The sequence below is a fragment of the Triplophysa rosa genome, linkage group LG5 (genome assembly GCF_024868665.1).
Source record: "Triplophysa rosa linkage group LG5, Trosa_1v2, whole genome shotgun sequence".
In the NCBI taxonomy this organism is placed as follows: domain Eukaryota; kingdom Metazoa; phylum Chordata; class Actinopteri; order Cypriniformes; family Nemacheilidae; genus Triplophysa; species Triplophysa rosa.
Window position 1 is genome coordinate 4,777,497 of NC_079894.1, and position 72,089 is coordinate 4,849,585.

General features: G+C 40.1%; 2 protein-coding genes across 4 annotated transcripts; one reads left to right on the plus strand and one right to left on the minus strand.

Annotated features, from left to right (window-relative positions):
* The first annotated feature begins 7,076 nt into the window (after positions 1-7,076).
* On the plus strand, positions 7,077-32,717 carry ptch2 (patched 2). Its single transcript, XM_057334762.1, has 22 exons — positions 7,077-7,748; positions 9,213-9,405; positions 16,260-16,449; positions 16,559-16,628; positions 16,739-16,830; positions 18,818-19,013; positions 19,104-19,225; positions 19,851-19,998; positions 20,700-20,831; positions 20,929-21,084; positions 21,164-21,256; positions 21,346-21,471; positions 22,142-22,260; positions 22,370-23,109; positions 24,270-24,412; positions 24,506-24,686; positions 24,777-25,057; positions 26,193-26,330; positions 26,417-26,559; positions 29,830-30,214; positions 30,303-30,810; positions 30,911-32,717. The coding sequence occupies exons 1-22, from the start codon at positions 7,599-7,601 to the stop codon at positions 30,943-30,945; spliced, it is 4,341 nt and encodes a 1,446-aa protein (XP_057190745.1). The 5' UTR covers positions 7,077-7,598; the 3' UTR covers positions 30,946-32,717.
* Positions 32,718-47,701: 14,984 nt separating this feature from the next.
* kif2c (kinesin family member 2C) lies at positions 47,702-59,151 on the minus strand. Of its 3 annotated transcripts, XM_057332886.1 has the most exons (22): positions 58,974-59,151; positions 58,611-58,705; positions 58,380-58,499; positions 57,281-57,338; positions 57,139-57,171; positions 56,659-56,790; positions 56,470-56,574; positions 54,462-54,559; positions 54,254-54,349; positions 54,117-54,171; positions 53,877-54,039; positions 53,673-53,763; positions 53,532-53,595; positions 53,364-53,455; positions 52,984-53,126; positions 52,687-52,891; positions 52,451-52,561; positions 52,258-52,325; positions 51,944-52,037; positions 51,050-51,115; positions 48,863-48,956; positions 47,702-47,906 (listed from the first exon to the last, which is right to left on the minus strand). In XM_057332886.1, the coding sequence occupies exons 1-22, from the start codon at positions 59,032-59,034 to the stop codon at positions 47,836-47,838; spliced, it is 2,115 nt and encodes a 704-aa protein (XP_057188869.1). In that variant the 5' UTR covers positions 59,035-59,151; the 3' UTR covers positions 47,702-47,835. The 3 variants fall into 3 exon arrangements, with proteins under 3 accessions (XP_057188869.1, XP_057188870.1, XP_057188871.1); XM_057332887.1 differs by lacking the exon at positions 57,139-57,171; XM_057332888.1 differs by lacking the exon at positions 56,470-56,574.
* Between the last annotated feature and the right edge of the window lie 12,938 nt (positions 59,152-72,089).

A 72,089-nucleotide genomic window follows, 5' to 3' on the forward strand; every position in this document is an offset into this window, starting at 1 on the left:
GTTTTTTTGCATACTGAGATTTCGGACATTCAGGATTTTTGCTACATACTCCATAAAAAAACAACTATAGGATTTACTTTTTTGTGTTAATTTACGCAAGTTTTGCACACAGGTTTTTTTTGTTGTAAATTTTACTTTTTCAAAAATGTGAAAAAAAATTCTAATTAACACAAATTTTTTTAGAAAATTTTACTTCAAAAAACTTTATGAAAAAAAAAACTTAACAAAACTTTTTTAAGTATTTACTTAGTTTACTTTGTGTCAAGTTTTTGCACACAGTTTTTAAGTAAGGTAGTATTACTAGGTGTTTTTTGCAGTGTAGTATGGAATTAGGCGATGTCAGATGCAGGGTGGGACACCATGTGCAGAGTCTGAGGCAAAAAGCGTTAGATAACATCCTAGGTGAACTCGAAAACATTAAAGGGATAGTTCACTTAGAAATGAACATTCTCAAACCCTCATGTCACGTCAAACCTCTATGACTTTCTTTCTCATGCAGAACACAAAAGAAGATATTTTGAAGGACGTTGGTAACCAAACAACATTGACTTCCATTGTATGGACACGTTCTTCTGTATTCCACCATGTAGGTTTTGAACAAAACTAGGGATCAAGAAACAATGATTTTATTTTATTATTGGGTGAACTATCCTGTGAAGTCTATACCGAGACCTGGCAAACTGGATTGCCATGGACAATAAAAGAAAGTGACTGGCTTAGGTTCAGTGAAAATAGAAATAATGAATATATTACAAATAGACTGTTTTGACTAAAACCACTTCGATTTTTTCTTTTTATATCAAATATTGATATAGTTATAAAATTAGTAATTCATGATAATATACAATTAGTAGTTAATAAAATGCAATCATATCCTTAATAACGATACCACGAATAAAACATGAAGCTTGTTTGAAGTAGCTTATGGTATGTTTTGGTACCGTGGTATTTAAATATAATAACCAAACTACCATATGTATGCACAGTTGTGTTCAAAATGTATAAGGCCCGTTAGATGTCTCAGCAAAATAAAAAAGCTGTTTTCAAGATATCTGTTTAGTATCCTTTGCTTTAGTGTACAACCGGCAGTACACACTGAAAAACTTTTCTTTAAAAAAAAAAACTGATAAAGCTTCTGCTGTGCTTAAGCACTGTATGTTTGTGTGTATATATCACCAAACGATTTTATAACCATGATACTATCAGTTTAATGTGATACTGCCCTACTTACTCCCATTTATAAAGCAATGATTATAATGTATAAAGTGCTGTTTGGAAGTGATGTGATCAAAGCCCTTTGGCTACGGTGGGACCTAAAAGAGCCATTTGACAAATATTGTGTCACCGTAGTGTGACTGATGTTCAGCGCAGTGTAACCGAGTTGTTTGCATGTTGTTTGGATGCGTGTGTTCCTCTGTGAGGTGAGCGTCTGTGTGGTTGTGCTGTTTGTCCAGTGGATATCCCATCAGCCATCTGCGTGACCACCAGCACTGGGGCTTCATGCTCTGGTGCTGAAAGGAACAGATAACCACAATGGGGATAAGTTTATTTGTACACAAAAAGCCTGAAAGAAACCCAGACCACCCAGTCAGATAGCGACTACTAACAGTTTCTCTTTCTTCCCCTAGTGCTCACAGGCCTTCACAAAATGCCTAAAAGGAGAACTTCCTAAAGATTTTTCCGTCAACGATTTATAGCATTCCAGCGCTCTTGTCTCTTAAATTACAGGCCTCGAGTTCCCCGGTGACGATGGATTCAGAGCCTCAGGAAGATGCTCTGACTCTTAGCGTGATTTATAGTTCCTCCAACTTATTGTTTTTAGGCAAATCCAACTCATTTAGTGTCACCTATGAAATGATTGCACGTCTTCAAGTCTTCCCCGGTTTTGTTATTCGGGCGTGCTGAAATCATTTACAGTGATATCTCTCTTCCTCCTGCTCTCTCTACATCCATAAAACGATAAGTGTACGAGATTGTCGCCGTTCCATGTGCCCTCCCTTTTCTCCGTTTACTCCTCATTCCGGTTCAGGACTTTAAAGCGACAGTTCACCCAAAAATGAAAATTCTATCACTTACTCACCCTCTTGTCATGCCAAACTTGTATGACTTTCTTCTGCAGAACACAAAAGAAGATATTTTGAAGAATGTTGTTAACTGGCACCCATTCACATGCATTAGTTTTGTGTCCATACAATAGAAGTGAATGGGTGCCAGGGCTGTTTGGCTACCAACTTTCTGCAAAATAGGAGGAAAGAAAGTCAAACGGGTTTGAAATAACAAGAGGGTGAGACGACCGAATGATCATTTTTGCACGTTTTTCTTTCTTCCCCAAATGAATTTTTCCCCAGAGAGATGTAATGTTTGTACGATTGTTCCGATGTATCACAGAAGCGAAAGATAAGTAGAAATAAAATCATTTCTAGCCCCCGAGACCCCCTGACGGATTTCTTTGAATGCCTGCTAATACGAACCATGTGTGTTCCATTTTGTCAGTGTGATAACTAATCAGATGTCGTGCCCTTCGCCCTCTTGCAGCAGGGTCTGCGCTCGGACCACCAGACCTGGCTCAGGAGATGTGGCGGCAGTTGTTTTTCAAAGGTTTGTATATTTAGACAAAGCCTCCCAGAGCTGGAGTCCCCATGGCTCTTGTTGGTCCCGAGCTCGGCGGAGCTGTGTTCAGTGTCATTCGCCGCCCCTTTGGGCCAAATGTGACACATGCTTGTGTTTTCCTGGGCTTGGGATCAGATGTCAACTGACAGATCGTATATCAGGCCCACCTTGCTGATGCTGTGGAGCTTCCAACTCGGGTTTTCAAGAGTCAGATATTCGTTTTGTTTTGAGTACCTCAGACGCCGACTCTTAAACGTCTCTGATGCTTACAAGGCTACTTATGTTTACACTCTTAATAAAGGAGCTAATGTGAACAAGCTTGTGGGTGAATGGGCACAAGGGCAAGTTACGGTAAGTACCGTTAGTGCGCCAGATTACCAATAAATCATGGAGACGCGGATATAAATACACGATTCTGCCACCGGTCTTAAGCAGGGACATCGTAGCTGGTCTCCCGAGCCTGAGAGAGCCAGTGACCGGGTTGACCAAATGACAGGCATGGTCAACGCCTTTGCTTTAAGGGACTGGATGCATATGCGGGTGGGGTTTGGGGGTGGGCGGTGCGCGTAGTTGCCGGGGAGGGGCGGAGAGATGCTAGGCGGAAGCACGGTGGAGGGTGATGAGAGGCTTGTTGGCCACCCAAGTGGCAGAAAACCTGCGTGTTTTCTGCTGACCCCAACACACTAACAGAACACTTCCTCAATTTGTCTTCTGTGTTCTTGAGGCACAAACGAAATTTCCTCTCTTTCTCGTCCCCTTTTAAGACGCCGCATCCCCCACAAGGCTCCTGCAAACCCTCACGCCCACCTTCAGTGCACACACACTTAACAATTAGTACTTTCTTACTGGCGAACAAAGACAGTATGGACGCTGTGTGGCCTGTAAAGGCCAATAACCTCGATGACATGTGCGGGAGCGCTCGCTCTTTGAAATGAACATGCTGGCACCCCGGGACGCTCACGAAATAGCGTTGAAGCTTGTTTATCGCACACATGCGTGGCAGTTACACCCCTTGGTTTCTGATGTCTCTGAGAGAAAGCGAGTAATAAATACGTTCATCAGATTCTCCGATTTTGTAGGGGTTACGTTTTAGTTATCAGATTTGTGGCATACATTTGAAGTCAAGTCATTTCATATATATATACCTAAACATCTATGAAGGAATGAAATAAGGAGAGAGAGAGATAAGCAAACAAAAAGGTCAGATTTCATTTTACCACCTGCTAGTGCTGTCCCAACAATACCTCTGTTAAAGGGCCACAAACAAAGGCGGGTGAAAAAGTTTTTTAAGCGAGCTATTCATTACGATAACAAAGGGCAAAGAAATACATTATCATAATTAATCTTATCTGTGGCTGTGGGTGGCGGGATTTTTCCTTTGTGACTGACGGACCCTCACAATGCTAACATGTACACATCAGTGTGTCACAATGCACTTTGGGGGCTAAGAATATTTTAAGCTTTGTAAACATTCGCCAAACAAGTGCTGAATGTTCGCTGGAGGCTAGTGTCTCCCCATGCCTTTATCCACATCAAAACACTCGGCCACTGCCAATTTGAATACAAATTTTGACTTGCTTTCTTAAGGATATTTCCCGAACACAGTGGTGCAAGTTTCTAGTATTTGGAGCTGTGTGAAAAATGCATCGTGGCTAGTGCTATTTTTTTGATGTGACGTATTCGTGTTGACTTGCTTATAGAAGAAAATGCGGGAAAATGTGTTGTGTTTAGTATGGGATTGTACATTGGGAGTTTTGATGTGTGATGTTTGATGATATTGGTCGACTACCAAAATGTGTTTTTCAAAAACATTTTTATCCCTGAATATTTAGGTACGTGATTGAGGAAAAGAAGATTCATGTGAAGTTGTATGGCTATGAATCGGGTATGTGTGTCCATGATTCATCTATTGACAAACACTCACCGTGAGAGCCATGATTTCCTGCCAAAATAGTTGTAACAGTAATAATCATCCGTAAACAATAAATGTGATATGTGAAATGTGAAATAAAAAGTTCTGCGGACCAGCATTGTTTATGTCATCCGAAGTGGTCGATACATCATGTAGTAAGTATACTAATATTAGTGTACTAGCAGTATACTTTTAAGTGTAACAGTAATAAACCTTGTGTGTACGACTAGTTTACAACTGTTATTCATTTGCACTGCAGCTGCACTACAGTTGAACTTATAGGTACTGATAGTTTACTAGTTTTTAGTTTATGGAAGTACACTTTGAAGTATACTTGCACTAAACTACTTTGTTAGTGGTTTTTATGCATAGTAGTTAAGCAGACCTGTAAGTTTTATTTAGGTGAACTTAACATCATACTTACGGTTTATTTTTTATAAAGGTCTGTTATTTGTGCACTTTATGTACTTCTATGTTCCTATTTCGGTATTAATTTTATACTTAAAATACCTTCAACTGTATTTTAAGTATATCTTAAATATAGATTGAGTAAAGGCCAAATAGACTTTCGGTCTGTATATACCTAAGTATAACTTTAGTTATATAACTTTATGAACTTCTGAGAAGTATATAAAAAGGTAGACTAAAACAAGTATACTAATAGCACACTTGATTAAACTTCTTTTTGTGAGGGTTGTTGTTAGTGGGATAAGATACTATTTTAGATTTAAACAGTCTATTTATAATTTTTAAGCGATCAAAAATATTCAGACTGTCAAAGTTTGCTTAAAAAAACTATTGTTAGTCAATTGTCCACAAAGTGCTGGTGAACATTGTAGGTAAACCTATTAGTATCGCAAGGCAAACTTATTTGTGTTTATAGAATACTAGTCCCGCTTATGCTTACGTCAACTTCGACCAGAACCCACTAGCAGGCTGGTAGTTTCAAAGCAATCTGTTCACCGTGCCGATGCCCTCGTAAGATAAATAAATTCAGCCCTGAGGCTTTTGGGGAAAATAAACACGTCTTCGCCTGCAGAGCCTCTCAGCTGTTGCATGATATCTGTGCTCCTTACTTCTGGGTTACCTTTACATGAGCGGGGACGGGCCGCGGCGGTTTATGTTCAGGGCTTGTGTGATGGCAGATTTCTGGAGAGCGCATGGTCATCTCCCTAGTTTATTTATCCAAAGCCTCTAGACCTCAGCCTAGACCTCCCTCAGTTTGTTAGGCTTAAAGGGGCCCCCTACCGCATGGAGCAATTCCTCAGATTCCACATTAGCTCCCATTCCCAGCTGCCCTTACCCTCATCAAATTAAACAATTTCGAGAAATGAGCTCAGTACCGCCGCAGCATTCAGGCATGCGCACAGCACATTTCATTCAGTTCAAACTGGGCATGCGCACATTGTTTGAAGTAATGAATGAACCAATAAAGTGAATAATCTTCATACTGTATGAAGTGCATCGGGTTGTTTTTCAGCGGCATATCCACGTTCAAGTTCAGTTCAGTCAGTCTTTGTCACACAGCAAAATCGCCAGTGTTAAAAAAAGTCGAATTAACACTCACAGTGTATATATAATGTGGATTATATATACACTGTGAGTGTTAATTTGACTTTTTTTAACACTGGCGATTTTGCTGTGCATTATTATGTTGCATTTGCTTATATTTTGAGTAATGTTTCTGTTTTGTGATACGAACTAGTTGGATTCCTGTTGTTGCTACAGGATGGTTATGTTCACCAAAATTTGCTCACAAGTGTCAAGGGGCAGCAGCAAAGCGACTAGGCCCCCGCGTGACCCATTTACAATTGAATTAAACGTCCTGTGCAATATTGGTAAATTGGCAATGTAAAAACAACACCATTGTAAACCGATGGAGTATCCCAGGCCTTGACGTTCATTGACATTTTGCAAACTTTTATTTTGTAACTTTTTTATTTATCAAAGAATTATACAATTAATAAACTCCCGAGTAAATCGCAAGACGCAAAAAAGATTAGCCAATTACTTTGTGTGTGGCATAAGCTTAGCAATATTATATTACTTATATTATAATAAAAGTAGTTTATTTGCAGATTTGTTGATTACCATTGGAATTACCGTAGTTTTTCTAGAAAACCATTGGTAATCCATGCTCGCTGTGTTGAGACGATATAGTGAATTTGGGTTTAGTATGATTTTACGACAGATTAAAACAAACAACGGGTCCTACAGCTAAACAATGGTTCATCTTACAAGGGAAGTAGCAACAAATGCTCTTGAAAAAAACGAAGCATTTTTCTTTTGACATTTGGTTGGTCATTAATGTTATTATTAATCAAATGAGAAAATCATGTATTGTTAATATTATTATTAGTTCGTTTCATAGTTTGCCCTTTTTTTAGACTATATAGCCTACTGTATATGGCTACATTAACTTGTATTGTCGTTCTCTGTTTCAGGCTGTCAGTATAAAATAAATCTGTGTGTGTAGATGGCATGTGTGATAGCGTGTTAAAATACGAGCTGAGGCTATTGGAAATGTGCAGAGCAGAGCAGCGGTGAGTGAACGAGCGAGCGAGCGAGTTCCTCCCGCACTTCCCCCTCCCGGCGCTGCCTGCCTGCCTGCCTGGGTGGTCTCCCTCTCTCTCCGCTTTGGCGAGCTGTTGCTTAGCAGCTAATAATAGGAGATGTTTGCAAAGTAATTTGCCTCTTCCTCGGCCAATGAGAACCAGAGCACTTTTCCATCAAACCACCCTTTTCAGGATTCGCAAAGGGGCTACCTCTCCAAATGTTACTGCAACAGGATCAGAGGTAGACTGAGGGAATCTGCTCGCCACTTATCGCAGCTTTAAAACCAGTTACGAGCACCAGTTGTACGAATGAAGACCGAAGGATCTATACGGATTCGGGCGCATAATGTTGGAATGGGATTGGAAGACTTTGGCTCAAGGAAAGACTAGAGAATATTCTTTCAACTTTATCCCGACGGATGCGCGCGTCCTGTTTCTTGGATTATTATTGTTATTATCGCCTAACGCGCCGCGTTCGTCTTTAACTTTCTTCGGCGCTTCTTCGCTTTCTCGTTTGGACTATGGCCTCGGATCCCAGAGACCCGGGGGCCGGTGGTGTTTTTGGAGATTCACCCCCAAGTTACACGCGCTCTCCACCGCCCGTGAACTCAGATCTCCTCCGGAGACCCAGTTACTGCCACGCCGCTTTTGCGTTAAGACAGATTTCTAAGGTGACTAGCGTGTTTTCGAGTGGGATTTACACACACACCACGTTTTTGTTGTTCGTGTGTGTGATTTGCAATTTCAGGGAACTGTAAACGACATTATTTTGCTAGGTTTTAGTGTGTTTGGGGTAATTTTGACTATCGTGAGGACACACAGTGTAGATTTAATTTGAATGAAGAAAGTAGGAATGAAACGATTAACCACATTTACGCAGCTTCTTCATCTCAAATAGATTTCTGTAACCTAGTTTGATACAACGTCGTTATACGAAGAAAGTAAACTACACTAGTAGCAAAGCGTAAAAGTTCGGACAGGGACTTTCATGAATGAGAGTAGAGGATCCATTCATTTGTAAGGGATATACGCGCGTTTTGAGTCTTTATGGCGTTTAACTGCCTTGGTGTTCAGTCTGGTTGGTCTAGATACAAATGTAGCGTGTTTGTTTGACAACGCGCGCGTCCTGCTGAGGAATTCACTGATTAAGTTTGATCTGACAAAGCATCAGTGAAGCGCATGAACGCTTGGCTATGTGTCAAAACTCCCGTGAGTGAAACCAAAACATGTCCAGTTATACTGGGGCAAGAACAATCAATTCTAAATTGTCAATCAAATTACATATGAAAAGGGTTTGTTTATCTTCAGTTTGCACTTTTATTAATAGCATTAGAAAGTTTACAGTATACAATTACCAGGCTAAGTGGCATTAATGGTAGACTTGTGGTGTCTAGAAATAGTGACTAAACGTTTACAAAATTACTTTTTTTTGCTTCAAGCAGTGTAAATGTGTTTGATTAATAAAAGTAAAACTGGATCTCCTACTGCAGTTGTAGTTCCTAAAAAGCGACTGACAGCAGTTGAAGTTTCAGGCCCGTGTGTGGTTAAGCATCATTGTCCTCCTGTGAAAAAAGCTTATGAGAAACTTGTACAGCTGTGGTGTTTTTTAGATAGATTGTTAAACTTTGTTTGAATTTACAATCGGTTTTTCGCTTAATGCTGCTTGCAGGCCAGATGAGAAACTCCAGGCCTGTGAGATGTTTAGAAAAGCCCCTTTAATAGTTAACGAAGGTTTATGAACGTTTTTATCTTATCATGTTTGCATACTTGTATTGGTGGGTTTATAGTGTCAACCCCTGGTTAGAGTGGATTAGTAAAGAAAACCTTAACTGGTTACACTGGTATTCAAACTACATCATTCGAGGAATATGATGTTTATAGCCGAGGCAACTCTGCGAACATAAGAGTAATAACTAATATAGAAAATAATGCCTAGCTGTACATCGTTTACCTTCTCTGTTATACAGTACGCCCGACCGTATGTCATTTTAAGAGAAATAAAATAGGCTCGTTTGTAAATATTGATTCCTGCGTTGTCAAAACAGTTCGCTGTCCTGGCAGGGCACCGCGTGTTACAAGTGATCTGAAATAGCATCGGTGTACATGTGAATAAGTGTTTCTCTCTTGTGTCTCAGGGGAAAGCTGTGGGACAGAAAGCACCACTGTGGATTCGGGCGAGGTTCCAGGCTTTTCTCTTTTCTCTGGGCTGTCACATCCAGCGACACTGTGGAAAAGTCCTTTTCATTGGACTGCTTGTATTCGGAGCCTTGTCTGTTGGTTTACGAGTGGCTGCCATCGAAACGGACATCGAGAAACTATGGGTGGAAGGTGAGTCTGAGCTTTCGTATTTTGGTGCCGCGTGGGTGGGTTTTTGGACTGCTCTTTGGTGATGTCACTGTCTATAGGATCTGTACAGACAGAGGCAGCATTTTATATAGTTAGTAGTGCAGCTCGATTTTGTCTCACCTCGAAACAAGTTGACTGTGTTTGCTCAACTTAACTGATTGAAAAGTGTGCTTGTGGTGCAGTTGTTGGGTGATGTTTGACCCAGACCTTGTGTGGACTTCTGATATGAAGTCTCAGGATGTTTTAGCGGACATCGACCGTGGCCTCTGGAATTCCATATCTCCTGTCACGCACACGTAGCATTCTTGTTCCAAGCTCATGCAAGCCTTCTCTTGTTCTCTCCCCATCAGCCTATATTGTTTGCTGTGCTTGATGTTTTCCCCCCCTTTTCCCGTTTGACGTCCTTTCTGCGCACTTCACTTATCGGTGCATTTTCAGGCAGCTTTATTTGGTTTTCACACCGCCAAATTCCTCCTAAGCCCCCTAGGCTTTCGCCACACTGCTGATCCCATGCACAGATGGGCTGTGTGTGAATCGTTAGCCATCTTTGGGAGCGCTGACCCTCCCCCCTCCTGCTCGTTGTGTGGTCCTTCACTATTCTTGGATTCCATTCAACAATAAAGGCACCCCCCTTTACCAAAAAACGTGAATGCAGCTGAAGTTTACCCACCTGTTTCACACTCGCGCACACAACACTCACGCCCATGTGCACAGTCAGTATTTTTGACTTTTAGAATTAAAACGTGTTGTACGTTTACGTGCATTTAACATTAGTTTGGATTGGGAAAAAAAAGTGAAAAAATTTTAAACTGTAAAGCATTGCATTTAAAGCACTACATGCTTGCTCATTCAAGAAAATGACTTTTGAAACGTTTTTGGTTTTGTTATTATAATTATTTGTGAAATATGCAGAAGTGTAGTAATGCATTGATATATGAACTTATGCTCTCCAGAGAGAACGTTAGATGCAGTTTTAAGCGAAGGGAGTTGATGTTGTCAGCGAAATTCGTGGTTTAATGTAAAGCAGGCATAAAGTATGGGGCTCCTGCAGTGAAGTGAGCCTGAGTGTTGAAAAGGAACGCTGTGCCTTTAAGAGGCAGTCCCTATGTTTCTAAAGTTTCTGCCTGCCTTGTTTCCCCCAATAGCCCATTGACAAAGCTGCTCTGGGCTGAATGGGGAGTAAGTGGTATGGTAACAAGGAGAGGTTAGTTCTCACACACAGACCCACACGTACTCGCTTCTGCACGCATGCACACATAAAAAGTCACAGGGAGAAACAAAAGGGTTTTATAATGGGTCTGGTGATTAAAAATAGCATTTGTTACCTAGTGCAGTTAGTGACAATTAAATACGTAGCTGCATGTCTCCAAAGCCCCAAAAAGATAAAGTGATATTAAATAAGTGTTTTACTTGGCAATTTACTGCACTCTTGATAGGAATAACATAACATGATTTATAATGCACTTATTAAGTTGCATCTAAAAGTTGCATGTCCCACATCCAAACTGCTCGCAAATATTCAAAAATGCTGTGTGTGGGTGCAATAAAGATTTGTTTGGCCCATGGAACTCACACTTGCCCAGCTGTGCATTTCGGAGCATATGCCGCCTCATTACTTACCCCCGAGGTGGTGACTGTCCCCCTCTCACCCCTGCTCTTCACCCCCACCCAAATGTCACCCGGGCCACCAAGTGTCCATGTCCTCAGGGACCACCCAGCCATCCATAATTGCTTCCACCTTCCATCAAACGATGTGCGAAAAGTGACAACCTAGCGTAGGTCTGAAGATGACTTACAGCAACAGACCCGCAGAATCGACACCCTTTAGAGAATACACTGTATTTTGTCTGTTGGGTCACAAAACTCCTCCTTGCGTGTTATTCTTACCCCTCTTTTATGGAGAAAATGCATGTTATTGAGGTTTTGTATGGTTTGCAGATGAAGTTCATGAAGTTATTTATGGGAAAGTGCGATTTAGCCTTCATTGTGGGGCAGAAGACAGAAGATAAAATAAAATGTAGAAAAGAGGTTTGACTGAAGAAACGTTCATCTTTTCTGAAGTGTCGGAATTTGTTTGGAAAATTAGGAGATGGTTAGAAAGATTGAGAAAGAGTTTTAATCCTTTCATCTGGTTTCCGAAGCGCTACATCTTGTTGTAATTGTGAGACGTTTGCTATTGGATTGAGTGATTTTTTCCGCATTTATAGTGAAGGGTGAGGAAAGCTTTGTCCATGACATGTTACCCATCAGCTTGGGGGAAAAGAGCATACTTTGATATGCGATTACATGCTTGAGTACTTCTGGCCTCCCAAAAGGATTGCTGGCATTTAACAGTCAATGCAAAAATGTGCGCCGGCCTAGACAAACGGCCAACTTTTTCAAACAGACGGACATGTTAATGTATCTGGGTAGCTAGCCTGGTTGAATTTTATAAAACCACAGAGCAGCAGCAGAGACGTATAATGAACATATACACACCATATGAAGGCAGAGGGAACCAGCACAAGCACATGCTGTACAGAGACACATGTAGACCTTTCTGTGTGTTAGGACCAGTTATCTAAATAAAATATGTTGGCTAAATGCAATAATTCATTAGAAAATACACAGTCTACCAGTTCTGGTGGCGGATTCGAGAGAAAGAAAGCTCTATGAGGCATTATTGGAGGTGAATGGCAAGCCGCAGTACCCCAGCTATGTAAATAAACTCAAACTGCCGAGACTGAGACCTCACCAGTAGAAAGTACAAACAAGGCCAGAGTCAACCTGGGTCAGTTGAAAATGTTTATTTCAACCCCCCCTACCCCTCACACACACACACACAGGCCGGCCTTCCAGCCTCTATTACTCAAGAACAGCCACAAGAACTGAATGCATCCCTTCTCCGAGAGTCTACCCCAATTCAGAGCAGAGCCAATTACAGCTTCTCTCTGCCAGCGTCTTCATTCTCTTGACCTAATCAGTTTGTTTGGCATCGTGCTTGTTTTTTAAACATTGGACGCTGATGCCATTTTAAAGGTTGTCAATGGAACAATATCAAGGGAAAAATGAAATGGAGTCCCGTTGGCATCTGTGGTGAGAGTAAATCAAGCCCCCTGTCCGTGGCACACCTTTGTGTTTATATTTTTAAGCTAATGTTACTAGAACAACGCCAGCAGAGGCAGGAGGAGTCCAGACTCCAGACCCCCATGAAGCTGCCCCTCTCACTGCCCGATTCAGACAGTATTTCTTACATTCAGCCACTGAGGGTCATTTCTTTGATCCACTTCTTTGAAAAAAGAAAATGGTCACTTTTTGCAAAAAAAAGTGTCCTTTTTATACCCCTCAACAGTTTGTTCTTTGGGATCGGGTATTTTTTTAACATTTTCTTGGTGCTTGGTGGAAAAGAAATGGTTTCTGGGCTCAATAAATTCATTTCCAGTTTGAATGAGACCAGCAACGTGGAAAAATTTTGCCTTTCACCATGGGATGAATGTATGTTTCAACCACACATTAAGCTGCATTAGCAGCCAGTGAAGTGCCTAATGTGGGTATTTTTCACAGCAGCCAACACTAGGACTGATTAGCATAATTAGTACAGGGACAGCTATACATATGGAAATGGCCAGGACCTAAATGCCAGAACCGGTGGAAATTTATGTCAATGCTGACACAAGTATCAGGTCTGAATAGGTGCTAGCTCAAGCAAAGTCTCGGCCGTCTTGATTTGTTTTTAATATTTTTTCAGAAAGATGCAAGTTATGAGTTATTGTTTATTCACACTAGCCAAAAGTTACCTCGGAGATGTACAGGATGACACACACATAGATAATGCCCATCCTTATTGTTTTGTTCTCTGGGAAAACTCTAGGTCCAATTTGCTTTTGTGGCGACTTGCTCGCTTCATTTTATTCTGTTTGTTGGGAAACAAGTGAGAAAGACTGAGTGCAACAAAGGCCCGCATTGAGTCTCGTGTTAGCGCTCACAGAGGCAGAGGTGGAGCAGTCTCCATCTGCCACTGTATTGGGGCGAGATGGGGTGGTTCTCCGAGTCATGGTCTGGCCATTGAGACTTTCTGTGATTGAGAGTTGCAGTGAAGCTGAAATGTTTAAAAAGATTTGCACTTGAGCCAAATCTATCCCCCTTGTCTACATAATGTGTCTGAAAAGAAAAGGAAGAAAAAATCAAACAAAGAGCTTGGAATGGACTAGATGGGGGCTTGGCGGACCCGAGGCAAAAGAGCCGGACCGGCTCGTTTTGTTCTTGCTGGTTTCATATACTAATGTGGGAGAAAGAGGGAGAACAGAAAGAGCCAGTGAATGCACGTACGGGAGAGAGTGTGTGCTTGGGCACGCACTGGCACCCGGCTGCGTATCTGTGTGCTTGGGTTTACTTGGGTGGCGAAAACAGGTAAAAATGTCTCTTTCAGCACTCTTCCATGTGGGACTTCCTCCAGAACAGCGTGAGTCCTTTCAGAAGCCTCTTAATCCTTCTAATCTGGCCCACAACACTTTGAAGGTGGCCTGTTCTAATGGAGAAAGCACTGGATTCAGAATTTGTTGCTCGGTGCAACTGCACCGTGTGAGGATGGGCAAAACATTATTACAGGGACTTTAAGATTTTTTTTTAAAGCATATTATAAATGTATTTAATAGTGTTCAAATTGGTGTTATTTGAAAAGGCCATTTGAGAATTTGGTGAGCAATTTTGTTAGCAATAGATTGGAAAACGTTGGACATGAGGGTCCACTGTCGTGGTGACATAGGGAGCTTCTTCTCCATGGTTAATTACATGTCACTTTCCATACTGCTCCCTGGGAGGGAACCTTCTTACACCAGCTCTCTTTGCTGGTCTGCTCATGGGTGGGAGCTGAAACCCTTCTAAAGGCTTCGCCCCATTGTGTACAACCCAGCAAAAGCAGAAGCATCAGTTTGTCTGGAGATTAACTTCAGCTCATAGCATTTTATATGCAAGCGAGAATTTACAAGGTCCATTGCATAGCTGTGTAATATGCGAGACATTGAGGCTGGTTGCCTGCTATGTTGGGGAATGTTGGTCAGACCCTCCTCATGGATAATTGGCCTGTGATGGTGATGTCACCCCTTGGGCTGTGAAAAATGAAGCGCAACTAAGGAAGGAGGGTGATGGCAATCTCTGTGTACATACAAGGGCCATGACTTTAGTTTCTGTGCGGGTTTTAGCGTCTTTAATTATTTTATTCTTTATGTGAACACAGACCTATCCAGACCCTTTCCCGGCACCGTCAAATCCTCAGGCTTCACATAAATGAACAGACCTAGCTGTTTAAATCTCAAATTTACACCTCGGAACACTCTCGTGTCTCCCGGTTCCTTTTTTCCCTCCCGTCTTGTGTGTTTCTGGCTGTGAAAGTATTTGCGTGCCTGTCTCTTTAAGCGTACAGCAGCAGCGAGCCGAGAGAACAGAGCAGAGCTCCCATCTGGAGGGTGGCTGAGCGGAGCAATGACTGAGCGGCGGGGCCCACTCGGGCCTCAAGCTGGGTGGTCCAGATGGGAGGAACCAGACACAAATAGCTATAATTTACTTCAGGAGCCTCTGTAATTACAGGCCCAAGGATTGGAGCTCAATTCCTGCAGATGCCTGAATGCATTAAATATGAACACACTGTCTGTAGATCGACAAAAAAGCATGTTTGCGTTTCGCAAATGGAAAGGGCCTTCAGATATAGCCGAAGCAATGTGTTTATGTAACCTAGATGTCAGATAGCTGCGTGAATGAAACCAGGAGGGTGAATGTTTACATGGATCGGGCTGTACGCGTCAGTGCGCTTTACAGTCGCTGTTTGAGAAACTACGCAGAATTAATGACGTTCCTGTGCATTTACAGTGCAAATCTTTGTTCGTTCTCCGCAGAGACCATTTTCTTTTATTTAACAGATCCTTTCATGTATGTTAAAAGAAGGATCTTAAAGAATCAAAGCAGCAGGCTCTTATAATGACAGTAGTGTTATGCCCCACAATCTCTCTCTTTTTCTGTTGTTATCATGTCTCTCTCCCCTCCGCTCCCTCTTACAATTAACCAAGGCGAGCAATGAGATGTGCAGCCTCTGCAGGCTTGTCTTCATGTATTGGGACACGAAGGGGCAGACGGGCAGGCTCTGATCCGGGCCGGTTCGTTTCATGTGCATTTGGCATGGCCACAGATACCCCGTGTCCTCTTTTCACTACCGCCTTCGTTAATTAGGAGGCTGGACTCCGGAGTTTCCTCTGCGCTCTTTGATGCTTTTTATCCCGGCTCAGCATACCACATGAACAGCGTTTCTGCCTCTACCCTTGTGCCTCACTCCCTACTTCCATTAACTACTCACATCTTGGATCCAGGCATCGTGACCTGGAGATCAAGACCTAAAATGATCTTGGGTTCTTCTTATGAGAAACCACAGTTTGTGCTTAGCAGTGTCATTTTAGTCATTAATTAAACCAGTGGTGGGAAGATTAACCCAGGATAGAGTTTCTGTGGTTAGTGTTTTAGCCAACCACATGTTGGAGAATTTATGGGGGATTTTGTGCAAAAGCCTGTTTGTTAGCCTCGTGTGACTGCATGATCTGCGTCGTATGCTTTAAGAGAACACTTCCACTCACTTCTGAGTGCTGGAAGCACAAATCCGGCCCTCACATCTGTTTCTGTGGTTGGATGGACAGTACACAGGGGAATGAGAACCGTGGTGATTCTAATTTCAGTTAAATTGACATTAACCTTGTTGAAACATCATCACACAACTATACAGTTCCTCCGACTGTTTTTGCAAAGGGTTAAACGAAATCCACTAGTTGAGCCAACTGGAAACAAAAAAATAACAAGTTCATTCTTTTTCTCAGCCGGCAGTCGAGTAAGCAAGGAACTGCGGTACACGAAGGAGAAGCAAGGAGAGGAGTCAGTGTTCACCACCCAGATGCTCATACAGACACCCAAACAGGAAGGAATCAATATTCTTACCCAGGAGGCTTTGCTGCTCCACCTGGAGGCTGCTCTGTCAGCTAGCAAAGTCCAGGTGTCTCTTTATGGAAAGTGAGTACAACCCCTAACAGGATTACAGGGAATTAAATGACGCTTTTACACACGGTCCTGCCCCAACATGATGTATTTCAATATGTGGCTTTGTGATATCTATCAACAGATCTTGGGATCTTAATAAAATCTGCTTCAAGTCTGGAGTCCCGATTATAGAGAATGTCATGATTGAGAGGGTAAGCATTTTTAAATGTTTTATTTTTTCCATTTTTTGTATTTAATGCGTTTATGCTGAAGTTTCTGGTGTTGTGTCATTGAATTTATTCATTTAAATGCTTTTCTACAGATGATTGATAAGCTCTTCCCCTGTATGATTGTGACTCCGTTGGACTGCTTTTGGGAAGGTTCCAAGTTGCAGGGAGGCTCTGCCTACTTACCGTAAGCATTTTTACTTTAACACATAATCCCATTTCTCTAAATGATTCATTTTTTACTTAATTATAGCCAGTAGTTAGGAGCTACAGAGTTAATACTGGTTTAAGGGAGTGTTACTTTAACACATTTTGTCCCCCCTCCAAATATAACACACTCTGCTATAACAATTGGGCTTTACCTTCAACCAAACATGACCCTGACTGGGACAAACGCCGACATCAAGCCCCTAGCAAAAGCTCTATTTAGTCTGTTGATAAACTAAGGGCTGGTTCCGTCGTCGCTTGGACTTGAGCTGTCATCAGTGTGGTGAGGGGGCTTTGCAGGATAATCTCTAATCCTGCACCCCTGTTCCACTACCCGTTCTCCCCCTCCAAGGCTGAGGAAGCCCTTACGGAACGGGGACAGAGAGCGAGAGATGACTGCTACTGGGTGGGTGGGAGGGTAGAGTGGAGGGGGGGAACTGGGGAGTCTTTGGGTCAGACAATGGTAAGCATTCTTTTAGTTTACGAGTGAGTGTCCATCAGTGAGGGGGCCCTGGAGGGGGCCCGGCTTTGTCAGCACTGGGTAACACTGTGCATTCTCATGGTAATCGCTCAGGCTCGGAGCTGTAAGTTGTCCAACAAATAAAATGGGCATTATTCAAGTCGTGGGCCCAGAAAGAGAGAAGAGTGAGAGATAGAAAGGAGAGGGAAATTAACAGTGGACAGTTTGGTAGTTTACACTTCCACTTGTAACATCTCTGTAAAATTCTGTATGCTCACTAAATTGTCGTCCATGTTATGGATGATGAAATGTGTTATTTTATTCAGTTGGTGACAGTACAAAAAGTCTCACTGCGTCTTAGTTTTCCTTTTTCTTTTAGCACAGAAAAAAGTAAATACATTTATTATTTACAATGTTATATATTGTCTTATTTATTTTGCTGAGCATGAAGAGAGGTTTGAGGTAGCCCCTGATGCTAATGTCCTCTCAGGCTTCCTCTTCAGTTCAGCTGTATTTTTTTATCCAAAGAGAAAGGGAGAGAGGCAGAGAGCGAAAGGGAGGGAGAGAGTGAGGGAGAAAAAACTTGGGGGAACAAAGAGCAGCAATCTATGGAAAAACAAAAGCGCCCAGGCCGGTTCACTCAAGCAAAAAATAGGAGATAAAGGAGACTCTCTTTGCAAGCAGGAGCAAAGGCGCTTGGTATGTGGGAATGGGAGAGGACCAGCTTTATTTGAAGCTGCTCTTCATGAGTTATTGGAGTGAGATTGGGCCCGGAGTTAGAACACTATTCACTTTTATTCTTCTTTACCCACAAATACTCATCACAGTGAATGGCCCCTCTCTCACTTGGGGGTATCAGCGTAGGTTCTATGGCATGTTTCGCTGAGATTTTAGCTAGGTATTAACTAGAAATGTTGTCAAGGGCATGATAACTGGATGTGAAAATGGCAGTATAACATAATTTTTCATGCTTTGTGGTTATCAGTGTCAGTTTTGAAGAACCACTCTGCTGACATGTTATGATGCAAAAAATCAACTCTGTAAAGGAGCCAAACTGTAACTGTAGAGAATTAGCCCTTGGCACATCAATAGACAACAATCCAGTCTCTCAATAACCGTCGAAGGCAGATTAAAACCAGAACACTGGGCTAAAAGCAGCATTCAGGAGGGTCGGCACAGCCCTTCCCAACTTTCCCACTGCCCGCCTTCATTTCTATCAAGATGTTTAGTGGCAGAGGTAATTGTTATGACTCGATGCACAAAGTTAAGAGACAGCAGCCTGAAGACCGCCGGGACATTATGCCTCTCCGTGTAACAGGATAATAAACGCTACTTTATGCAGCATCTGTAGCCCGCCACCATCGGGGAGGGACCGGTGCCATCAAAGCAGTAGTGCAGAAGTTGCAGTAAAGGGAAAATAGGGTTTGCATGAGGACATTTTAAAAAAGGTTCACATGTGATAACTTTATCAATGTATGTTTATGCATCACGTTGTTTGCATTCGTAGGGGAATGCCTGACATTCAGTGGATGAATTTAGACCCCATCAAGCTAATGGAGGAGCTGAGCCAGTTTACGTCTCTGGAGGGCTTCAGAGAGATGCTGGATAAGGCTCAGGTGGGCCACGCCTATATGAACCGCCCTTGCCTGGACCCTAATGACACAGACTGCCCACACAGTGCCCCCAATAAGGACCCGCGGCAGGTGGGCACAATGTTTCAAATTTGTTGTTATGGATTTGACTTCTCAGTTTTTATGAGTTTGCATTAAACTTGCTGTCTGTGTTTTCTTTAGGTCCCTGACATTGCTGCGGAGCTTCAGGGCGGTTGCCATGGTTTCTCCAAGAAGTTCATGCACTGGCAGGAGGAGTTGATCCTGGGCGAAAGAGTAAAGGACTCCCAGAATGCTTTGCAGAGGTGAGAAAAGAAAGGAGAGAGTCGAGGAGGGGGCATGTGGGTGGGCCTCTCTTAGGAGGCCCTGATGAGAGGGAAAGTGAGAGGGAAAAGCAGAAAAAGACAGCGATAGATAGAGAGAGAGAGAGAGAGAGAGAGAGAGAGAGAGAGAGAGAGAGAGGAATCTTTCTGACTCTTAATAACCTCACACATCCTAAGAATTCCTCACATGAGGAGGGATCAGTTTCCACCTCTGACCCTGGTATAGGAAAGACCAATTAAACATGATGGACAGCCACGTAACCTATGGATGGATCTAAAATGTAGAGCGGAGAAAAAAGAAAACACATTGTAATAGAAAAAAGGTGCACGTGATACAAAGTAAACAAACTGTGCCTAAACCAAAAGCGAAGGCAAATTTGTTTGACCCCTGTAATTCAATCCCCTGTGTGTATTTTCAATGCAGTTTAATCTGCAATAAATGAAAGTCTGGGATAAGAGCGGTACGTTGGCCTTCCGCCCAGCTCTAGAGCCTTGTCCTAATCTCAGTGGAAGTGATAGAGTGATTTACAGTAGCCCATGAGGGGCCACACGCACCTTTCCAGTCTTTTATCTTGTTTTCTTCTAAACGCTCATCTGTCCTCTACAGTGCTGAGGCCCTTCAGACCATGTTCCTTCTCATGAGTCCCAAACAGCTCTACGAGCACTTTAAAGACGACTACGAGATCCACGACATCAACTGGAATGAGGACAAGGCCACTGCCATCCTGGAGTCCTGGCAGAGAAAGTTTGTTGAGGTAATTTCTTATTTCATACTACATCTATGCCTCACTGTGAGGCCTGAACGGTTCAAATGATTTTAGAGGACATTGGGCTTAGATGAAGAGGAAAACAGAATGGAGCAATGGTCAGCCTATGAGGTCACAAGTGGTGCGGGAGGGTTGTTTTCCTTAGACCAGAGGATGGCAACGTCTGGCTGAATTCCATCAATCCTCAGCTGCCTAGTAAACGGAGTCCTCCTAGGAGGCCACCGACAGACTCCCAGTTATAGGAACAAGCTGTTTTGGTGATAACTGACACCCAGCCCACTGACTGAAAGAGAGAGAGGGAGGGAAGAGCCTACAGCGATATCTGCTGCCTCAGAAAAAAGAGAGAGGGAAGTGGAGTCAGGGTTGGGGGTATAGGGCACTGTAAAAACAAAGTGCAGGGGTATTTCGTTCTCCTTAAGGTTGTCGGCCATTCATGGCGCTGATGGAGTAGCCAGAAAGACCATGTGATCTCATCTGATCCATCTGACCTCTGCCCTCTGGCATCTGTGCTCATTATTTCTCGCTTGTCGAGCTTCATAGGTACTCGTGCTATCTTGTTTGTGTGTTATTGGGCTAAAATACAAGGTGGATATATTTGTGTGGTTTGTCTGAAAATGTAAATTAAGATTGATTCAGTATCATAACACATGTATTGGTTTGATATTTCAAATAGTGATTTTTCTTTACAGGTTGTCCACGGTAGCATTCCTCAGAACGCTTCTTCTAACGTTTATGCCTTCTCTACCACCACTCTCAATGACATCATGAAGTCTTTCTCCGACGTCAGTGTAATCCGGGTGGCAGGTGGTTATCTGCTCATGGTAAGAAATGTGCTATCTGCAAGCTAACTGAAATGCATTGAGTTTGTTTTTTATATTTGTGGAGCTGTTTTCTTACCCATGCGTTCGCTGCGCACAGCTTGCATACGCATGTGTCACCATGCTGCGCTGGGACTGTGCTAAGTCTCAAGGTGCCGTAGGGCTGGCAGGAGTGCTGTTGGTGGCTTTGTCTGTGGCTGCAGGACTTGGATTGTGTTCACTGCTGGGGCTTTCCTTCAATGCCGCCACCACACAGGTATACACACACCTGAACAACATCTTCGGTTTACACTTCCCCTGAGGGCTGCAACTCAGTGCTGTGTGTTTCTCCACAGGTGCTGCCGTTCCTAGCCCTGGGCATTGGAGTGGATGACATGTTCCTGCTGGCTCATTCCTTTACTCAGACCAGGTCCAATATCCCATTCAAGGTATGTAGCCTCTAAACATTCTCTGGAACTTGAGTGTTGTTGCTCAAGAAGATCACAGCTCATGTTTTGCCCTCTCCTGTGTTCCGTAGGAAAGAACGGGTGACTGTCTGAAAAGAACTGGCACCAGCGTGGCGCTGACCTCCATCAATAACATGATCGCTTTCTTCATGGCTGCCCTAGTGCCTATTCCTGCTCTCCGGGCCTTCTCGCTTCAGGTACGATTGTGCGTTTTGTGTTTGTATGCATATCGTAAAGCACTGCGCCCTGTGATGCCCATTAAAAAAGACTGGCAGGGGCAGTGACTTTGTGAAAAAGCCAGTAAAAGTGGCTTTAATAAAGGAGCGGTCAAAGTTAATTCAAAGTTAGGACGGCCTTTGTTCTCATCTCTTTCTGGCATTCTCTCTCTCTTTTATGGTCGAACCCCTTCATCCAGCTAAATTCACAGCCTGGCTCTCAGGTGGGAAGGGAATACAGAGAGATAATGAGATGAGTGAATATATCAGTATATCACACAGACTGTGTTTCTCAGATCTCCCCAGGCTAGCCCTGGGTGGTCTGTGCTGTAATGATATAATGTCTGGAATATAATGTCTGTCTGAGGCTGGCGGAGTTGGAGGGGATTGTTCTGCTCAGACTCGTTGTGACCTTGGGAGTCCCCTTTCCTTAGCTTGTTGACTGTTTGGGGTGTGGGGGGAGGGGTTGATTTAGGGTGCATATTTTACTTACTAGGATTCAATCCGAGGTACTAAAACAGCAAGGGATCCTGAATGCGGAGTATTTTTTCTCAAGTTCAGATGGCAGCTGTGGAGTCGGGTGGCAACGTAGAACTCATGAAGGAAAAGACTTTGGCCTCTGTCCTGAACTCTCTCTCACTTTTTATTTCAGGCGGCTATTGTGGTGGTCTTTAATTTCGCCATGGTTCTTCTGATCTTCCCTGCCATTCTGAGCTTGGACCTGCACAGGCGCGAGGACAAAAGACTCGATATCCTGTGCTGTTTCTACAGGTAACTAAAATGGACTGTTCACTTATTTCATTTCAGCTTTTGGTTATTAAAATACTGATTGGTGCATGACAGAATTGTTTAATATGTTGCTTTTTTCCATCCTTTCCAGTCCCTGTTCATCTCGAGTTATCCAGATCCAGCCTCAAGAGTTCTCTGATGCCAACGACAACCACCAGCACGCCCCTGCCACCCCCACCTACGCCGGTTCCACTATTACCACCAGCACCCACATCACCACAACCGTCCAGGCCTTCACTCAGTGTGATGCTGCTGGCCAACATATTGTCACCATACTGCCTCCCACCTCCCAGATTTCCACCAGCCCTCCAGCCATGGTTCTCTCCACCCCAACTCCCACCACCGATCCTTATGGCTCCCAGTTGTTCACCACCTCCAGCTCCACCCGAGACCTCCTGGCCCAGGTGGAGGAGCCCAAAGAGGGCCGCGAGTGTGTGCCACTCCCTTTCTTCCGCTGGAATCTCTCACGCTTCGCACGAGAAAAATATGCCCCCGTGTTACTTAAGCCCGAAACCAAGACTGTGGTGGTTGTGGTTTTTGTCGCTCTCTTGGGCCTTAGCCTCTATGGCACAACAATGGTTCATGATGGACTCTACTTGACTGACATTGTCCCTAGGGACACAAAGGAGTATGACTTCATCTCTGCCCAGTTTAAATACTTTTCCTTTTATAACATGTACCTGGTTACCATGGATGGCTTTGACTATGCCCATTCCCAAAGACAGCTTATACAACTTCACAATGCCTTTAACACTGTGAAATATGTGATTAAGGACAGCAATCACAAACTTCCTAGAATGTGGCTCCATTACTTCCAGGATTGGCTCAGAGGTAAGACTTGGTTTCACAATGTGTTCTTATTTAGCTGTGCTTGCTAATGCACTTTTTACTATTACTATAGTAATTGCTGCTGTTACTATTTACTATTACTATGCCGATAACCCAAAATAATAAGGCTTGTAACTCACCCTGTATTGTCTGAGGAGTTCATGTTTTTACAACTAATTGGAATGATTATATTCCAAGTATATATTTTTTGCCTGGACAATGCCATGAATTATATTGAAGGAGAGACCGGCACCATATTTAGGAAATGGAATGTTGTATAGGCTTAAAGTGGGCTTTTTTAACTTCTGTCTTCTAAAATCTGTCAGAACATAGCAAAGCCATTTATGATCATTGACATTATTCATTTCTACTTTTTGTTGATCATAAATCAAGATACGAGTCTACATTTGAGTCATTTGAGGATATAGCAAATCTGCCAAATAATGAGGAAATATGCAACGTAGCTATGCTAAAATAAGTCACATAAACTATAATTTTCAGTTGTGTTCATTCTATAGGTGAGATCACTGAATCTTATCTCTTAGGAAAGGTGAGAGAAAGAGTTCAGTGAAAGTTCGTTCCTGTCATCTGCTTTTGTCTGCTTTCCACCTGGCCAAAGAGAGTATTGTGGATGGGTCAGGGGTTATCTCATACGTGTTGTGTACCCTCTGCTCACATTATCCTGTGATAAGAGCTTAACTGTGATGTGATGCTACAACAGTTAAAACTCAGTGAATTGAAAAGAAGTCATTTCTTGTGAATGACTGTGGAAACTGGGAGTAGTTGAAAGACTTTTTCTCCCTTCACTCTCAGGCCCCCCATGCCATTTCCTTTTCTTGTGAGAAGATGTCTGTAATTACAGAATGGTTGTGGAAACTGTTTTTCTGCTGTTGCCAGACTTTTTCATTTGGAGAGCACGAAATGCTTTCTCTGGTTAGTTTATTCAGCCCACACACACTTATTCAGCAGCAGGCAGAAAGATGGAGAAATCAGTGAGGGGAGGGCATCTGGTTTAAAAGTCTGTTTGTGTGATTGGCTTGGCAGTAAATCCGCTAAAGAAGTGATTTTACCAAGCCCATAGCATGCTTGTGAATGAGAACTTTGAAAATATGCTTGCAAGTCAGAATTTGTAGGTCTAATTTGCATTTCTGTGCTCCACATAGGTTTGCAATCTACATTCGATGCTGACTGGAAGGCAGGCAGGATCACCCGTGACAGCTATCGCAATGGCACTGAGGATGGAGCACTTGCGTACAAGCTTCTTATACAGACTGGCTCCAAGAAAGACCCTTTTAACTACAGCCAGGTGTGTGGTCAACCATTGAAGCATGCAGAAATACTACTTCAAAAATTGACTTTCTAAAATATTGGTTATTTACATTTTTTACTTCGCTTAAAGCTCACAACCCGTCGGCTGGTGGATGAGGATGGTCTCATCCCCCCTGAGGTGTTCTACATTTACCTGACAGTATGGGTCAGTAATGATCCACTGGGTTATGCTGCCTCTCAAGCCAACTTCTACCCTCACCCTCGGGAGTGGATCCATGATAAGTACGACACCACCGGGGAGAACCTTCGCAGTAAGTGACCACCTTTCTCATGTCATCACTCGTTCATGAACTCAGATGTGGTAATGTGATTTTCATTCTGAAACCTGTTCTCTCTTTTAGTCCCTGCAGCTGAGCCTCTGGAGTTTGCGCAGTTTCCTTTTTACATGAACGGCCTCAGACAAGCTTCCGACTTCATCGAGGCCATCGAGAGTGTGCGCTCCATTTGTGAAGAGTTTATGCGCCAGGGAATTCAGAACTATCCCAACGGCTACCCATTTCTGTTTTGGGAACAGTACATAGGTCTACGCCACTGGTTCCTGCTGTCCATCAGCATAGTCCTTGCGTGCACCTTCCTGGTGTGCGCTATCCTCCTCCTCAACCCGTGGACTGCAGGCATCATTGTAAGTCTGCCTTTTCCTCACCCTAATCCATTTCCAACTTGCTCTCCGACTTGTCTTTCTCTTTTCTACCCTCTTCCTCTATTCTCTCATGTCTCTCGCTCCCCCTGATCCCCTCAGCACAGCTCAATAACTTTGCCACCAGGGCGGTTTTCTGGGGAGGGCCTTGGCGGGTTGTCTAGAGGGTGCTGCGTGCATACACACATATACACACAGTCACACACATACATAGTTTTGCTCTCACCTCTTTTGTCATTTAAATGGGTGCTGCAAGACTTTCTAAAGGCGAAATGCAAAGCTGTCCTGAAGACTTTTACCTCCAACTGCCTTTGTCCAGAAATTTAAGGACAGGACAGATCTGCCCAGTCACGACCTTGGCCTGCTAAACCCATCCATCAGGGGCCGTATGTAGTGGGGGGAGCCAGTGGGTGGGTTAGTTTAATGTTTTAAAGGCATTTCACAGGCTGCTTGGGTTTTGTATTTAGCATGCAATATGAAGAACTAAGTATTTATGTATGTATTTTTGGTTTAGCTGTAGTGTCGAACTCGATGTTTAAGTGCTAATACCTAATAATGTAGAGCTGTGCTTTTTTTATCATATTCTCCCACATACACTCATGTCCCGAAAACCATCCCAGTTCTCTTTAGTTTTACAGCCTATATGTGGCCGCAGTAAAATGGATTTTACCATCTCCAATTTAAGCGTGACGAAATTGGGGACCCCTGCCAACATCAAAGGTTCTCAGGGTAAAGACCTAACCAAGTGCCCACTGTATTGTATCAAAAAACTGTTTCTCATGAGTAGAAAAACATGGAGGGCTAAATAGTACAAGGAACATGATGGCAGACGGGAGGTCCTTGTGCGCTTTAACATGTAGTGTCACTTGTTTCCCTTCCTCTGAAACTGAGAAGAGACGGGGTGGGGGCAGGACATGGTTCGTGATGTAATGTGATACTTAAGGCAGATGACAGTGAAAAGTGGAGGATGCAAGCCCAAAGAGCCCCAGTTCTGGATTGTCACTCATTTATTTCAACACATACATTCTCTTGGGGTAAATGAATGGGCATATAGGCTGTTACGAAGCATGCATTTTTTGAGAGCTTAGCTAACATGCGTTCCTTTATATTTACCTTTCAGGTTTTTATTTTGGCCATGATGACTGTGGAACTTTTCGGCATCATGGGATTGATTGGTATTAAGTTGAGCGCCATTCCCGTGGTCATCCTCATTGCCTCCGTTGGTATTGGTGTGGAGTTTACTGTGCACATTGCACTGGTAAGGCCCTTTTTCAAAACTTTCAGTCCTTTAGTATTCGTATTTCTTCAAGATACATAGAGTCACTCTCAATTTTCACTATGTAGGGTTTCCTGACTGCTATCGGGGACAGGAACACTCGTTCAGCTGTGGCAATGGAGCATATGTTTGCTCCTGTGATTGACGGCGCCATCTCCACTCTGCTGGGAGTGCTTATGCTTGCCGGCTCAGAATTCGACTTCATCATGAGGTGAGTGATTGACACTTCTGCATGCTGGTTTCTGCAGTTGGCCCGTGTGCCGACTTTGAAAAGGGTGGCAGGAGGACAAAATTGTCCATGTGGCTCCGGGGTACAGGTGGTAACGTTTGCCTTCCACCTCTCCCTCATCACCTGGTGTTGTCAGTCTGGATATTAACTTCCCACAGACCACCACGGCACTCTGACAAACATCCTCTGAGTCGCTTGAATGTGCAACAAATAGAGGGAACATCAAGGGAGTGCAGCAGCTGCTTGTAAACATGTAAATATACAACCCACTGAGCGGTGACTCATACACGCTCACAACGTCACCCCCCTGATTTTGGAGAGGATGTCAACTGTCCAATCATTTGGTTCAGAGCTTTTGCACCTTTTTGCACAGTGCAATGCATATGAAAGTTCGCTCTGTCCATCCTTGGTTCGACACAAAACAGTTGGAAGTTACCCTCCAACCAGTACATTTGAGATTTTTTTTGCCTGGTTTAATGTTTGCTTCCCAGGAAGTAAATAACAGTGTTTTTCAGTTGGATCTGGGCTTTGCTGGAAGCAAACCACAACATTGAGAGCCACCCCAAACAGACCCATGACATAAAAATGCAATGTTATAAGATGTTAAAATGCTTAGAGGATCCAACATAGCTTTATATTAAAAAATTAAAACTTACAATAGTCTCCTAACTCCTAAGATGTTAAAAAGAGCCTTCTCTTTTTGCACCGAAGATGGTAAATACAAGGAAAAGCAGCACAGTTTGGGTGTCCAGGAAACTGCAGGGGGGTGTTAGACCAGATTGCTTATTGGTAAAGCTGAGAAAAAGATTGGGGGTTGGGCATCGGAGTGAACCATTTGGTGAAAGTGGTGTGCCAGCAATGGGGCATTCACGGTGGGAGGTCCTGTTTAGATGTAGAGGAAGAGAGAGAGAAGCCTGGCCCTCTAGCTGGGGAGTAGCATAAATACATCGCTGTAAACATCTCCTGGCTGTGGGACACTGAATAAACAGGAGAACAAGCTCAGCGGCCCCTCTCAGAACGAGCCACCCCTTCCAGCCTCTGACTCGGAATGGAAAAGATTACAGTTTATATAAACAACAGAATTCCTAACACTATGTCTACTCTGGAGGTCTAACCCAAGCAGGGCCCGTGGATGGTTTAGTCTTTTTTCTTTTTTTTACTCCTTAAATAAATCACGCTCCACTTTCGGAATGTTGACTTAGTAAAATAAACAAGCGCCTTTTTTCCAGTCTTTTCATGTATACAGGACCGTCAGACAAAATGAGTGCCTTTAACTAACAAAAGGTGGATGCAAGTGCAGCCAGAGATGGTTGGCTCATTTGTCTGTTTGTTTTTTATTCTCAAACAGGCCTCATGTTCTCATTGAACATTGTGTTGAAAGGATGATTGTGGCTTTTTCGCACTCCTGTCGAAGTGTCACTCACACTGGCGCAAGTCGTCTAAGTGTTTTCAGGAATCAGTGTAGAAAGTTTCGAAGAGCTGAGCAAAAAACAAAACGACTCATGCTGTCTGATTCTTGTGTGTTAATGAGGCAGACATGAGAAAAGAGGAAGGGGTGGAGAAAATGAAAGCCATAGCGTAGCTCAGCCTCTGGTCTAAATGTGGCATATAATTTGGAGTCTGGTAGTGTTGCATTTTACACACAGACCCCAACAGGCCACCTTGGAAATTTGGGTTTTAGAGGTCAGTTTAAATATTACCTCTGCTTGACTGTGCAAAATGACTGAAATAGGTAATTACAGTCTTTTTTAAACCGTGATACAGTGCAGGTCTCCTCAGGGAGCCGTGATAGAGACGCTAACTAAAATAGATCCAAAATGAAGGTTCAGCGGCACGACGAGCATCAGACCTGTAATCTTTTTAACAGGGTTGTTTTATTCATTTGCTTGACGGTTCTCAGACAGCCAAAGCAAACACATTGCCTCATTGGAGGAGACGGGTCAATGGACAGCAGTTTCCACCGTACGCCTGGAATGCTCCAAGCAGATACGCCAAAGATGAACGTTTTCCTTCTTTTTGAAACCCAAGGTTCTTGTAGATGTGACGGAAGCGAAAATGGTCAGAGGGTGGGAGGTTAAGAGAACATACCAGACTTTTTTTCCGGATTCTGTTTCTCTTTTCCCTACCTCCAGAAGTCTGAACCACAGCTAAAACAGCTGAATTGTCTCTTTTCAGTGTAAGCGTTTAACTGAAGTGCTCTCTAATTTTCTCGTGCTCGCTCTTTCTTGTGGTGAATCAGAGCCTTCCCATAATGCTCTGAACTGAAGCGCAGAGACACAGACACCCTCGCAGCCCTGTAGCCTATTAGGGAGCTCTTCATGTTAACACGCCAGCCGGGGCACAGAGCGTAACTACCATAGCGTTTGAGCCTGCAGAACCTCATTCACCATCTTATCCCTTGGCCCCTTCGTTCAAATACACATTTCTGATGCCACGTCCAGCGTTTAGCATCTCTGCAGTGCATCACCAGAGCTGCTAGCGCCAGTGCCAACCAGACCTCCATATTTTTGGCTTTGGCAGGTGAGGGTGGTGTCTCCTGCAACATTTCAGGGCTGCGTTGAGGTTGCCCTACTGAGAAATGGTGTGGTCCAAAGAGTTTCAACAGAACAGCTAGTCTTAGTGCTTGTTGACTGTTGGAAGCGTTGTTGATGGACTCTAGGGTCAGTTTTACTGGCTCAGTCTGTTATACATGTGAAAGAAATGCCTTTCAACAGATCTCATTGCTAGCGTTGCGTGATTAGCACTCAAGCCAACATGGCTGTTGGAGGCCAGGAGGAGGGAGAGGGTGGTGGAAAAGAAAGAGATAGAAAGCAAAGGTCTGCCCAGCGTAAACATAGAGGTGGTGTGCCCTGGCCAAGGAGAAATACGATCTCAATGAGAGGGGGAATTAAGTTGCGGAGGGGAAAATGACATTAACAGCAGCGGCAGCTTTCGAGCCAGGGAGAGGGAGCGCGAAAGAAAGCAACAGGGTGTTTCTGACGCGTAGAATCTGCTCGCTAATGTAAACACACCTCCTCAGGAAGTGGCAGGGCAGTGGTGATAGATGAGGGTTCCCAGAGGGAGAGAGAGCGAGCGCTCGCTTCGAAGATGGAACCCAGGAATTTCCCTCCAGCATTGTCAGGTCACCAGAAGAAAGGAAGCAGAGAGAGGAAATGCATTGAATAAGGGGGACACTTGCAATAGCTGTCGAATGTTGACACCTTGTTCCTGCATGATGCTTATACATCTCTTTATTTGTGCTTTCTTTTACAGATACTTCTTTGCCGTGCTGGCCATTTTGACATTATTGGGGATCCTGAATGGTTTGGTGCTACTTCCAGTACTGCTGTCGCTCATGGGTCCCCCGGCTGAGGCTGTGCATGCTAACAACGCCAATCAATTGCAAAGTCCCTCCCCTGAGCCCATGCCACTACCTATGAACCACCACGGGTACTACACTGGGAACATCCCGAAGGGACCGCGTCAGGCATTCTCCGAGACCTCCGAATCCGAGTACTATTCTGAAACCACCTCCGGCATCGGCGAGGAGGAATACAAGTACTGTGACAGGAGCACGTACATCACACCCCCGGCTCATCCTCCCACCTCCCATATTTTACTGGAAGCCAGCAAAAACCCCAGCTTCCCTAAGCTTACAGTAAGTTTATCACGTCGAGCATAAAGAAAACATTAAGGAACTGTTTGTTTCATTTTTTAATCCGTTCGCATTTGTTTTTGCCTCCAAGGTGGTGAAGCCTTTCCACGAAACAGGCACTAAAGGACAGCTGAGCGAGTCTGCCCAGAACGCCATCAACTCTGTCAGTTCGCAAATCACGCGATGGGATAACAAACACGAGTACCAAGGGCCAAAGCGACAACATTTACCAAGTGACAGGCCCCACTGTCCTCACAGGACTACTCAGTGTGGCCCAGGGCCACAACCAGGGAGAAAGCAGCAGCAAAACAGGACTACAGCCCCAGCCAATGGTGCCGGGGCATTGCAGCGGCCTAACAATGCCATCACCATGGTTACAGCCACAGCCTCTGTGACGGTGGCAGTGCATCCCAGTTTGCCGGGGTCATATCAGGGTTACATGCACGAAGGGTTTGAGGATACCGAGTCGGACTCTTTCGAGGACTCTAAGAGAACTTCTCAAACGTATGGAAAAACTTCAAATTATAAGAGAGACTCTTTGGAACTTCAAGATCTGGAACCCACAGAGAACAGCCAGTATCAATCTAACCAGGCGCTAGGTAAGAACGAATGGTCACTTCTAGTAGTAGATATAGAGATCGCTCATTTGTTATAAATAAATACCATGTTTTAATTTGATTTTTTATGCGTGTGTTGCAGGTGGTGCATGGATCCAAGCAGCCAAAGATTGCTAGATTGCTCCCAGCCCCCGCATCCCTTTGTCCGGAATCTTTGGCTGCCTCGGGCAGTCCCCGACCCCAGCATGGTGTCTTTGAACTGTACATAGACCTCACACACACGAGAGGATTTATTTTAAAATTATTAAAAAGGTCTTTTTAGAGATTTATAAATATATATATATTTTAATACTAAAAAAGAGGGAAACTATTTTAAATCGTGCTGTATAACTTGTGTATTCACTTGTGTATAAGAGGATTTGGAGGCCTTGTTTCCTCCGTTGTATAGATTCTGAAATGTGCTATATGTAAAAAGAAGTTAATATTAGGTTATTGAAATGCAAGGTCAGTGTTCCTTTTTTGCTGCTACACTTCAAATTTAAGATGACATGTCTTGAACATATGCAGTACCCCTTTCTCCAACACAAGCCGAGATATAACTTTTATGTTAACAAGTTCTTAAACCGCAGCCAATAGGAAGCTTATCTGTATTGGTTGAAGATGTTGACTTATTGCACTGTACAAAATCTATATCTACACAGATAGCAGTTTCTGTCATTTCCAGTGTTTTTCCTTTATTTATTTTGCTTTTTTCCTGACAGCAACCATTGTGCCTTCTTTACTTTCAGTCTTACAACTTAACTTGTCTGTTCATTAATAAGTTACTATATTGTTTTTATTTCAAAAGTTAGTGCGAAACTCTCTATGTGTAGTACAGTGTGCAGTGAACAGATATGAGTCTAATGTTACATTATTTCATTTTGTGGTCCTTTGCAGTCTACATTGACATACTTGAAGGGTGGTCAAATGATGTTTTTCTCTAAGGTTATTTCAGCCATACATTGTGTAAGCTTCAGTTTGTCACTATATATGTCCCAGTAAATGTTTGGGAGATATCATGCAAACATATTTACCCAAATATCATTTAGAAATGGAATACTACATAAGTGCAAAAAGGAGATTTTCATTATTTTTTATATTGCTAGCTGCTTTGTACATAGCGACTGCCCTTCGCATTCGTTTACCAGGAAGTTGCCCCCCCGGGTATCTCCCTCAAGGCCAGTGTAGGGACAGGTAACCAATTCTGGTGCTAGACTTCTCAGTATTTTGTCTTAGGTTCAGTTCTCTTTCTTGGGTCCAATTTCAGGCAGTATTTTAGCTAAAAAAGCTCACTCGTTCAGTATTGGTCACATCACTGCCAGATTAAATGCAGGGAAAAGTGTTAATTTAAGTGGCAGCTTCTCACACACAATTTCTTTCTGTCTGTATATTTAACAAAATAAGTAGTTACTGTATCTGGAAGACAACACAACATAAGCAATCGAAAGCACATGTACAGCGCAAGGACAGGAGCGGCACGGGCAGACAGGGGTAGGGGATGGGGGTCCTGCATAGGGGTTTTGTTTCAAATGTATGTCATGCCATATAAATTATTTATATAAAATTTTTATTTTTGTAGTTTGTACAGATGTTAGTCGCTAGACTGAAGTTATATTTTTAAAGAGTAAATATATTATAAATATAAATATATAATTATATCTATTTGTTTTGGGGGTGGGGTGGGATTTGAGATCTTCATATTGCTGTTGGAAATTATGAAGGAAAGGGGTGGCTACAGTTGTCCACCTTGCGACTCTTTGCCCTTCCTTCTCCATGTAAAGATTTGAAGAGTTTCTGTTATTGTTGTTGTCTAAAACACTGTGACTTCAGAAAACTTTGTTCGAGGAAAAAAGAAACGATGTGACCATCATTTCCTTCACCCTTTATAGGAATTCAACTAACAAAATAAATGCGAAAAAAAAACTCTTGACTCATGTGTTTATTTTAAAATATCATGTTGTTTGCACTGTTGTCACTACACAAGGAAAAGCTGTGATGTGATTGAAAAGTCACACCACATTAGATGACTAAACACTCTACAGATGTAGGAGTGTGAAAGGAGTGAAGGAAGTTTAGATGTATCAGCTCCACACTTCCTGTTTTATTGTTGTGACTCCCCAGGCTAGTGTCTTCAGTACAATAAGCCCACCTATGGAGATGAAAGGCGTGTGCTGTAAATTCCTCTGCTTCCCACAACACGGGCTCATCTGTCAGTTACCTCGGGCCTGTCTGAATCTGATACACTTCTGCCTTTTGAAGTTTCTGTTGAGGCCCCCTTAGTATCGCAGGAGACAGAGAGCATGTCACAGGCTTTGCCTCGTGCGGTCAGAGAACACGAACTTGGCCCGTAGGGCACAATCTTGTTGTCAAGAGTTAAAGTTTCTCAAAATGTGAAAAGTGTTGCTTTGTGAAAATGGCTGGTGTAAAACTATTATCGTATGAAATCTTTGCAGAAGAACTGCAACATAAGACAATTCCTTGTTGTTTCCTAAAGGACTATTTCCAATTCAAGTGAGCTCTATTGACAACACGTGGCATTCTGTCAATCATCATTCAATATTAGACATATTCTGTCAATATTAACAATAGCCTGTAATATTTCATTAATAACTCGCATAACATCTTATGACCTGAAACAGTTAAAGGGTCAGTATTTGATTTTGTCATTATTTACCCTTTGCAAGTCATTCAAAACCTTAGAATAACCTTGATTATTCTTCTGTAGAATGCAAAAGAAGATATTTTGAGAAATGTGTCCATATAATAGAAGTCAATGGGGTCTTGTTCGTTGGTTACCAACATTCAAATATCTTCTTTTGTGTTCTGCAGAAGAAAGAAAGTCACACAGGTTTGCATGACATGACGGTGAGTGAATTAGTAACAAGAATGTTTCTTTTTGGGTAAACTAACCATCAAATAGTTGTTAATTCAAATGTTAAATGATATATCTGATGTAATAAGCCTTGTATAAGACATTGGCTTGAATCATCTATTAAAGATTGTGTCAGATAAAGATGACGTCAAAAATGTGTTGTGCCAACGTGGTGAATGATTTTTTTTGTTTAAATTCGATGTTAAACTGTATCCTTAGGAATGTAACAGATTATAATCATTATATTTATAAAAGAAAAAACGTAACAGGTTATATCACTGTTTGCATAAAAAAGAACAATGTAACAGGTTAAAAATCACTTTTTTTTAAAAAAAGAACAACGTTACAGGTTATATCACTGTTTTTATAAAAAAGAAAAACATAACAGGTTATATCACTCACTCTAAAAATAAATGGTCCTACATGGCACTAAATGTAGTTCTTGGCTCGTAATAGGTTTTAGTGCTATATAGCACCATATCGTGGTGCTTCAGTGGTTTTTTGGGATGACCAAGGTGCTATATAGCACTGTTTCCATATTAAGAATCTGTTAAGCCCCTTTTGGTTCTTCAAGGGTTCTATATCAAGGGTTCTATATAGCACCTCAGTCATCCCAAAGAACAGCTGAAGAACCACTGAAGCACCAAGATATGTTTCTATATAGCACTAAAAGTGGTTCCCCTATGATTACGAGCCAAGAACCACTTTTAATGCTATATAGCACCAGTGCTGTTTTAACAAAAAAAGAAAAACGTAACAGGTTATATCTGTTTATATATAAGGAAAACATAACATAACGTGTTATAATCATAACATGTTATAATTTTTATTAAAAAGAAAAAGTATGTTAGTATTAAACAGAAAAAAGTATGTTAGTATGAAAGTTATATTACGATTTTATTAAAAAAAAGAAAAACTTAACAGGTTATATCACTGTTTTTATAAAAAAAGAAAAACATAGCATGGTTATAATCACTATTTTTATAAAAAGAGAAAAACATAACATGGTTATAATCACTATTTTTATTAAAAAAAAGAAAAACGTGACGGGTTGTATCTGTTTTTATGAAAAAATTCAAACAGAACATGTTACAATCACTATTTTTATTAACAAGAAAAACATAACAGGTTATAATCATTATTTATATTAAAAGAGAAAAACGTAACAGATTACATCTATTTTTATAAAAAGAAGAAAACGTAACAGATTATATCACTGTTTTTATATAAAAAAGAAAAACATAACAGGTTATAATGACTATTTTTACGAATAAAAGAAGAACGTGACAGGTTATAATGTCTATTTATATAAAAAAAAGAAAAATGTAACAGGTTGTAATCACTATTTGTATTAACAAAAAGAAAAAAGTAACAGGTTATACTCACTATTTACTGTATGTTAAAAAAAGAAAAGAAAAAAGTAACAGGTTATAATCACTATTTTTTTATTTTAAAAAGAAAAACGTAACCAGTTATAATCACTATATTTATATGAAAAAAGGAAAACAAAAAAGTACAAACTCTTTTAAACAAGTGCTTTAATATGCACCAAATATCTCAATGCAGCGTCACTGGAGGTCCGGAGCCTTCAACAGTTTCCGCTGGGAAGCAATGAGATTAGAACAGCTGACGTAGTTTAGCTCCATCTTCCTAAGGAGCTCTGTGACGTGCTGAACATTTTCAGGAGGAAACAAGACACAGCGAGGGAGGGAGAGAGAGAGCTGATCGCAGGACTGATAGGGCTGTCTCTCATTCATGTCTGGCTTTGGCTGTGTTTCATGAGCCGCAAAAGCCAAACGGCACTGGCACTGTGCGATCCTCCCACCCACTTCTATAAACTTTACCAGACCAGATTGAGACTGAGATTTAAAGGGACAGCGTGTGTGTTCGAACACAACTGTCAGAGCTGTTCAGAGAGAGAGAGCAAAGCAGCTGGCACAAACTAAAAGATCTCTCCTCCTTAAATAGTCTGTAATATGGGCGAGATAACAGCTGACACATTTAACAACAGAAAGCCGCGTTCGGCAGCAATCGGCGTCTATATGGGGCGGGGGAAGAGGGGGAGGAAAAATTGGGTGAGAACAAAAGAAGGAACACATGATCTGCTGCGCAGCTTGGGTGGCCGGAGGATGAGCGCTCATTGTTGCTTGAATTCAATAGGGCTGATTAATTAGACGTGTGTGTGTTTATGGTGACTGGCACGGGTCTCTCCTTCCCAGCATGACTGAAAATGGCTAAAAAGATTACACTTCTATTCGCTGTTTATCTCTGTTAGCCACTATTATGGTTCCAGGAGCGTTGATGTGGCTGGAAAAAAGAATGGCTGATGAAGTCTTGATATAAAGGCTGGGCTGTAAGGGCGACAGTGTTATTATGTCTAAACGTTTCTATTATGAAACCCATCGCAGGTTTTTTTAATTCAACACCTGAAGAACCATATAGATTGAAATATGGCGTTTGTTTCTCCATCCAACTATCTTCATCAGTTCACCGACCTCATCATACAGAGCACAGATCAATATTTACAGAAACGGCTTCGAACGAACAAACGTGTTTGCAATTTCTAGGAACAATATGAATTTTCAGGCAGGCCCCTGCAGTGTAAACATGTTTTAAATAAACAGGAACTAACATAATGCTCTTTTAATTGATTCATTCTGCCCAATGATGTTTACAGAAGGGCCTAAATATGAACTTGTAATGCAAACCCAGTGTTTAGATGTGGTTTGTTTGGTTAAAACAATAACAGTTCGAATGCCAGCCGTGTCGGAGTTGCATTGTGTGCGTCGAGGGGCTCTGTTTGGGGATGTACATCTCTGCAGGCTGCTCTCTAGGCCCTTTTCTAGTGCACTTCGCAGGGCAGAGCTGTCGAGGTTGGAAATTGTAGAGGGCAAGTTGCTGCGTTCCGGTTAAAAAAAGACTGCCGGAAAATAATGAAGCACATATGAGAGGTTGTAAAGCGTAATGAACGTAGTGAGGAGACTGGCAGAGCCATTTTATGTGGCCAGCGCAACATGTGTAGCGCTAAAAACTGCGCCATATGTGTCCTCGGGTGCTCTGGGTTTGAATGTTTGTCCATATATGGAGTCTGTAGGAGTTTTTCGACAGTTTGCAATCACATATTGATGGCCTTGCGGGTAAAGATGATCCAAAGAAATGTGATGAGACATTTTTTGAAATGCGTGTTACAATTCGGTTATTTGTGATGTTTGCAGTATTGGAAAAACCAGATAAAAAAACGTGTAAACTACAGAAAGGTCTGGACCTCTTGCTTACAAACTCTAAAAGCAGAACAGGCCGTTTTGATAAAACACTTGCATCCTGACACAGCTGCTCTTTGTAAAGCCTGACTTAAGCTTAAAAGATCAGAAAATAAACATCTTGATTCAAAAACCAGGTTTTGACCCCAAGTAAAACAGAATAAGTAACAGACCAAATGTTAGTATTAAAGCATTGTTAGTAATAGTAGTGTAGTAATGTGGATGAATGAAATTTATAAAATAGGTCATGTTGTTGTACTGTATCTTTATGGCTTTCTGTTTAACAGTCTTTGCCATGTCTGCCAGTGCCAATATTTAGAAGCATATGCATTAACTACAAACGGAAAGATTAAATCTCAAGCTATTAAGGCATTTTATCACCAGGTGGTGCTGTTACTTCTTAAGCTCGCAACCTGCACGTCACTGTTCCACTGGAATGGACCTCGCTGCATTTGTGATGCTCAAAACTACGAAACTTTACTGATATTTATAGGTATTTTGTATGAAATAAATATGTACACCAAAGGTACACACATAGTTGCATATACAAACTGTTATGTGAAATTACTTTTGGAAATAAAAATAATTATGCCAACTTAGTAATTCATTTCACTATAATTTTCATTTTTAGAAATAGATGAAAAAACAAAAATGGCCGAAAAATGAAGAAAAAGCAGCCAATAAGAGTCCATAATAAATGAAAATCTTAAATAGCTTCCCAGGGTGAGATTGTTTTGTAATGCTTATTACTAATGTGCAATTACTGTAAGTTTCTTGTTTTGCCTAATTTGTTCTATTGACACTTTATAATAGAAATATAAGAAATATACCATATAGTAAAGATGAATGTCTGTGTGCTGTACGAGTTTAAACAATACACCCTCTTTGTTAGTGACTGTGGTTTGCACACCTGTGTTGACGGGCACTCTGTCCTCTAGAAACATCGAAATGGAAGCATAAACAGGCAAACCCAGCTGGGAAAACCCAGACTCACCGCAGCCCTGCCGCCAGTGTCTGTACCTTTTCATTCAGAACACCACATAGACACGGTTCATCATTCCACCTTTGGAAAAGAGTAGAAAATTGATCTCAAGTTATGTAGAAAATATTTTTGGGAAAACTCGAAATACTCAACAATCCCCTCAAAACACAGTGAAGCATTCATGTACAAAAACAAACATTAAAACATCTCTGTGAATACATTAATACCAGGCGCCCAATGTTTGTGCCAATGATCATGCCAAGCTGCATAAAAAATAAGCACTAATGTGCCTGAAACTATTCTAATAGAGCCCAATATTATGCTGGGAACTTCCTAGTGTTACATATTGATTTTTAACTTGTAAACACACTCAAGCAAACAAAAAAAATTGATATATTACACAATTTCAACTCCAGGTTTTTTTCTAATGTATCATACACGTTACATCTTTCATGACTGTCTTTCTGCACAGTTTGACTGCCCTCTATTGGTCGCAACATTCCAGACAGTCACAATTTTGCAGCATATCAGTAACACAGGATTAAAAATATTTGATGAAATATTCATGTAAATTGTTACTTCAAATGTTATCAGCAATGTTTATGTACTGTTAGGCTAGGACAAGCGATATATATATATATAGAAATCGTTTATTTTGACATACATTTTTTTATTTCTTTAAATGCTTTTTTGACCAGACAAAAGTCACGTGTGCATTCAACCACCCTCCCTCCCTTCAACATTCAGAATGTCTGACAGCATTAACAACACTTTTTTTGTTGCTTCTTTGCTGACTGGAAAGTTCATAATAAGTTAAATATTATTTTGGACACTGTTAGAATTGATGTGCACAAGAAATCATGTTAACACGTTTTACTTTAAAACAATTACCAATTTATACTTTATTTAAGTTATAAGAAATGCAACTAGAATTTTTAAGTCAGATTAATATCATTTAAATTCAAGTGACTTGTAAAGCCAATTTGATTCAACTTCTTTTTGGTCAAGTTTTTGTACAAATTATCACTAATACTGGTTGAAAGCAGAGTTGCCATGGCAACCGGAAAATGTATGCCTACTTCAGAGGGCTGTCATGTGCAGGTTAGTAAATTCACTCTACTACATCCAGATTAATACGAGTTAACAGCTAGACTATATAAAGACAGAACTGTCACAGTAATACTGGTTAAAGGAGTAGTTCACCTTCAAAATGAAAATGCCGTCATCATTTCCTTACCCCCTTGACTTTCTTTCTTCTGCAGAACGCAAAAGAAGATATTTTGAAGAACACGTGAATGGGGGGCTGTGCTGTTCTGTTACCAACATTTTTCAAAACATCTTCTTTTGTGTTCTGCAGAAGAAAGAAAGTCATACAGGTTTGAAATGACAAGAGGGCGTGTAAAGTTTAAACAACGACAGAATTTTCATTTTGAAAGTGAACTACTACTTTAAAGGAACAATACGGCATTTTTAGGAGGATCTATTGACAGAAATACAATATAATATACAAAACTATTTCTTAAGACGTGTATAAAGACCTTACCTAATGAACCAATAAGTTTGTAATAACTTAGAACACGCTATTTATATCTACATACATTGAATTCGCCGCCATGTTTTGTACAGCAGCCCTAAACGGACAAACAACTCTACAACGCGCGTTTTCTCTTCCTCTTCGCTGCAGTATCATGGTGAAACGGATCGCGGGATGATCCGTGATATGTACGGATCGTGCTCTCCAGTGCGAACGCATGTGACCCGCGGATTAACTGAAAGTTTATTCATCATTGAGTAAATAGTAAAACGCGCTCTCGCTCGCTCTCCAGTTTCAGCTCCAATGCGCTCTCGCTCTCTCTATCAAGCATCTGGACGAGTACAATATTAAAGCGGTTCCAGATAAACAATGACGCTCAAAACTTCTCCGTCACACAGCTAACATTACACAACAACATATCTTGGTATGTTAGTATGTTACTCACATACTGATCCGAATCAAAGTATCCTCCTCGGGGGTGATTTTCAGACAATCTTTCTCTCAAACGTCTCTCTGCGGAAAAGTATCTCCATAGATATCTGTGAGTACATATCTGCTAAAAGACTTAATCCTAACGTGTCTCTGCTGTAAAGTCTTTATAATATTAGCGCAGGTCCTAGCTCCTGCCTGACTTTTATCCTTCTTTTTAAACTTAAAATACACAAACCTTTTATTTTATGTAATACATAAGTCATGGCTCTTTCTACAGTCTTTCTAATGCCCGCAAAATCTCTTCCCTGCGACAACATGAGAACGACATCTTTTTGTATTGTGGTGGCCACCGTCGTGTTCGGACTGAGCGATTCGTGGCAAATCTATAATACAACGCTAGTGGCCGCTGTTACTTAAGAACTGCACCTTTAACCTTTCTATACCAATTTTGGAAGGTGAGGAAAGCTGTGAAAGTAATGAAATAACTGTGACATGCATTTTGAAAAAGCGTTTCTCCAAAGCATCAAAGCAAATTTAGACTAGGGCTAAACTGGCATTGATGATCACTATCGCATCCAAATCCATCCACAGATAATGCAAAGCCAGAGAATGATAGAGTGAAGCCATAGAAGAAAGACAGAGGTTACAATGAAAAGAAAAAAACTGAGGTTGTTCTGCATGCTCCTCTGATAGGCTTACTGGGTGGTTTGTCTGTTTATTTAGTCTGTGGAGGTGATGGGAACTGAGCAACGGCTACTGCCAATTTTCTCCACACTGAGAAAATATTCATGTGGACAGCTGGAATTCAGAGAGGAGACTCAAACAGACTCGGAGCCAACAGATACAAGATTCTGCTCACATGAGACACATTTGCTAATCAAAAATTCCCTTCAAAAGTTCCTGTAGGTTTTCCATGAAATGTGGATAATTGAATTGAAAGGAGCAGGTCTATAGCAGGTTGACTGTGGCTATTCTAAAACTGTGTTACAGAGACGAGGCTTACCAAGATAAAAACAGAACCACGACACTATGAACAGCAACACTAAGCCTAGACGATATTAGCATGAAAATAATAAAAGATTTAGTTACAATCAGCTATAATCAATTTTCCTGAGGTAAGTACCTAGTAACACGAATGTTAAAACATGCTAAGAAGGTTAGAAAATATTTAACACCAAACACCACGTAAATAGTTCACCACAGCATAAATAAATGTTAATGTTACATTTATATCGTTTGACATTAAAGCAACACTTCAGAGTTTAGAACTTTTGCTCACGGCTCCCCCATGTGGTTGATAAGCGCAATTATCTGTTACCAGTGTTGTAAATGATGTCGCTGTATATTAGTGTATAAGCTTCCCAGTGGGCAGCGCAATACACATGAATTTATTAACCGGCGAATGCAGAAATGTCGTTTGGAAACCCCAAACTGCGTTTCCATTACCCTTCAAAATGCGCGAATTGAAATAGCGCATTGAAAATACGCCCAATGGAAAACAAATCCATTTCGCAAAAACTCCCATGTATTGCCAAAAAGTTCTCATGCTCGCATGAGGTGTTTTTTCAGGCAGGGAATGGACGGGGCTGTGTGTACCGACCCGAACACAGAATTTAAAGAGTGTGGTTGTAGCCGCTATGAGGCTGCTCAGGTAGCAGCGGCAGTAGAATTTGTCCGGTTAAGAGTTGTTCTCCACTGCAATAATTTTAGAGACATTATTTTAAGGTCGAAAAACTACAAAGTGTTGCTTTAAAACATGAATATTTTAACAACACATGCATATTTAAAAGGCTTGATTCCAACTACTCACTTTGTTTCTCAACTATATTCAAAAATATTTAAGGACAACAGAATTAACTCAAGCATTACAAAAGTGAAGAACCAAAAAATAAAGTTTGAAACACAATCTATGATCAAAAACTGATTTTCAGTGTCCACAAGAGTGCTCAATGAATATACATGGGTCATTCTCACGAAATCTTGGTTTCAAGGAAAAAATTCTCATTACCGTAACCATTTAAAACTGTCAATCCCTTGGCATGTTTTGTTAAAAAAAAAAGCAAAGCCATGACGCCTAAGCAAGTTTTAATTAATCATACATAATTAGACATTAATGAATTATATTTTAATAAAAAATGATACATGTTCAATTTTTTTAAATGTGGAAAACCTGTATCGGTAATGAGAATGGAAAAAGCTGTGTAAATGTGACAAGAGAATATTACATTTTTAACTAGAAAAATATAAAGTAATCCATAGCCGCGGGAAGTGGGGGTGCTGCGGGTGCTGCAAAAAATGTGCTGCCCTGGGCGGGCTATTTGTACTCAGTGTAAAAAGACACTCCATAAATGAAAATGTTTTATCAAAAATAAATATAATACATTTTCTCAATGTGTCTATTCACTAATATCTATTGAAAACATGAATAACGTTACTGTTTTTGTTTTAATAATGTTACTGTTACAATAACAACACAAGTGTCTCATGACGTCACAAGTGTCTCAAGGTTGTCACAACCTTTATTATAGGTTGATGTTTGGGTGGTTAAGCTGCCGCCGGCAAGGCTAAGTTAGTTTCGTACAACAGATTGTGCTTTGGCTATAGGCATACATATAACATGTATGTGTTTGTTTTTATGCTGTATCCTATAATCACACTGGCACTTTATTCACACTGAACTTTATTCTAGGCAGCAACTCATTTTCGCCTCCATTCTTTATTAACATTGAACTAAGTGGCTCGCCCATGGCACAGTCATAACTTCTGCCCTGGCAACAACAAAAAAAAACAGCGCCCCCTGCTCAAAACACGTTCCTGCGGCTATTAAGTAATCTGTTAACCTGTAGGTACTGGTAGATGTGTTTCTTCACATAAAATCAGACTTAATGTAAATATCTTTGTGTGTTTTAAACAGTCTTTTAAAAATGTTACGGAGAATGAAAACATCAGTCGTGGACACTTCGATTTCATTTTTATTATACATGAATATTGTTTTTTATTTGTCATTTGATATCATCTAGTCGAACATCCACATGTGTTTTCAGAATGTTTTAATTTTACTCTGTTTAAATCACAACTCGGGATGTGTCACGTTAACCTGCGTTAAGGAGAATTTCAGCAGCAATAACATACATAATAATTCGTTCCTGTTAAAATTCTGCTTTGTGCAAGGTAGAGAATGCAATTATGTTTATTACGATTATTTTTGTGTTACAGAATTATGTTTAATAATTAAAATCTTTACTGCCATAATCTTTCATTGGTTTCGTGATAATGACCCACAAAGTCGGTGAATACATGAGCATGGCTAAGGGCTTTTTCAAATTGGGTGGGTTTTGGGGTATGGGGGGGGTATGTTGGGAAATGCCACCCAGAGAGCTTAGAGGAAGCAGTTGAGCTTCTAGGCCTCACATGGAGATGCAGGGCCACCCACTCGCAGACCGTTTTGGTTTATTTTCATTCACTGTTCAGTGTGAGCTGTTTATTAGATCTTTGATTTGTCATGTGTCAGCTTGTGCTTGCAGGGCAAGTGTATACAGTGATTGTGGCTTGTATATAGTGAAGGTCTGGAGGTCAAGGCTGTTAGGGCATGGGTGGGGGTGATGGGAAGGATGTTTGGTATGAGGTAGAGCTCTTACTGTGTGGCATCAGCAACATAGAAAACAGTTCAAAAGTGAAGATGTGAGATTCGTGTATAAAACTGCTTATGATCTGAATGTGCATCAATGAAGTATACAAAAGATTCATCAAGATGGCTTTGAAAACTATAGGAAAGATTTTAAAATGTGATTTACAAGATCAAAGTGGAGTGAACAGGTGGCAAAAAAATATACTATTGGAATAGCATTTGTAATGTACTGTCCAAACCTAAAGAAGCAGGATCTAAGTGCAAGATCAAACATTAAATCAATCGACCACAAACAAACAAGTGAGCCAACACTGTAGACTGCATAGGAGACGGTTTCATAGGACGCGTGCACGTGCCTGGCCCAATGTTAACTTCCGGTCTGTTTTTGTCTATCGGTCTACACTCTGGTTAATAATACGACTACTTATATTTTAATTCATTTATATTGTTATTGATTTATATTAATATTTTATTGTATAATAATTGTAATAAATAAATAATTTGTTATATTTTATTGTTCATTTTATGAAATAAACAATTTGTTGAATGGGTTGCGTAACTGTCACATTTAAGTTTAGCCAAGTAAAGGATCTTCTACTGGTAACCCAAAATAATACTGCAGACATACGTTTAACTTGCTAGCTAATGTAATTTACTTGTTATTCCTTTTGCTTGTTATCAGAAATAATCTACAGGGACTCTATTCTTTGCAAATGTGCAAGTTACCGTAAGTTAAGTTTGGGCCACAAAAGCATCCATGCGCAGTAATGTTTGTTTATGTTGTTGCTTTGAAATCGTCCATGGGGAACTTTATTCAGCTCTTTTAGTTGTAGTTTAGAGCTTTATTAATCCCCTTGGGGCAATCGGTTTGAAGTGCTTCATACAAAACACAAATACATAAAAAAAGAAAAAAATGACATTAATAAACGTTAGCTTTTGGAACTGAATTAGAGTTTGGGATGTTTTAGGCTAGTTTAAGGTAAAGAAAAGTGAGCATTGATCACATTCGCAACAGTTAACGCTCTATATGCACCTTAACTTACAGAGTGAGGAGTTTGAGGGAAAACAATGAAACTATAAATGAATCACAAGTCGCCTACATTTCAAAGCATGTTTCTGTAAATATCAGGTCTCCTGAGATGGACTCCAAATACATTCCATAGCCATATCAGGCATAATAAATGATAGAAACTTGTTTTCCCCATTTAATTAAAACATATTTTAATATAACCATCATCGTTATAATGTGTCATCTATTCAATAATAAAAGATGACCATAGCTTGGAACCAACCGCATATCCTATCATTCACCCCACCTGCAGAAAGTTCAGAGTTTGTAGTACCATTATCCACCGAAGCTCCATTCAATTTTTTCACCGTCAACACTACACAAATCTGACTGCAACACCCAAACGAACCACCAGAGGGCCTTCTCGGCAAACCATCCATCCTTTTAATGTTTTATACGCCTTTATGCCAGCGTCTTGTGACAAAGTCGAGGTACACCACACAGCAATTTGTTGACATAACATATTCCGTATGACTTTAGACTTTCCGTGGGGAAAACTCAGAGGAAAGCCATGCTGACAGAGAGAACATGTAAACCCTAAAATCTAAACAAAAACATGTTTTTTGCATAGCGTAGTGTAATTCACAGGAACTAATATCCGGTGAGATCACTGCAATCCAAAACAGAACCTTTCGCGTTATATTTCATGTATTGTTACAGTAATTGTATTACTATCTATGGATCTTACATATGTAATCAGTTAGATGAGTTCACAGACATTAGTAACAGCAAACAACTAAGGAAAACAGGTGTCCTGAAATTCAATCCTACCCGTCAGATTGTCCTACCAGGCATGCGCACATAAATATGACGTCATTTTTTTGCGCGGTAAAATAATCCTACCTGTTAATTTTATACTGCTACGACAATCTGATTTTCGTTAAGTCATTCTACATATTTATTTATTACTGGTAGGACAATTGTAAATTAATCCTACCTGTTTATTTTATACTGTAGGATCATCTGGAAACCTTTTTGCGTTTATTTTAAGATGGTAGGACTATCTGACAGGGTATTTGGAATTGTAAAATCATATTACCTGTTTATTTTGTCGATGTGGTTTAGATTATATTACATTTTGTGCTGCGGTAGGAAAATCTGACAGGGTATAGGACAATTCAACGGCATTACCATGTTCATTTGCGTCTCATTCCGACTCTTTAAATACAATAGGTTTCATAGTCTGATTATATTTGTTATTTATAACCAATGATACGTTAGTAAAAAGACTAAGCATCATAGAAAATACCTTATATGAACTTCGCGAGATGTATCATGAAATATATTTTGAGTTTGCCTCCTCCGCACTTTTCCATTTTAATACAGCACAAGCAGGCAGCTGCACGCGCTCATGAGTTATCACGCATGCGCAGAACAGCACATTACATTAACTTTTTTAGCATTCGTGACTTACAAATAATAGCATTTAACATTTCGTCAATTACCCAAAAATAATTGCTGCCTTTAGAGGTATGTTGACATGTAACATAACGGAATAAATAGTCAAAATAGCAAATAGAACTAAAAAAAACTCCAGGAAAAACTTTTCGTGGTATTTTCATTTATTATGTTTGAAAGTAAACTTTTTTTTAAGAGTACATAACATGAGATCATGAAAATTACATTTGATACAGTGTGTAATGTTGCCGTGTTTGAAAAGTAAGCAGTCTGCCAAGTTGTAACTCCGAAGGTGAAAGAATAACAAAGTTATTGGATTGGAATAAATGGAGTCCTCCCTAGTGCGTTTCGCAAACCGCCGCGGATTTACGTCACTACATATAGTCCCCGCCTACGTTTTACTAGGACTGCCCGCGAAAACTTCACTCTTTCTCCCCCAAACACTCTAGCTCGTGAGCCTCATTCGCGGTAGACCAATCACAGCAGACTAGACCATCTGACCAATCACATCAGACTAGACTAGCGGAAAGGAGGGTATTAAGCAGATGAATCGCGGAACGAATTATCTGAGAGTCAGTCAAGAAGTAAGGTGAAAGTAACTAGCTATTATTACTAAATAATAGTGCTTTTACACCTATGTACATAAACTTGTTTTCGGACACACCATAAACCAAAGTAGGACCTTAAAAATCCCTAGTTGGTAATTTCAGAAAAAGAGAACCACCTCTGCTCTGCATTAGCTGTGGACTGACATGGATGGCAAAGCAAAATAATAGAGGTTGTTCTTCGTGCTCCTCCGATGGGCTTGCTGGGGGGGGCGTGTTGTCGGTTTATTTAGTCTGTGGAGGTGATGGGAACTGAGCAATGGCAACTGCCAATTATCACCACGGAGAAAATATTCATGTGGACAGCTGGAATTCAGAGTGGAGAGTCAAACAGACTCCGAGCCAACACATACAAGGATTCTGCTCACATGAAACACATTTGCAAATCAAAAATTCCCTTCAAAAGTTCCTGTAGGTTTTGTGTCTTTCTTGAATTGGTGGATAACTGAATTGAAAGGGGCAGGTCTGTAGCAGGCGATACTGGCTAGTTATTACCAAGAGAAAAACAGAACCACAATGCAGCACGAAGTCTACACTACTTAAGTATTATAAACAACTTAACTCTCGAGGTCTTTAGAATGTTTTCCTAGAAGGAAAGTAAATCTGCAATACCCTAATAACATGAATATTACAACAGGCTAAAATAGTAAAAAGGAAATTATTTAAGAGACCCAAATTCAAGTTCTATTACTCAATTAGTGAAAATACAAACCACTGCTATGCGAGTTTTAAAATTGGGTGGGGTGGTTGGCATATACCACTCAGAGCTTATGGAGATGTGGGGCCACACATTTACAAGCTATTTTTTCATCATTGGGGTACACTGTTCACTGTAATCCGTTTATTAGACCATTGATTTGTCATGTGTCAGCTTGTGCTTACAGGGCAAGTGTGTACAGCGATTGGGGATTGCACACAGTGAGGGTTTGAGGTCTATGCTGTTGGGGGCATTAGGAGTAATGGGAAGGGTGATTGGTATGAGGCTGTGTGGCATCAGCAACAAAAAACAGAGTTCATAAGTAGAGATATGAAATGTGAGAGGCACATGTTGAAAAAAATCACAATGTGCAATAAGGTACAAGTGATTCATCAAGAAAACGGATACATTTTAAAATGTGATTTACATGAGAACCTTTATTTAGTAAACAAAGAAACATAACACTACAGAACTTACAAACAAACAAACAAACAAACACACACACATAAAAATGATTTTTTTTAGTTTGAGAGTTTTTTCTCAGCTGAATCTCAGACCAGTTTGGGTGACATCCTGACCATCTGTTCTGCTTCAATGGCTGATCTCAAAGCCTGGTAAGATTCTACAACAAGGAAAAGAAAAACTATTTCAATGTTTAGCAGAAAATAGCAAGCTGTTCTCAATGCCGTTTCAAACCCACACAGTTTTTGACGCTCGGTCAACTCAATCAGTATGTAAACTCGGGGGTGAATGTTAGAGCGAGGGTTTAATGTAAGCTAACATTAGCTGTGTCTCATGTAAGAGGCTGCACACTCCCAAGATCATACATTTGATGGAAACATACGTCACAGAGGCAGTCTTCAAAACAAGCAACCATCAATGCATCATTCAGTACAAATACAGCCTTTGAATGCAAACCTTTCATTGGTTCAATGTAACAATTTTTTGCATCACACAAATCCTTTATCTTTTTGCAGTGTATGCATTGTCATAACCGAAGTAAAATGACCTTCTAACTCAGACTCAAGTGTTACACTTTCAAAGTAACCATTATGTGCTTCATTTCATACATCACCTACAGAGAATGTGAAGCTGACGTCACGCCGCCATATTGGGAGGATAATACTCCACTGCTATTATTGTTTTGATATGTACAGTTACTTGTTTTGTTTGATATATGGAGAAATCGAAAGTGAAAGAACCATGTGCTTTTCCTGAACGACTCTGCGTAATGCTATTGCAGTTTTTTAACACAGCAAGACCGACCACCACAGTTATATTTCCTAATCAAACACGAAAAACAAAACACTGCATTGAACGCACTAGCAGCCATCCTCCCAACGTGGCGTGACGTCGATTTACAAGCTCTATATGCCCTAAAAAGGCCATCTCAAAGTGAAGTTAATTCTACATTGAGGACACTTGGTATACAACACCCTACAGGACCCAGCCTACCCTATCAGCAGCAGCTTCTGAAAAGTTAGATGCCGATAAACATTAAATATGAGAGTTGATGCACAAGCTTAATTCAAAACTTAAAACACCACATGTGTGTCTGTTTGGATTAAAATGAAATACCTTGCAGTTTCCCCATGAACGCATCAATTTCTGGAAGACTTTTTACAATATCAAATGAAGGATATTGCATGGACTGGACAATCTCATTGCAACCCTGGAAAAGAAACAGATGAAAATCTAATAACGACTGAAGGAAAATAAACAGAGCCCTTTAAGCAGTAGTTAAAAGGAAATTTTGCTTTAAGCAATGCATTCAAGGATTAACAAAGGACAATTCTGTAAAAAATGGAATAATGACAAAGCCCCCACACAAACACAAAGCATTGCGTTTCCTGATATTGTAAGCAGCCATTTTGCTGAGTGTTTTGCCACTCAAAGGAGTGTTTACTTTTGGCGAGTTCACGTGGGAAAGTGATGTCACGTGCATACCCTCTATAAATTTAATAGTGTAGCACACGTGGGATTCAGTTTGTCAGGTGCATTAGACAGAGCAGTGTTTGTGTGAATTTTACTGCAGTTTACTATAGTAAATACTATAGAATACTGCAGTAATTTATGTGGACAAATATACCTTAGAAAAGAACTTAGAAAGATGAAAAAAATAGGTAAATAGGTAAACAAAAAATGATATGGCCCTAATTTATCCATCTGTAGCCCATGTAACATTAAATGTCATTTGTCCGTTACCTGTCTATTCACGTGATGAACTGCACTTGCATTATTTTTTTTAATGATAACAAAAGACGTTTAATACTTTTCAGCAATGGTTTCATTTTAAAAATACTAATAAAAATACTGTTACAAGTATATACACAAGTCTGATTCGGCACGTGAATGACAGTGTATTTTAAAAAAGAAAATAGTAAGAGTTGCACGTTTCCTTGAGTTGTATTGTTATGTATCCTTCAAATACAGTGGTATTTTTCATAATGCTGTGGAAATGCCTTCACACAATATCAACCCCTGTGTAGCTGCGGTTGTACAGAAAGCTATTATCATTAGACCTTTTCAAACCAGACAATGGACCGTTCGACCACCGAGTCCAGCAGTGTCCACCAAATTATTAGTTAGTGCGCATCATTGTTCACGCTAATTATTTATATTTTCTCATAACCTGCAACATTGTGCACCTATAACATGCACTTCTGTCATTAAAACATAGCATGCCACATGAAAAGTGATCAAGCACATCCACTATATATATATATAAGTCACGCATGCATATAGCCCATTCATAAAAGAGAGATACAGCTGTACGATTATTTCCGGAAAAAGATGAGCTTCTGGAGTTCCGCAGGGGGGACGGAACTACAGCACGAGCACACAACACATCATCGCAATAATCCCTTTGTTTTTTTACATTATGCACGTATGCGCCGATTGCCAAAAAAAACATAGACCTATGACTTAGTTTGACTTACCGCGTGCAGTTCATGTCTGGCATCTTTTAGCGCTATCAGTTTTAAACGATCTCCAAATCCAACGTTATTTCCACAGTTTATATAACATTAATCAACGAAATGCTGTGAACAAACAAACACACCTCAGCTTCCCTCACTATCGCAAGAGTAACAAACGGCAGCTGCACAGCCAATGTTGATGCAGCGCAGCCAATCTTGATAAGTGGGTCTTCCTATCGCTCGTCGGTTGGCGCGTGGATGGGCTATTTCTTTCACCTTGCCGTGGGCATGCTTTTACGGGAGAGTTACCCAATAAAAGGAATAGGATCCTTGTTACGAAACAGGGCTCCAGACTTATAAAAAACTTTCCGAAACAATTTGGAGTACATCGAGCACAGAAATACTGTGTCATACGTCCAACTCGTTTTTTTAACAAGTCGACCATGTTAAGCCAGCACGTTTAACAGTGTAAAGAAGTCTGAATGCATGAAATAGCATGTTACCCCATCTTTAAGTGTTTATCTCCATTAATAATAATAAGAGTGAAATATTTATTGTAACTGTGTAGATCAAAATGAAAGCAGAGTTTAAAATCCTTCATTCTTCCTACTTCCTAAATCCTACTTCATTACTTTTTTTACTTTTTCATTACTCCAGGAAAAAGAGTGCGTACGCACAGTCAAGAGCATCTGTACGGTTTACACATATTTACACAAAGATTTGTTTTATAAATTCCGATATGTGCGTGGAAAACAGCATAGGCACATTTCTATGCCCATTTTGTGCATACGCCTCGTTTATACATCAGGCCCCTTGGTGAGTACATGACAGATCTAAAGCTACAGACCTTGAGTTCTTCATAAAACTTTTCCTCCATCTCAGACACGGCCTCGAATGTTGGAAGAACAGACTCCTGAAACATTATGTACACTTTTTTAAAAGCACTTATATAATATTATCTCAATATAACATTTTTTGAAATGGACTCATTCCAAACAAATATGATCAGGCTTATTAAATGACCGACACTAAGAGCGCTTTTCCACCATCGCGCCGAACCGTTCTGAGCACAATCTGAAACGGTTACAGTTATGTTTCCACGTGAACCTGGTTTGACATGGCACGATCACAAACTGTACTTGGCTCTGTTAGACAACCGTGCTGAATCGTGCTAATGAATGCGCGCAGAGGCGTTATAGCTCAGTCTCTTGCGTTACCAAGGCATTGAGTGACGCATTTGTGTTTACATTCGAAAAATTTCCATTATCAGCCCTGCGGTGGAAAATGAAACCATTTACGTACCGGCTGGCATGGATCGGCACAGAGTGGAATGATTAAGCACAGAGAACGATTCGGCGCGATGGTGGAAAAGCGCTCTAATTTTCCTTATAAAAAAAATAAATATTGCGGCCGGCGGTTTTCCGGACAGGGATTATTTTAAAACAGGACTAGGCCTTAATTAAATGAGGACATTTAAGTAGATTTTACAAACATGCCTGCCTTTTGAGACAAAACAATGGCACTGATGTATTTTAGGATATGCAGTATGTCACTGGTAACTGTTTTCAGTTTAGATAGCTCTAACATTTAATTTAGTCTAGGACTAGTCTTAAGCCTTATCTGGGAAACTGCCTCAAAGATTATATTTATGATCATTATACTTTGCCATATTTAATTATCAGCCATTTCAGAATTTTATGACCATAGCTTGAAACCAATTGCATATGTATTATTCACTCACCTCCTCTGAATAGTTTCCCTCCTCTAATGAAAGTTCAAGGTTTGTACCATTCGCCGCGGAAGCTCCCTTAGACACTCCATTCAATTCTTTCACCCTGTCAACACCAAAACAAATCTGACTGTAACACCCAAACAAACCACCAGAGGGCCTCCTCAGTCAACCAAAAGCAAATCTTGAAGGAAGCAAATGGATCTTTTTTTGTTCCTTTTGCATCAGCAGTTTGACAAAACTCCAAAATAGTAAAATAGTGGCCATACCAAAGTTAAGTAAAAACATTGTCGTTTACGTCAAGGATATATAGAAAATAACTGCACCTGTTTGCATAGCGTAGTGTGTTCAAAGTGTATTCACAGGAGCTCATGCCCGGTGAGATCATTGCAATCTAAAACAGGCAAAAACGCACAAACAAAATAAATGTCACAGTACATGATGGTATCGAGTCAAACGTTTAATGAAGAGTGAACAAAATCACAAATAAACATTGGCACAATCTAATGTCACTCTTACCATACAGGTCCTGGAGTTTTCCCCAATGAAGGAATCTCTAAGCACCTGTGTGAGTTTACTCATCCTGAATGGGATGTGCTCGTTGTTGTGACCCAGAGACCGGATGCATTCCTGAGGACGCACACAATACATAACCATAAATGATTACGTTTTATGTTGCCAGTTATTTGCATTTATAAACACATTAGATATCTGCTTGTCTGCAATGGCATTGGCAGTAAAGGAAAGGACAGCACCTTCAAAGCCAGCAGGCTGCGGTTGATCTCCGCAGTCTCCACTATAGTGTGCCGATCGTTACTGCTGACATCAGTGCCACGCTCATTCCCTGCAAGATCCACCAGAGAAAACTTCCCGTGAAGGAAATTCCGCCGCCTCAGGATTACTTGCAACACCGCATGTGACCGTGACGAGCTAGAGTTGGCAAACGTCTGGCCAGACGTTCTGGAAGAAAGTTCCAGAAACAGGTTTGACATCATTTCTAATGATTAACAGCGCAAGGCATGACAAAAGTAGAACTACAGTTCTTTGCATACCTGCATGCACTTCCCCGCTCGACCATCTTAATGACATTATCAACAGATGACACCGGCACTTCTTGCAGGCCGACGACATTGACCTGCTGCTTGTCATCCTCCAAAACACGTAGCATTGCTTTCTTATTCAGCAAATCGAACACCTGCACAGTGGGCAGAAACGGTTTAGCATCATGCCCGAGCAAGTACTCAAAGCTCACAACCACTATCTGAAACCAGATCAGCAGAAAATCAAATCATAACATTACAACATTTGTTCAATTGAGCATAGAGTGTATTAACCGTTAGAGGTTTATTTGCTCTTAAACAAACGAAAGCCAACAGACAGCTGTTTGACAAGACGCCATGTTGCATTTCGGTAACACAATATATGTTCAAACCTTGCCATTGTAGATCTCAAAAAACGTCACGTATGGGCAAAGGTCCATATCGGCATACCGCTTTTGCCTCAGGAGGGTAAATACATCCTGGGCTGTGAGGCAGATAGATTTATACGTGAGCGAATAAACAGAACACTACGTACAAGTACGTTTGATAGTCACAATCACCTGCCAGGGCGTAGATCCCTTTAGAGCTATTTTGAGTTTTGCCAGAGAAGTCTCCACCCATTGTCTGTGAATTGAATGTATATTGTGTGAAAAACCTCAGAATATTTTTAGAAAATGTTCAAGTAAATGTAAATCACTTACATGGGTTTTTCCGCTACCTGTCTGACCGTATGCAAAGCAAGTCGCCATACCCCCTTCAAATATGGTCTTAACCAGAGGTTTAGCAGTGAACCTAAAAATCCAATTCGTAAACATCTAATTAAATAAAAGAGTGGATTGGATTCATAATACACATGAATCTTTTCACCAATCATTTTAAACAAGGGTTGTCTTGAATGACTCTACCTGTAAACCAGGTCATTGGAGACATCGTCGTCGAATGAGTAATCAAAATGAAACGGCTGATTCTCCAGGTATTTGGTCAGGTCCACTTTCTGCTTAGGTTCATGTAACAGCAGGGCTCCATTACCAGGGATGGTCACCACATCAATCTCTTTCTTGGCCAGCTCTGAACACAAACACTCAGTGAAATAAGATGCTCAAGGAAACAATTCAATTCAATCAAGAAACAACTCAAGATCCTACCTTTTTTATTCAGTGGCCGTTTGCGAACACAGACACATATTTTTTGAGGTTTCACCTAACAGATGCATGTTGGATTAGAATACTTGTTGTAGGTTTCTAAGGATTTTCAGAAATACTGTACATGCTCATTTACTCACCGGATCAGACAAAGACATGGGCACTTTCTCCAGGGTCTCTCTGTATTCCTCAATCATCTGGTGAAACTGTTTGTTAGGGCGACACGCATTTCCAAACTAGCAGTAAGATAGTCGATACAGAAAAAAAAATGTTAATCTTTTCGTGAAAACAAAATGTGACATTAGGTGATTGTGCATTTATGAGTGTGATATCTGGATGAATCCGTACCTTTCCTTTTTTCTGTGTTTCAGGGATTTTTGCTACCGACAACCGTTTGTTTGCCACCTTGCCACTGTTCATCTCAGAGACCTGAGACACGCGATGGCCTAAAAGATTTCAAAAGATACATTTTTTGTATTAATGACGATCTGTCAAATCAGAGATCACTTAGATTACATGCTCAAATTATGTAGTTACGAATTCTGGAAATTACTAGGGAGGGATACACCATTTTCCTAATACCGCTGTAATAAGGAACAGATAGGAAAAGGAATAGTTATCCATTCACAACACTGAGACATAAACGTTTGGATAGTGTGATTCTCATGAAATCTTTGATTCCAAGATTGAAACAAGATATTTATAAAAATACTTGCATCAACAAATTTCCTATTTAGGCATTAAAAACAAGCTCTGACATGTTTAAAAGCATCAATTTAAAACCTTTACCATATTTTTGAAAAAATTTTTATAACAAGATCTTCAAAATCTCATTACCATAACAATCTAAAAATGTCAATACCATAGAATGTTTTGCTAAAAAAAAAAAAAAAAAAAAAAAAAAAAAAAAAAAAAAAAAAAAAAAAAAAAAGAGAAGCCATAATGCCTTAGCAAGTTCTTATTCATCATACATAATTACACATTATTAATGAATGTATTTTTATGGAAAATTAGGAAATGTCATTTTTCTTAAATGTGGAAAAACACCTGTGATAATCAATAGTAGAGAATATTAAACTTAACTAGAGCAATATAAAGAAACTTACATATACAAACGTGCAAGTATACTATACATTATACAAATATCATATGTCTGATTTTAATCTTAACTGTTCATTTTTAATTCTTGTATAAAAATTAGGGCTGTCAACGGATTAATTGCATCCAGAATAAAAGTTTGTGCTTACATAATATATGTTGGTGTACTGTGCATATTAATTTTGTATTTATAAACAAAAACATTTATATAAATTGATGTATTTATTTATATTTAGTACCAATCATTTAAAGGATATATAAACGTTTATTAATTTTTACATTTTTCTTAAAGGGGTCATATGGCACAATACGTGTTTTTCTGTCTTTGGAAGTTGCCCATGCATGTATTAGACACGTAAAATTGCAAAAATTAAAGTGTCTGAACAAAAGATGCATTCTATCTAAAAGCGAATGCTCACCCAGACCTGCCTGAAACGCCTCGTGTAACCACACCCCCCACAAATCCACCTCAGTTCGTGGTATGATTTGACTAAGACCGCCCAAATGTATACGCAAGTAAGATGGGCGTACCTGTCAGTATAATTGCTTTAGAACCTGATGTTCCAAATATGGTAAGAGGCGTTACATTTCCGACACACGCAGTATTCGACCAATCCCTACTGGTTAACTGGCCAATCATAGCACACCTCGCTTTTCAGAGCGATGAGCTTTGTAAAAATTCTGCACGTTTCAGAGAGGCGGGGCAAAGAGGAGATACAAACATGCACGGTATGTGGAAAATACAGCAGGTTTTTTTAAACCTTAAACAGTGTATACACATTGCATTACATCTAAAACAAACGATAATATTTGTTTTAGCCGCGTCATATGACCCCTTTAAATATATGCATGTATGTGTATGCATTTATGAATACAAAATGTATATGCACAGTACACAGACATATATTATGTAAACACAAACTTTTATTCTGGATGCGATTAATCGTTTGACAGCCCCAATAAAAATATATCCCTTTAACTGATGGGCCCCCGATGCCAATTCAACATGCTGAATCGGCCAAGCTGCTGCCAACAAGGTCCAACTATTACCAACAGTATGGAACACACCACAAAAACTGGCCTGACACTGTTGGTGTTTCCCCGGCTAAATCATAAGACCAGCACTGGTGCCTAAAAGTAATCCAGCCTTTGGTGAAACTGGGACCAGTGAATTATGCTTGCAAATGTTACCAGTTACATATTCAATGAATATAAAAATTACATCCATAATGTCTGACAAACCCAGAACAGTACATACTTGGTGGACCCGTGGGAGCACATTTGGAAGCCTCACTCTCACATATAGCCTCAGCAGTTGGTAATAGAGGAGATGCTGGCTTTGAAACAAGTCGCCTCTGGGAGCCTGCCAATCCACCAACATCAGTTTTATAGCAATGCAAAACGACCTGATCGCATCTCTGAACATCATGCAGCTGTAAAGGCACACCTGAAGGTTTAGGGATTGTAGATGAGGGAAGATCTTGAGACAGACTGTCCTCTGCAGTTGTGACCGAGTCCGCAGAGGGAGGGGCAGGATGACGGAAAAAGCACGTCTGACGTGTGGTCATCCTTCTGGAAGCTAAAAAGGGAACATTATGATTCTTTATGAATTATGCAGTGTTGTTAGATCATTTTCAAGCAATGTGATTGAATTATGATTTATATCTATACAACTACGGAGTAGATTTTAAAAAGCTAAAATGGACAATAAATCTCAAGGTAATTATTTATACACAATTTACAAGCTATATAGAATAAGAGACACCTCGGGACAGATTGCTGTAAGAGGATAAGCTGCACAATAGAGAAACATGTGGAAGTGGAAAGAGACACCCGATTAACCCCAATGATACCAGTCATAACTATTACAATCATTTGTGAGAGTGATTGGGTCACGACATGAAGAAAACATGCACTTCATGCAAACCTGGCTGTTCAGATGCACAGTCCTGAGAAGTAGCTTCAAATGGGAAATACATCATAAGGTTACTGTATAATGTCAACTAGGAATTTGAGATGTTCCTACTGGGAGTTCATTGGTACTGGGAACAATGTAGTACTTAACGTACCTTCTGATGGTGCAGGTAATCTCGATGACCTCAGAGGAATTTCAGATGCTCTGGTATTCTGAAAATAAAAGATATAATATTTGTATGTGGTTAGATAGATCACATCAGACTTTAGTGCATGCATCATAGTTACAAAGAAAGACTGAACAAATGAGTGATTTTACAAAGAATAAATGCATATCTGTGAAAACAGTATTGGAATGTCACTTGTCTTATATGGCTTTCCTGATTTTGCCAAGTAAGCGGTGTTCTTGGGTCAACGTCATTGTTGATGCTGCAACAACTTTCCAATCAACCAATCAGATTTAAGGAGTTAGTTGACAGTTACAACACAACCAGCGTTTTGTTTTGTTAAAACCTATTGTTTCCTCTGATTTTAAAGGGGTCATATGACACGGCTAGAACAAATATTATCGTTTGTTTTAGATGTAATGCAATGTGTGTGTATACACCATTTAAGGCGCAGATGTTTTACAAAGCTCATCGCTCTTAAAAACGAGGTGTGCTATGATTGGCCAGTTTACCAGTGTGTGACAGAAATGTAAAGCCTCTTACCATATTTGGAACATCAGGTTCCAAAGCAATTGTACTGACAGGTACGCCCACCTTTCTTGCGTATACATTTGGGTGGTCTTAGTCAAATCATACCACGAACTGAGCGAGCATTCGCTTTTAGACAGAATGCATCTTTTGTTCCGACACTTTAATTTTTGCAATTGTACATGTCTAATACATGCATGGGCTACTTATAACACACCAAAGACACAGAAAACACGTATTCGCGCCATATGATCCCTTTAAGGAAAAACTTAGGAATATGGTTTTTCAACAAAACGTTGACCCAAGAAAATCTCTCACCTGGCAAACCCAGAATGAGCTTCTTATATACATCATGACTTCAGCGCCATAGTGAGGAATCTAGAATCTATATTTCCAGTGTCTCCAAACACTTTCTTGGAGTCACACTTATGGTAGCGTTAATACAGAAATATCATTGTAGAGTCTTGCTACACTGTGTAAACCGATCACATTTTCTCACTTGCAAACTGACAGTGCAGAGTCAATTCTTGAGATCATATTTGAAAAACAAAGAACTGACTTTTGTCACAGGTACAGGCACAGGGACAGGGACAGGTACAGGGACAGGCACTTCTTGACGGCATGGCTGGAGGTGTTGCATAAGGTCAGAATTGAGTTGTTTAAGTTCATCCAGGTCAACCTAGGGGACAATCGACCCATTAACCTTGATAACAATGACAACATCTCTGGTTATATAATACCAAAAACATCATAATACTGCTGTGTAAACCAACATAAATCTATAGCAAACCTCTTTTCCTTTGGTCAATCCATTCTCAGCCCATTCCACACTCACTGAGGATTTAGTGACATTGCTAGTTTTCACGGTGGCACTGTGTATTCTCCCTGTATTGACAGAGAAGAGACATAAACAATAAATAACTCATGTCAAAGAGGTGACATAGGGTAGTGATGCTTTAACTTACCTCAAAGAAATGACTAAAACAGATTTATGCGATTCTCTTTATTTAGCTTTTTGTGCAACTTCACCGAGCTTGTGACAGAATCACTTCATTGAGAGCAATTGCAATTACACACTAGCAGACATAGGTTAACTTTGATCTGATATCAGCCAAAAGCAAAAGATTAGCTTCTTAGCAAACAAGCATCTTACCATCACTACGACTTATATTGACGGCAAGCCCAACGAGCAGTTTCGACAATGCGGGATCCATCTTAAGTTGTTGTTTTGCGAAAATAGCGTCTTTAAATCTTTGAAATGAAAAGTAGTGTTTTTCGCCGTCAAATTTTGCCTCTGTAAATCGCAATAAATTCAACCGCCTTACTTTCAAAAACCGTCAGCGGAAGTTATTGGGTTGTTTGAGAAGGAGGTGCTTCGTCTAGTCCAATCGGAGCGCTGCGAAAATGACTGACATTTCAATTCATCAATCAGAGCCGAGCGTCGTCACACGCTGTTCCACCACGTTGCACCAAGCTAGCCTGGAACAAACTTGATGTCCTGGTAAACTTGACATAAATAATTTACATAAAACGCGGGTTATAAATCAGTCTTATGTGGGTCAAATTATATTTAAAAAACGTAACTGTTTATTCAAGCCCACCATTGAGTTAATACAGTATAACATAATGTGTTAACAGCTTAAAATAAATACAGAAATGCTGTGAAATATGAAGTAATAGCAATGCCCAAACAACAAATCAAATGTGAAGATTACGTAATATTAGTGTAGTCTTTGAAACTCTCATCGTGTCACTGTGATTGTAGACTTAATTATATACCAGTTAAGATCATACAGCACATGTAGTTCTTTATCTTTATTCTTTTCCTCACAGAAGTTATGCTATTAAAAGTTCAGTTGCCATGCAACACTGTGCAAATTGTGGAGCTGTCTGCAATTATAATTTAGATTTATCTCAGTTTGCTGTACTCGTAGTATTAATGAGGCTAATGTGCCTTTTTGCTAATTAAATTTAAAACTGGGATTTAAGAAACGCCACAATGAAAATGTTTTTATCTATTTCACGCTTACAGGTAAGAGGGGTGACTGAATGGAAAACGTGTCATGTCGGAGTTTGTCATTGGGTCCCAGTGAGTATTTTGAGCTATTTACGCTGTCTGATGATGTGTTTAGTTTTTTGTCTGATATTCTTGCCTTTTTTATATAATTAATATATTTGCTATTTGACTGTTTGTTTTTCATCTTAGACCTAAACCTAGATGTAAGTATGATCTGTTTCTATTATTTGACTGTTGGGGTTTCTGACTCATATAGAAGTAAACGATCTGCATGAACAAACACAGTCTGTGCCAGAAGGGTTTAATCGCATAAATGAAAAGAAGATCTCACAAATTATCAAACACTTCACAAACACATGATGCTATCATGCCATTTCACTTTTCGTCTTTTGATAATGCTTTTGATACTCCATAGAGCTTCTATGACTGAGTTTTAAAAAATATTTTTACATTACATAGTTTCGTTACCTGTGCATGATAATTTGTTCTGCATTTTCAATCACCTTTTGAGTAGGCGAAAGGTTTTGCATTTTCAATCACCGGCAACTGCTTGCCACAAAATGACCAATAAATGTATAAAATATTTTTTAAAAATATTTTTTAAAAGAGCAAACGTGAAAGAAAAATTTAACTTTATGTTTACCAATGGAATTAACGCCTGTCCACACTGGGACGATGATCACACGCGCTTATCGGTGTGGTTATCGGTATATTGCAGTATTAATACCTATGCACAAAAGCTACAAGCACTTTTATCTCTTTAAGAGCAAAATTAGTATATGTGCGCCTAGACCACAAAACCAGGTATAATTTTAACAATAGCCAGCAACACATTACATGGGTCAAAATTGTTGATTTTGTTATGCCAAAAAGTATAAGTAAAGGTCATGTTCCATGAAGATTGTAACGAGAAAGGCGGGACGAGAGCCGTGAGGGAATGGTGCGAGGCCGGTGACGCGAGTGATAATGAGTGTCAGCTGCGTGTTGCACCGGTCTGGCATCTCTCACGGAGGAGCTATGGAAGCATAAAAGGATGAGAGACAGGAGTGTACAACGAGAGAGGACCAGGCCTGGACAGTGTGTTAAGTTTTATTTATGTTTGTGTGGCCGTGAGGTAGCTCGGTTCGGGCAGCGTGGACGAGGGAAGTCCACGAGTGGCTGCCCGAGGCGGTGGTGCTGGAGCAAGTATTCGGATGGGACGAAGACCTTGCTGCCATGCTCCTGGGCCGAGGTGGTGTGGTTGCCGTCCGGGAGGGAGCGGAGGGGTCATCACCGTTTGCCGTGGGCCGGAGCCTGCTGCCGTCCACTGTGAGGGGGTGGAGCAGGAAACGGGGGAGGAGCTGCCGGTGTTGTACCGAAATTCGACTCCCCTACTTCTGATTGGTTCATTCACTTAGGATGCTGCTTTGTGATTGGTCCCTATCTCTAAATCCCGCCCCCACACCTAATCCTAACCTTTGTAGGGTAAAAAAGGGGAGTCCTAATCTCATGGGGAGTAGGATTTTGATACAACACCGGCTGCCCTCAGCCGGAGGAGCCATCGCCGGCTGCCAGGGGGTGGAGGAGGATCGAGCCGTCCACCGAGCGTCCAGTACCACCGCATGGCACCGCGAGGAAGAGCCTCTCGGCTGGCTGAGGACCGAGCGACAGTGGCTGTCTCTCATTTCGTAAGGCTTTGTCCTCCAGAGGTCTCATTCAAAGGCTGCTACGTCATCGAGGCTGTCTCGTTTCATAAAATCAGGTAGGACTCTCCGGAGGCACCCTTCAAATGCGACCTTCTTTGACAGAAATTCGGAGGATACATGAGCTGTATCCTTCGTTGCTAGAGATAACCCACAATTCTTTGCGTCTGCCAACGTCTGTTATTTGAAGCTGCACATTCAATCAAATATGTGGTGTTTAAATGTTAACAGTTTACAATTTGTGTCACGTTTTTTTTTTTATCTTAGCAGGCATATATAGTAAATAGGTTTACAAGTGTTTAGTGATTTTAAAAGTTTTAAAACAGTAAGGCAAACATTGTATATTTGTTTAACTCTTTTGGCATTGTTTAGGGTAGAAAGTAACCAACTTTTTACCTCCTAAATCATGTAGAAATCATTTTAATTAATTTGACAGGTGTGCGAGTGCAACGTGTTGTCATGGCAACGTGGTACTTCCCGTTTCCTTTTCTGCCAGTATGTCCTACGAAGGATGTCTCGTTTAATTCTAAGTTGAGAATCCTCCGTATACCGCATCCTTTAGAGGATGATACCTATGGAGGACACAAGGACGCAGCCTTAAGAAACGAGACACAGCTAGCGGCTGCTTCCGAAATCGCCTACTTTCATACTATATAGTAGGCGAAAATGAGTGAGTCATGAATAGTATGTCCGAAACCACAGTATGCAAAAAAACTGTATTCGAGAAATACCCGGATGGTCTACTACTTATGCCGAGATTCGTGAGTGTGGATCGGATGACACTTATCTATCCCATGATGCCACGGGAGCTGAGCAACGGTCAAATTTCAAAAGTAAATCAAATAAATATAGCGGAAAACTTTAAGGCGGACATCCGTTTTTAATGTAAGTGCCAATAAATTAATTTCTCGTGACTAAATTATGTTTTTATCAACTCTCACGTATAGGTTGTTGTTAATATGTCATAGGTCAAAGAGCATATGGGTCACATGACCATAAAACATGGCTGACGCAGTATGTCCGAAATGTATTCATACTACTCCCACTCATACTATATAGAGCGTACTGTTTTGACGGCCGATAGGTAGGTACTTATTCAAATTCAGTACATACTGTCACAGTATGCGATTTCGGAGTGTGTCGGGGAACCAGACCATATTTTTTTTCTTCTCTCTCCCCTCTCTCGTCCCTGTCGCTCCTTGTGCTTCCGTCTCCTTTTCTGTCATCTCGTCTGTCCATAACCCCAGCCCCAGGTGCTGCGGCCGCCAAGACTGGCCCCCGGGGGGGAGTAGAGAACAGTCTCGTGGGTACCCCCGGCCTGTGAGGGGTGATAGGGGTATGTAACGAGGAAGGCGGGACGAGAGCCGTGAGGGAACGGTGCGAGGCCGGTGACGCGAGTGATAATGAGTGTCAGCTGCGCGTTGCACCGGTCTCGCTTCTCTCACGGAGGAGCTACGGAAGCATAAAAGGACGAGCGACAGGAGTGTAAGACGAGAGAGGACAACCAGCTTCTATCATCTTGTGATGCTTTTTAAACAGTATTTAAGCAGTTCCCATCTATGCTGGACTCATTTTGGCTACTTTTTCTTTATTATTCAGTCCAAGTCATACATTTCAAAGACTATTGTCACCATGACTATATTACAGTATTATTTACAAATGATTTGTCCGTGCATGTCATTTTTTTTGTTTGTGTGCCCTCATAATCTTTTATCAAACCATTACTGTTCCTCCGCCTCCGAATGACATATCTTCATGGTGAATGTCTTGGTCTGAGACTATATTGACTGACTTAAAAAAAATCATTAAAGATCAAACTTAAAATTGTTATAATGTTTATGAATTTCATGCATCTTAAGATCAAAAGATTTTTGAGTGGATATAAAACCATTTTAGTCAGAAGACTCTTTGATACTTTTGTACGACACTTAAATGTCCATTGCAATAAAACACACACAGTACAAAAACTGAAGTATGATATGCTTAAATTTATCATAGAGCATATACCATTTCTTATTAGAATACTGTTGTTCAAAAGCAACATGTTAGAGTCAGGTCTATAATATTACATAGACAGTTTTTTTTTTCACACAGCAGCATAAATAACCCCCAAAAAACACTGAGTGGGGTTCTTACATCACAGCAGATGTTTTTGACGGATGCCTTCTGTATTCTTGCTCCATCATGCTTCTGGTAGATGTTAGGGTGGTTCCCAGTGGCTGTCTCTCCGAGCCCATTTTGAGATATGTGCTTGAGACTTTATTTATTTATTTATATTAAAGGAACTTCCAGTTCTGTAAAGCAGTCTGATTGATATTTGTCCAAGAACACTTCACAGAAGGTCAACATGTGAAACCAAAACGTTCTACCCACTTCATAATGTTTTTTTAATGAGCAGTTGTATGAAATCTCATTCAATTGCTGAAACACATTCATGTGATTGTACGTAAGTCATGTTTTTATAACTCAAAAAGAATTGAACAGCAATAAATTGATGCTAAATTTTATGTTAAATGTACGTGACGCTATTAAACAAAAAACACTCCACGTGAAATCATTTCTTTTATAGCAGTTTACATAACCTCTGCCTGTAAATAAAAACATTACATGATTGCAAAAAGTAGAACATTAAGGAAAACGCAGTGTATTTTGAAACTGTTGACAAAATCATCTTTAGAAAAGAGATTTGCTCTCTCAGATGAGTAACAGATGAATAGTTTTTGTCATCTGCAAGTAGAGGCGGTGACTGCGATAAAGATACCAAAGATTAAAAATATGTTTGTAGTCAGGATGAGGGTCTTGATATTATATCACCAATGTAGCGTAACTATCTTGGAATCAGTGAATGAGTCATTGAATGAATGAGAATCTTGCCTAGAGTTTCCATTTATGGTGAGGGCAGTTAAAGGACCATATGCTGTATATTAGATGAGGATGGTGGCATGGGATAAAGAGCGGTGGGCCCCTGTGGGGTTTGCATGTGAACATTGATGGAAAGAGAACAGACGCTCATGAAAAACTAAAGCGAATGCATAGATTACCAACGCAGACTGATGCATCTCAATATCGGCAAAGCAGAAGCTTTTGAAGTTCTTTGCGTGCTTAATAGTAGGTAGAGCTTAAACTTTTATAAATGATAACTCCTTTGTTTTTATAAGAAATGTTTGGGTTATGACTACTGTATATCTGCACAGATCTTGACGAACACCCAAACCAGGGAACACCCAAACATACAGATGTATACCTCTAAAAACAAACTGCTTGCCAGATGCATGAACATCAGCGTTTCTGCAACATGTATTGAATGATTCATAAATACTGTACCTCTTATATCCAGCAAAAGAAAATAACAAGCGTGAACTGTGCTTGCAAACAGCTTCACAGGCTTGAAAAACATTATCTGTTATTTATGGCTTTACCTCTGCATTTGCCCATCTGCTATGCTGGTCTATTTTGGGATGACAATGAGGTAATTTAAAATGTAGAAATACCTCTTGATTACATGACAACATCTGAACTGTCCCACCCTCCTTAACCACAGTATGTGTTCATACAGAGTAATTACCCTTCGCTCTCACACACAATCACATCATACACACTCACACACACACACACGCTGTGTGTTGATAAAAACACACACAGCTTGGGATGGGCTGGTTTTAATTACAGTGGTTATGACTTTTTTTGCTTATTCAGGAGTGTAAATCAATGGGAAAGTGAAGCTGTCGTCACAGAAACTGCTCAGAGTTTTTATAATCTATTTGATGAAGATGTCTAGGATGAGGTTGGTAATGGAGCTGTAATGGAGGTGTGGACAAAAGAGTTGATTTATTAATTAAAGATTTCTTCTACTAATTAGCTCGCATTGGGTACAAAATAAATGTTTTGCCTATTGAAGTCTTGATGATATTTAAAGAAAAAACTATCTTGTGGTGATGTTTATTTTTAACAGAGAAGTTGTGGCTTTATAAGCCATTTTCACCATTTCAGAGTGTGCTGTAACATCAAAACCACCATTACATTTGAGATTTACCCACACCTATATTTTAGATTATAACGTTTTTGAAATTGTATTATTTAATAATTCATGCAACAGAGACTTAAAGTGATTTTTCATCCAAAAATGACAATTCTGTCATCATTTACTCACCCTCAAGTTACAAACCTATATACATTTCTTTCTTCTGTTGAACACAAGATAAGATACTTTGAAAAATGTTGTAAACCAAATAGTTCTGGAGCACTAGGGCTGCAGCTATCGATTATTTTAGTAATCGAGTATTCTACAGATTTTCCATCGAATAATCGGGTATTCGGATAATAAATACTTTTTCTTTATTAAAGAGCAATACTAAATATACAAGAGAAAATGAGACAGGTCTCTTAAAATGAACAACTAATTTGTTTCCTTTTTAGAAAAAATAAAAATGTTATTGCTTAAATTGCATACATTTGTATCTGTGAAAAGTTAGCCCATTTAATACATTACATTGCCATATTACATTCAAAATGCAATATAATACAAATGTATAAATAAGAAACATTAATAAAAATAGAAAGAATAATTTCAAAGGTAAACAACTAACTTCAGCTTATGCATGATGCATTTAGTTTATCCAAATTAGTTTGTTTCTTTTTTTACTATTAAATAGTAATATATTTGTCCACATAAAATACCGTGTTAACCGGACTTTTATTTTGGCAGGATGTCGGAAGTCGCTTATATTTTAGTATGTCTGTTTCTTCACTCGAACAATAAAATTGTTTACCATTTCAATACGCTATCACTTATTTATCAGCATGAGAAATATACGTGTGAGCGTGTGAACAGACTAAAATGCGTGTGTAGACTTGACAGCCCAGTAACATGTAGGGTGTTTCTCAAACGCAAGGACACATACTAGTGAGGCTGCCTCCTGCCTAGAGCAGTCCTTCTAAAGGTAGATGTTTAGAGTCCTCTTCGACATTAAACGCTAGAATGAGACGGTCTGAGCGCATGGCAACGTCATTACTGCTCCGTGGTTACTTTAAAGAGAGAAGTCATGTGTGACCACAGAAAAATAAATAAAATCATAGAGAGAGCATCTGCTATTGTTTGTTTTATTTTCAGCCGTGTATAACAACGCAACAGTTCATTTTGCAGCAGCTCGGGTCCATTAAATAATATTAACAGATACAACTTTTCATTTTAATAATGTGATGTACCATATTATAAATCATTATACATATTTAATTACTCATTTTCTGCATTTATTTGTCTTTTATTACATAAAAATTATGTGAAGAAAGTGCTGACTGGATTCTCGCGATGTTGTTTGGGAACGTGTGCAAAGGATTGTGGGTGATTTCAGGCAGCGAAGGATACAGTTGTTGTATCCTGCAAAACAGCCTGAACGAAGCACACAAAGCGAAAGCTTCCTTCCAAGCATACCTCTGTTTGAGATGTCCTTCGGCGGCACTTGATGACGTGGCAGCCGAGATTTGCAACCTGCCCAGGACGCGTCCTTGCATTTGAGAAACACCCGTATAGAGTTTAGCGGGCTGTGCGTTAGTAATAACGGTCCGTGGGGAAACGCAGTGCTCCGTGTGTACTGTAGTTAAATGGATTAAACAAACCTTCGAAGGCAACAAAAATTGCCTCGATGGTTTTTTTTGTATTCGAATAACTCGAGGAATCGTTTCAGCCCTATGGAGCACCATTGACTACCATAGTAGTTTATTTATTTTTCTACTGTGGTATAGTCAAGGGTGCACCAGAACTGTTTGTTTATAGACAATCTTCCAAATATATTTCTTTGTGTTCAGCGGAACCACAGAATTTATACAGGCTTTGAACAACATGAGGGTTAATAAATGATGACAGAATATCCCTTTAAAGTTTATCTATTAAGTGATGTCATTACCATACACTTTAGGATCATATTGTTTGCTGGTGGTCTAGGTCATTTGTTGTGTGTATGATAGTCATTATTTTTTTGTCTAATCAGATGATATTGTCATCTCCTCCACCTTCTCATCAGTCCAAGTTCAGTGAAAATCACTGGGGCTTGAGGTGGAGCTGCCCATGAACACAGAGAAGAGCTTTACTGAACTGCTTGGGTGAATCCAGAGATGTAATGCATCTTAATCTCATTTTAGTCCCTTTCTATAATCATGAAAGCCCACATTTGTTCTTCTGTTTTTGGAAAAATATTGGAACCACACTGACAACTGAAACAGGTTCTGTGTGTTTTAGGTGGGCATTTGGCCCACAACATCCAGGAGCAGAGCAACTGAGAATGACTTTTAAAGTGGTGGACTCATGCTATTTAGAGTCTGAACAAGAAAAACAGTGTGCGGTATTTCTTAGCTGTCACAAAAACGTCTGTCACAGTGTTGTCTGAAATAGTCAAAAGAAACACTATGAAGTAAGCTGGTGGGTGGCGGAGAAGTAAGTCGGCAAAAATTTAGCTTTAGTTTCAACTAAGCATTTTAAGCACAATTTTCATAACTTTTTTTGATTTTTTTATCAACTGTTTAGGGAAGTCTTGGGTTAGTTGGTTTGGATTGTTTTTTAGGGGTATGGTTCTTTTAGTCACAGTAAAAGTCATTCTTATTTCAGTTAAAGGGAAAGTTCACCCAAAAATGAAAATTCTATTTATTCACCCTCATGTTGTTCCAAACCTGTATGACTTTCTTTCTCCTGCAAAACATAAAATAAGATATTTTGAAGAATGTTGGTAAACAAACAACATTAAACCCCATTGACTTTCATTGTATGGACACAAAACCACGGAGACATTTCTCAAAATATCTTCTTTTGTGTTTCACAGAATAAAGAGTCACATACAGGTTTTGAATGATATGAGAGTGAATAAATGGATTGTTTTTGGGTGAACTATCCCTTTAAATATATATATACTGTAGAACCTTTTTAGTATTATGGGTAGACTCAAGAAACTGGATAATGTAAAATTGTGAATACAACAATTTATTAATTCACTTATTATCTTGTCTGGTATATTATGTGACCCCTTCTTCTAATATTGAAAAAGTTGGTCTGCTGGGTGTGTGCAAAAATCACAGCAGTCATTGAAGTTCTGCTCTGACCTGCACTATTGCTTCTTGCTCTGTTTTCCACCTACTCTCGGTGTTTTAGGGCAGGAAGAGTTTGATGGCTGGCTTTGGCCAAGGTTAAATAGGCTGAAGTCTTCCAACCAAATAACATATGCCACCCACCACCAAAACCACCTGAAGGAAGCCCAGCACGAAAATGTAATTTAATGGATTCTGCATAATGACTTACAATAGATCACAAAATCCCAGACTCTCATATGTACCATACATTTGTGTGCCAGAAAGAGTCGGCAGCATGAGAAAGATTCAGGAACTCTTTTGACACAAAACTATCTTTGTGCGTCATTTTTCCACTCTGATGTGCTTAAAATATGGGTACTAGTTTGCAGCAGTTCGCAGTGATTGGAATTTTTAATTTTACCCTTAAAGCAAAGATTTTGCTCTGATAGAAATGCGAGTACTGAAAATAGCTTGTATTAACGAAAAGGTTAATTTGACATGCTGACATGAAATGTTCTTTATTAATCTAGCCATTACCTTTGGTCCTCTTTTCATTTTTCATTTCTTTTTGCACTGAATCATACTCATGCTTTTCTCATTTTTTTAATTAAGTTTGTTCATCATTTTGCTTTTTCGAAGAAAAAGAAACGTCTCCAATTCAATGAACCATATTAAGTGGTTTCCAAATCCACATATTCTTTTATTGGCTGTCAAAACTGACAAAAATGGCATGTGTTTCAGCAAGCTTTACATTTTTGGGTTATAAATATGCTGTTTTATTATTCATGATTTGCTTGACTGGTTGGACTTTTTTACAGTAAGTCACACATTGAGGGTGTATCACCTTTTAGCGTTTTTTAATGTAATATTTAGAATTTCTGAGCAAGAAATTGACTGCAGCCCTGGCCTCATCTGTTGTGTAAATTATATCTCATTATATTGTACAGTGCATAGTACTATCCAGCTTCATTTCTTTGTTTTATTCTGTTTCACCATGCTAATAAATTATAAACGCCCTCTGGTTTATTGTTTTATACATTATTGGACTCTGGTACCAGCCAGATTGTCTCATGACTAATATAATATTACTGTTTGTGGGGCCATGTCCGCTTTGAACAAGTGCAGCACTTGCCCTTTTTATTGTCCCATGCGTTGCATAAGGTGTATACCCATATGCATTTTTATGTAGAATTTACAAGGAATTCAATTAACTGAGTGTAAAAACAAAGCCGGTAAGTAATTTTTATTGACTGACCTAATGCACTCATAATTAAAACAATGAAGAAGAAACATATGCTCTTTTTAAATTAGTTGTTTTATTGAAATTTGTTTATAATTTCAATTAAAATGAAATTCTGTAACAAATAATATGTAACAAAAAACAAATACCACATCTTGATTAGGTTATAACAAGTACTGTAGCAAGTAACATTTTCAAATATATATTAGAACATCATAATTTTTTACTTTAATAAACATATTTGTTTTCACAATAAAAGTCAATACACAATGTACTTAAAACACTATAATCCTCAAACTCTCTTTGAAAGCATAACTCCAGTTATAAAACACCACGTGTAAATGAATTATTGTTCCAACATGGTAAATAAAACCTTTTGTTCAATAAATCAGTCAATTATTTTATTTAGATATTAAAACGGTGTGCACACAGCAGTGTGGCTTTCTTTTCCGTCCCTCCCAAATGCTTTGCTGCAAATATGAGAAGATATCTTGAGATTCAAACCACAATAGTTGATAAACTGCAGATGATAATTCCAGGTGTTATAAATTCTACACAATTATTCGGAACTGAGTTTAGATTTTACTTCTCATTTCCAAGTTCACACTTGGTTCTCTTTATTTATTCCATGCGAAACTTTTCTCATCTGTTTATTTGTTTAACCTTTTTTCAGTTCGAGTATCTCGATCCATTTTCATCCAACAGCACGGCACACATATACCGCAACCTACTCCCCTCGACAGCCGGCTAATTGACTTCAGGCCTGTGAGACGCTTAGAGCAGGGAAAAACAACAAAACCGATTTACATTTGAGGGTTCAGCTACGGATAGTTGTGACAGTCTTCTACCTCTTTTTGACAGAAAGTTTGGCTTAAGCTCACAAACCATATCTCCAACAAAGAGCCATCTGTCGCTGCTCTCTGAGCGTGAGAGGATAGAGGCGAGATGATCTCGTCACACGCGAGCCGCCTAAACGCTTGTTATATAACTGTGGAGGGTCCACAGCTGCAGTGAATCTGTGTGCTGCGTTAACCTGAGGGTCTCCCTTCATGTCTCATCATGTGACAAGTTTTTTGCTCCTTTTGCATTCATTCGTAAAAACCACAACTGAAATATTATTATTATTTTTACAATCATATTATTTTATTATTGTGGTCTTCACGATACTCCAGGTGGAATATAATACAGGTCTTTAGAGAAGTAAGATTGACATATCAGCAAGCAATTAGCTGAATTATTACATTTAGCCTGGCATCAACGATCCAGTTGGAAATGTATCTGGAAAAACTCTGCTCCTATTATTTGTTTAAGCCTCAAATTACAGGAGCAGCCTTCCTCCATGGTCTTTAGATGTTGCCAGATAACATCAAAATTGATTCTGCGGAGTATGATGCATAGCCTTCGAAAGCTTTCTTGGTCTGTAAGGGGCTTAACTCCGGTTCCTGCTGAACTGAGCCAGTGCTAAATACATCAACTGTTATCAGCTCAGTAGGCACAGGAGGTTGAACCCAGGGCGGTGCCTCACTTCCATCTCTGCCATGCAGTTACGTGACTCTTGTGGAATATTGCAACATCCATGTTTGCTGAAAAAATATGAGTTTTCACATGCATAGATGTCTTTAGGACATAAATAATAAAAAAAAAAATGCGTCACAGTCGAGGCTGAATAAACAGTTGGGCATGGAAGCCTAAAGAGGGTACTAGGCATTGTATCAGCATTTGAAGGTTGGACGTACTTTTAGATGATGGAATTCAAAACAGTGAGACCACATCATCATTTTAATTACAGATTATATTAAATACTAACATGAATTTGACGTGTTCTTCGTATATGATGCACTTGAGCTAAATCCATGTGTTCCATGTTTTTAATCATGATCTGAGAACGTTTCATGATTTTCAATAGATGCAAAGAAATCTGATCACATTTTGCAGTTAAGGATTTCCAAATAGTTTGTCTGTATATATAGCTGAATGGATTGAATACATATAGATTAAAGGGGCATTAAAGTTCTATCTCTGCTAGGTTGAATAGGGCTCTGGCATAATGCCAGCTTGACCAGACCACCCTGTCTGACTGAGCGGGTGGGATCGAAGATTACACTGTGACTGCTTTCCCTAGCGGGTCATTTCCCGTAGTTCCTCTGGATCAGGCTTGTGTCCTTTTCCGGTTTGTTTGTGTTCTCGCCTCTTGACGGATTTTGAGCGTGGGCCTCAGAGAAGCGGAACTTAGCCACTGTGAACATGGGCTATCCGAGATCTGTTCACAGAGTG

Coding starts and splice junctions, on each gene's coding strand:
- ptch2 (XM_057334762.1), top strand. CDS start 7,599: ATGGCCTCGGATCCCAGAGACCCGGGGGCCGGTGGTGTTTTTGGAGAT. Junction 22,261..22,369: donor ATCCTGTGCTGTTTCTACAG/GTAACTAAAATG, acceptor CATCCTTTCCAG/TCCCTGTTCATCTCGAGTTA. Junction 23,110..24,269: donor CTTCCAGGATTGGCTCAGAG/GTAAGACTTGGT, acceptor TGCTCCACATAG/GTTTGCAATCTACATTCGAT.
- kif2c (XM_057332886.1), bottom strand. CDS start 59,034: ATGGATCCCGCATTGTCGAAACTGCTCGTTGGGCTTGCCGTCAATATA. Junction 58,706..58,973: donor CAATATAAGTCGTAGTGATG/GTAAGATGCTTG, acceptor CTGTCAATACAG/GGAGAATACACAGTGCCACC. Junction 54,172..54,253: donor CCATGTCTTTGTCTGATCCG/GTGAGTAAATGA, acceptor TGCATCTGTTAG/GTGAAACCTCAAAAAATATG.